Source organism: Polyodon spathula, chromosome 11 (assembly GCF_017654505.1).
Source record: "Polyodon spathula isolate WHYD16114869_AA chromosome 11, ASM1765450v1, whole genome shotgun sequence".
NCBI lineage: Eukaryota > Metazoa > Chordata > Actinopteri > Acipenseriformes > Polyodontidae > Polyodon > Polyodon spathula.
The window spans coordinates 7,239,927-7,312,015 of record NC_054544.1 but is presented as its reverse complement, the minus strand read 5'-3'; the positions used below and the strand labels follow the sequence as shown (position 1 = coordinate 7,312,015).

At 36.3% G+C, this 72,089-nt stretch overlaps 2 protein-coding genes across 2 annotated transcripts; both read left to right on the top strand.

Annotated features, from left to right (window-relative positions):
* Positions 1–14,716: 14,716 nt before the first annotated feature.
* On the top strand, positions 14,717–17,159 carry LOC121323604 (ly6/PLAUR domain-containing protein 6B-like). The gene is made up of 4 exons (XM_041264753.1): positions 14,717–14,984; positions 15,269–15,367; positions 15,687–15,817; positions 16,107–17,159. The coding sequence occupies exons 1-4, from the start codon at positions 14,864–14,866 to the stop codon at positions 16,275–16,277; spliced, it is 522 nt and encodes a 173-aa protein (XP_041120687.1). The 5' UTR covers positions 14,717–14,863; the 3' UTR covers positions 16,278–17,159.
* A 26,132-nt stretch (positions 17,160–43,291) lies between these two features.
* On the top strand, positions 43,292–68,595 carry LOC121322753 (ly6/PLAUR domain-containing protein 6-like). The gene is made up of 5 exons (XM_041263024.1): positions 43,292–43,444; positions 62,298–62,487; positions 65,106–65,204; positions 66,248–66,378; positions 67,245–68,595. Exons 2-5 carry the CDS (start codon positions 62,370–62,372, stop codon positions 67,410–67,412), a joined length of 516 nt encoding a protein of 171 aa, XP_041118958.1. The 5' UTR covers positions 43,292–43,444; positions 62,298–62,369; the 3' UTR covers positions 67,413–68,595.
* Positions 68,596–72,089: the final 3,494 nt, after the last annotated feature.

The window sequence follows — 72,089 nt, the reverse complement described above, 5'->3', positions numbered from 1 at the left end:
CTGCATCGTTCAGTAAGTAAATGCATTCAGGTGTGCAGACTGCATCGCTCAGTAAGTAAATGCATTCAGGTCTGCAGACTGCATCGTTCAGTAAGTAAATGCATTCAGGTGTGCAGACTGCATCGCTCAGTAAGTAAATGCATTCAGGTATGCAGACTGCATCGTCCAGTAAGTAAATGCATTCAGGTCTGCAGACTGCATCGTTCAGTAAGTAAATGCATTCAGGTGTGCAGACTGCATTGTTCAGTAAGTAAATGCATTCAGGTGTGCAGACTGCATCGCTCAGTAAGTAAATGCATTCAGGTGTGCAGACTGCATCGTCCAGTAAGTAAATGCATTCAGGTCTGCAGACTGCATCGTTCATTAAGTAAATGCATTCAGGTCTGCAGACTGCATCGTCCAGTAAGTAAATGCATTTTTGTTATTCAGAAGAGTTTGTTGTTTTCAAGCTTTCCTCCGTATCTAAGTATTTAAAAAAATATTCTATGCATCAGCTGTTAAACATTACTGGATTATATGGCCTGTGTTATTTGCTCTTGAGTAAAGGACAGGTTGATTTGTCAGTAACCTGTTCTTTATCTTTTTATCTCCTTCCAGTGACAGGCCTTCTCTGTTTACAAACAAAGGCAGTACTGTACTTCATTACCTAGCGAGAGCAGTTTGAGGGCAAAGTGCTGTTAGTGGCTGGACCTCATTGTGGAGCCGGGCTCATGCTAATTCAAGGCAGAGCTGCTCGATGAGGAGAGGAACAGACTGGGACTTGTCACCAAGGTAGGTTATCATAGCTTAAAATTTGATCTTGTCACAGTGTTAACAACGCGATGTGTGTTTGAAAGCCATGTATACCGAAATTATATACCGAAAGCTGGTGCCAGTTGTCTTAATTACCTCTTTCATGTTGTGTTATATTGGTTAGTTGTTTTGTGAGCTTGCATACATGTTCCTGCTCCATTGAGGTTTTCAAGTTTTCAATTATTTTTTAAAAACTAAATAGCATTTTAACTGCTGTAGCACAATAGTTCATTGTTTATAGCTGTGTGCACTGCACACAACATAGAGACTTCAGCTAGAGACCTCCTTCCTTCCTTTCTTGAGTCTGAGAATATGAGCCGTGCAGTATTCAACTTGTATCCAAGCAGCATGTTCATAAGCCTACCTATAGGAAGTTGCTTATGCAAAATGGGGGTTCTTCTTTGGCTAGAAATAAGAGGTTAGTGGCTGGACCTCATTGTGGAGCCGGGCTCATGCTAATTCAAGGCAGAGCTGCTCGATGAGGAGAGGAACAGACTGGGAAGGTAGGTTATCATAGCTTAAAATTTGATCTTGTCACAGTGTTAACAACGCGATGTGTGTTTGAAAGCCATGTATACCGAAATTATATACCGAAAGCTGGTGCCAGTTGTCTTAATTACCTCTTTCATGTTGTGTTATATTGGTTAGTTGTTTTGTGAGCTTGCATACATGTTCCTGCTCCATTGAGGTTTTCAAGTTTTCAATTATTTTTTAAAAACTAAATAGCATTTTAACTGCTGTAGCACAATAGTTCATTGTTTATAGCTGTGTGCACTGCACACAACATAGAGACTTCAGCTAGAGACCTCCTTCCTTCCTTTCTTGAGTCTGAGAATATGAGCCGTGCAGTATTCAACTTGTATCCAAGCAGCATGTTCATAAGCCTACCTATAGGAAGTTGCTTATGCAAAATGGGGGTTCTTCTTTGGCTAGAAATAAGAGGACTTTTTTTTACAACAAAAGAGAAAAAAAAGAAAAAAAAAAACTAAGTTGACACAGTGTGGTAATAATATTAAAAATACAAAAATCGTATAAAATATTTCATTGACAGATTTATTACGAGCATCACACAGCATATTTGAAATACCTGAATACCAGTAAAAAGCAACAGCGTCTGCCAGTTTTGCATCTAAAACATGTCTGTGTGGTTCATTTACATATTCATGTTCATTGAAAGAAGCGCTCTGAATTTTGATATGCTTATTCATGTCGACGCGGTGTGTCAGCCAGCCTGTGAACAAGGCTTCCTAGCAGCAACACCCACAACAGTGCTTCCTCTTAGTACTCAAATCAACACTCCCGCTCAGCAGGGAAGCCTCTCATGACAATAGCAAAGGCAAGTGTTTTTTTCTTTCCTGTTGTATTGTTTGATTGTGATACATCCTTTACAGCAGGGCATCTGATTCGGAAGAGCTGCGGTTAACAAACAAGGGGGAATGAGCTTGGGGACAAAAAAGTAATAAAACCTGAAGAGTTTTTATCTGCCATAACCTCTCGCTTCCTGTCGTAAGGAATTGCCATTATTGGTTAGCTGTGAGAACGTTTGCTTTGTGTTGCTGTCACAGACTCCAGAGCACCCCTAACTAGTTTAATTGAACAGCTTTACCTTTCACTAAGCGTTTGTTTGTTTACTTGCAAATATTCAACTAAAAAGCTACCTTCTCATCAGAAAGGTTGAATGAGTTAGTTAGTAACATGGTGTTTAAGGGTTCAATGTGCTACTGCCCATACCTCAGTGATACCTGATGTGTCACTTATTTCTTTTTGTATTTCTGATTAATTTATGCCTATAATTGAGAGGTTAAACTACATGTATGTGATAAAAGGCAGTATATCAAGCTGAAATGTGTAAAAACTAGTATTTGTACCATACATTAGTGTGTGACCTCTTGCTTGGAACGTAGCATCAGAGGGAATGACATTGTAAATTTTTGTAAAATGAATACTAGTTGATGTAAATTCCAAATTGATTTATTGATTATTTCACTGTTTTTTTTTTTTTTAAACTGAAGAGTGAGGTAAAAAAAAAAAAAGTTTAATATATGACCATACATAAATATTTAATTCAAAATGTAGTCATTAGTCAATCTAGTAACAACAGTTACAGGCATTTCCTTTTGAACATTGTCCAGTCATGATGTGGAAGTTACGATATAGCCCAAGATGTATCTGTTACTGTAGCCCTTAGAAAAGCAGTCAACATCAATAGGCCAACTGGCAGTGAACTTAAATGTAGTGTACATTAATATTATCTGAAAGTGTTTACAGTAGGTAAAATGTGTTGTGCATTACCTGTACACAAACAGTACAATTCTCTCTTTTTAGAAGCACAGACCTGCTTTGCTTTTAAGTAAGTTTGCAAACCTGCCTGCACAGATAAATTGGGATCAGATTTCTTCTTGTGTAAATGGTGGGGCTGGACGAGTTCTGATTGGGGTAGGTTACAAACTCCCACTACTCTCTGTTGTTACCACATGTGCTTGAACTTGATGAGAATAAATCCTCTAATTGCACAACTCTTCCTATAAAAATCAATGGACAATATCTAGACAAGAGGATTTCATTTTTTATGACATTTTTGATGAATAGGTTTAGAAACACTGGCAAAACATGATTTAGATTTTCCTATGGAAATGTGCCTTACCCTTCCAAGATAAATGAAGATCAAAAGAGTCTGTTATGTGCAACATTTGCAGGTAGGTATTAATATTACCCAGATATTTTGAGCAACTGCGAACCTTATCATATTGTTTTGTACATAAGCTGTAGATCCTTTATGTAAACTCCCTAATTTCAAAACAGCGGTGACACTGACTGATTTTTCTTCATTGCGTGCTTGGCATAGCTCTAGCTACAGCTACAATAATCATTTAAGAGTTTCCAGGTGCTAGTTTTCTTAAATTGCCCTGTAAAACCAGGCAGTTAAATGTTGTTATAGGAGAGTATATAGGAGAGTGCCTCCATGTAAACAAAGAATTATGCCAACATCCAATTTGAGGATTTTACTATTTTAAAAGGCCAAGCAATCGAACACAGTATATAGTTCATTCATCTAAAAAATATACCTCTTTTTATTTCAAGGTACAGTATACATATTTTAGATTTAAAAAATGATTCGATCAGTATGGCGCTTTTAACATGTTGGTCAGCTCTGCTGTAGTAAAACCTTTTTAGTTTTTTTTTTGTATGTACCGGATTCTGCCGAGTCAACGCTCAGGGGGAGTAAAATTGTCATTTACGACATTTAAGTGTGTGTGGGGGTGGGGTGCGTTGACTCACAGGGGCGAAATTGTTGCAGAGGGAATATTTTTAACATTAGGTAGATAGGTTACGTTTAATTAGACATGCTTAAATTTCAAAGGTAGAGCAGAGCACACAGTCAAGAAGTGTAGTTAACATATTTAATGACTGAAGAAATACAAATTGAAACTGTTGCAGCATGTCCACTGTTTTATCATCTCAGCGTTTTACAAAACAAACACTAAAAACTCCAGTGTCCAGTGCAATACCACACTTGTAGGTGAAAAATGCTAAAATAAAAGTTGCTACATTTAAAAAATATATAAACACGTAACATTTTCTAATTCACTAAAATAAATGGCTTTACATAATCTCTACAAGTAAGAAATTGCAGTGTCCAGTGTGAAAACATTATAGCATTCAAATGTTCAATACAAAAAAGTGGTGCCTAAATTAGAAGCTCTTGCAGTAGCACAAAAAAGTTAAAAAAATTCCAAATTATGGATTGTAACGTAAAAAAAAGCCTTATAAATCAGACTGCTGAGTCTGTATCAGCTGATCCTAAACTGCCACACCCCACGTCTTCATTATCTAAACCGAAGATAATTGTGCATGGTTATTAAAAACTAGAAATAAACTAAATAAAACCCTAACTATCGGAATAGTATTTTATTTCATTAGCCTTGTTAAATTAGTTGCATTTTTGTGCTGCTGAAAATATATGAGCTTCCCAAACCCCAAACCTAAAGATAGCCTACCCAGAATTTCCTACTATTAATAGTCTCCACTATGGACAACAGTGCCTTATAAGCCTGGGGTATTGTACCAAGTGAGGCTCTTTCCAAACCAACCACAAATAAGACAAACCCTCAGTTGCTAAATAATATTTGGTGTGCTCATGCTTACACATTTTTTATTTCTGTACTTACAAAGCTGTGGGTGTACATAATTCAGTAAATATTGTTATTGCTACTGTCATGGAATCAAGTGACTTTACCATTCCTTATGAATTTGCTAGATGGTGAATGGCTAATTATTTAATAATTTGATAAGTCACAAATCTGTTTAGTTTACGATTAGGCCATGTTGACAGTAAACTGTACTTCAATGTGTAAAGAACCTTCTCTACTGTAATTCACTGCCCTCTGTATAATGAGGGTGCACGATAGGTACTGCCTTTGTGTAAAAACTATTTTTTCTTCTTTTTACAGTAGACAGGTAGGGATTTTTGAGTGGGAGGTTCATATCTGAAGTATTTCAAGATGCTGTAGTGCAAGTAACTACTTTACCAGCACATTCTTACTTTCAACACAAAGTATTGTTTACTGTGTTTATTGTTCAGCATTGTCAAACTTATTGTAGAGTGCCCAGATACATACTTGATGTGAATGTTGAGGAGTTATGTGACTATGAGGAGTATGTTTCATATTTACCTAATGATCAACAGCTACACAGGTGTGTATGAACTGTACATTCTTGAGGTTATGCAGCTCATTTATATTAGTTTACTTTGCAGGATTGCAATAAGGAAACTTTAACACTTCTGAAGGTATAAGTATTTTGTTTCAGGGTGAGCACAAAAGTTTCCAAGCTGTGGTTCGGGCCATGAGCTTGTACAGTATGCACAGTTACAGCATTCAAGTGGCTGGTCTGGGCTTTTTGCAGTTAGGTCAGAAAGTGTCCGCTGGAATTCCCTTTTAGCTTTCAGGCTAAGATAACGTACCTTTCCAACCTCCACACATATGTCGCACTGTTAGCTTACAGGCTAAGGAAACGTACCTTTCAAGAAAGCTTTGGAATTACTAAAACAGCTCCACAAGCAAGCTTTTCTTCCTTATCAAGTAGGTAAATGGAATAACATGGTATTACTCAATGGGCAAACTACCTGTCTTCCCCTTAATGTACAGGTTATTTACAGTAACACAAAAGAAGCAAACCCTCAAGGGAAGATGTGTGCGTACTTAAGAAATGCTATGGTACACATGGAATTTGTTCTGTCCTCCCCAGTAAAAAGTGAGAGTAGGGTGGTAATCATGTGACCAGAGGCTTGACTTAAGGTGGTGCCCTGCCTGCAGCAGTTGGCAGATGCAGTTAGGGCTCCATTGTATTTTAGTTTTTTTTTCTAATTTGGGTTGGATATTTATTGAGATAACAATGTCCTTCAGCATAGTTAAGTGTATTTTGTAGTTAAGGAACTGTAGTATTTGTGCTGTGATAAAGTATTCTAGCTGAAATAATACAACAGAACAATTCTACACCTCCCAATCCCATTATAACAACCTATTAATTTGCACTCCTCTTACTTTTTTTTTGTTTTGTGTGATGAGGGTTAAGTTGTGTAAAAAGTTAATCTTTAAAAGGCTGGAAAGAAAATAGTTTTGGCATTGATTCATGGATTGTTTAAGAGCTTCATGTTTGTTATTAAGTCATAACCAGGTGTATCAATAAGTGAAAACCAGCATGAAGGGCTTTTTTATAGAGATAGCTATCCAGGTAACATGATTCCACCCACAATGCCCAATGCAGATGATTAAATTTGGGATTTAAGACCTGGACTCCTACATTTGCAGGTGATTTACTGTTTGTTTTGAAATATACAGAAACATGATACAGTCTTTTTAAAAGGCATTTTCACTTGTCAGACACCCTCGCATGCTGCTGCTATGTTTTTGAAATCCAGTCAGGTCGTCTTGTTATAAAATATTTTGTATCTTTTTGAAGTTAGATGACAGTGCCCCACAGGCTAATTGAATTAAGTGTGGACCGAGTTCAAGTTTTTAAGATGACTTACTGTTTTTCTAAAAAGCCATTTTCAGTACAATAGATAGGACTATAGTGCACAGTTTAATCTGGATTATTATTATTATTATTATTATTATTATTATTATTATTATTATTATTATTATTATTTATTCAATTTATAATTTAATTTTACAAATTAAATTCCAAAGAGGCATGCTTGCAGTACCTGTAGTCTGGGATCAATGTAAGTCTATGGAATGAACTACCGTGGTATGATTTGCTTTCTGGATTTGCAAATGAATAGATATAGGGAAACAGTAATAATCTTTGAGTCGTGGGAATTTAGGAATTCCAGAGTGTGGTGGGAATACCAAAGACATTAAATTACTGTAAAGTGCTTGATTTATTACTGTATGTGTACTATTTATTTGTGGACATTCTTTAATGCAATTTAATAAGTCAGTCAGGGTGGGGTGGGGGTGGGGGTGGGGGGGGGGGGGGGGGGGGTGGGTAAGAAATACCCTGAGTTACAGCTGCAGTATCAATCCAGTGCCGTTCACTGAATCCTGAGGAGTGTGGGTCTTGTTAGCAGGATTTATTATATATATATTTTGTTGGCTGGAGGTTAGACCGTACTAGAATTTCACTTGGAACTTTGTTAAAATAAACAAGAGCGTACCTGGTAACTCCAGGTGCTCTGTGCCTGCATGGCAAGGGGCCTTTGGGTCAGCGTAACACCTGGGGCTGACAGAAGGAGGACAGGCTTCCTTCTAGCCTACTCTGGAATGGTAATAGATATGACACAGACTTCATGCCAAACTGTTTTGAAAGCTTCACAGATTCATATGTCCTTGTGTTCAATATATTCTCTGCAATAACCTAAAGAAGGGGGTGAAGTTTAAATTCATGTAAACCCTTACATACTGTTTTATATTTACCAATTCACTGATGGTTCTGAAATGAATATATGCATTTCGCCCCCAAACGTCACGCTCTGCTTGAGTTTTATGGAGCTTTCTCAACAATGTATTTACCTATTGTATTATTATTATTTAAAGACTCGATCATTGATGACCTGCCCTCTTACACCCACTCATGTTTTATGACTGGTTGTCATATTTAATATACAGAGGGGTCGTCTGTTAAAACTGCAGGATCAGGGGCTGGAGGATTTCCATTGCTCTGTAGGTCTTAACAGGTCAAAAAATAAACCGCTGTCATGGAGCGTGTTACTGGACTGAAACTCCACTGAGGGGATTCAGATCTGGTTTTAAAGTGTACCGATTATCAAGGTAATTGCAAGCCATCAAACCTTCAAAATACATTATTTGTGCATCTATTCATTTAATGTATGTATATATGATGAGTTGGCATTACATTTTTTTAATTGTAATTGCGCAAACATACACACACACTGGCCCACACAAGAATGTGTAAATAAACAAACTAACTTATACGAAACGTCCATAAAAACTTTGTGTTTGTGCTGTGAACCGTTCAGAGCTCTGTCATTAGCTTGTCACTCGCTGGGCAGTCTTGTTAGGTAGGAGGTGGTGATCTGTCTGGGTCTTATTGTGGTTATCAGAAGCTCAATCTCTTCCTGTGACTTCTCAGCGGGTCTCTGCAATCGCACTAACTCTTAAAACCATTTTTGAAGGGAATGGGCTGCATGGTATGCCAACCAGTCCATTATTGGATTTCCCTTGAGGCTTTTATTTCAGAGTTGTGTAACAAAAAAGGGGGCTTACTGTATAATTACTGCTCCTAATAGTTGCTAGGATTTGATTAGGCTTGACCCCTAAGAATCTAGGCAAAATGTTTGAGTTTTGATGCAAGTTCATTCAATTGACAGGTTTTGTAAAATCTTTGTGAGTTGATATCTTAGAGGGAACTTTTTTTTTTTTTTTTTAAATAGTTGAATCCTGTTGAATATTATGAGAACTAAATATTCCTAGCTAACCGTGTTAGTGAGCTCATTTGATTTATACAATTATCTGAAAGCAGCAATTATAGAGGATTGTGATTTCAGGTTGAGTATAATAAGAGAAACAGGAAAACTTGTGTTTCTGATTATCCTGGGGGAATATGTAAGCAGTATTAATTTTCTTCAAATGTTCTCTGTTCTTTTCTTTTCCTCTGTCTTGAAATGAGCCCCCAGTCTGTGAAGTGATGGAAGCCAGGAATAAGTCGGCTTAGGGCGATAACTGATATCTTGGCTTTCTTAAGGAGCAGGGGCACCACCTGTATTGACATATACAGCTGATAACAATTTGTTTCCTCCAAAACCTTTCGACTCCATGGCTACCTATAATGCAATCTCCTAGCAAGGGGAAAAGATTCTGCACTCATGATAGGCATCCAATTCGAGGGCTGAAAAGCACTTCCGATTCCCAACACACTATGTGTCAGTAGAAGGTCATGTTGCACCTCTGAGTGCTTATGACAAAAATGATTGCTCAAAAACACGTAACATAGCAGCAGTAGCAAACTTTATAGTTGTGGAAAAAGCCAACCTGGTCTCTGAAATAGACCATACCGGCTGTATTGTTGAGCTGTTTAGTAAAATAGAACAGCCAGGGTTCTGTTCTGGGTACTGTGCTGTTCTGGGTACTGTGCTGGGTAGTTCTGGGCTGTTTTGTTCTTTTGTCAAGACACAGGCTGTAAGAAAGTTGTTGATTTTTTTTTTTTTTTTAATACATTCTACAATATATTAGATCCATAATTAAGTTGACTCTTTTAAGTTTAGGAGAATACCATACTTGTGCAAGGGTTATCTTATCAAAGAACATATTGTTTCCTGTACTCCATATGTACAGTAGGTGTGGTGTAAAAATACATTGTTTTTCAAACATCACAGCTTAAAAATCAGTTTTGTTAGAGAAGGTTCAAGGTTATGGTACACATTTCTCAAGGTGTTTTAAGCCAATATGCAATTTGCACAACCTTTTCAGAAAGAACAAATCTAATTGTTAATACTACATAAGTAGCAGCTTATAAAGTGGGCTCACTTTTGAGTAATTTAAATACACTTCTGAGTTATTTGTTACTCATCATGTAAAAGTAACAGTTTTACTTTCACAAAAATGTGCATTTGGATGTAAAGAACATGATGCATCAGGCCATAGTCTAATCCATCACATTTCTTAGTCCAAGTTTTCTGCTCCTTTTTTTTTTTTTTTGCACAGTAGCCTTAAGCTAAAAAGAACTTCTAATTGGACTATTGTGCTGGGCATCCTACTGCTTAGCTAATGCTCTTAGTCACCCATCACAAACTCCTCCCCAACAGGTAAAAAGATCTGTAAGCTGGGAGGTACAAGCCAATACTAATTGCCTAGGCAGGGAAGGCTGCTTACAAACTATTGCTTACACAGCCTGGAGTTGTTTGAGTTATCACCTGTTGGCCAATAGCAATGGTGTGCAAAATGTCATAAGTGAGGTCACTGACCAGAAGCTGATAAGCGTGAACAGCAGTTTGACTGTCCAGACTCCCAGAACAGTGGTTTGCAAAAGAGCTAGGCAGCCCGAGGAAGTCTGAAACAAGGTAGGACTAAAGCGTGTCTTATTAACACGGTCTACCTTCTGTCTTGCATGTCTGACTAACTGTACTTGCATGTGTGTTTGTAGCTGCAGTCTGTAGATAATGAATGTACTGTGAACAGTATGTGCACATATAACTGGAAAAAAAAATAGACCAAGTAGACCGCTTGAATGTTTGGAACATCTTTAAGAAAAATTCAGCTGTCTTTTCTGTTTGTAGCCAAGTATTTGAAAGCTGCTTGTCCTTACACAGGGAGTGTCATCACATATAGCAGCAAATGACAATTTACACATGGCTATTCCAGGTCCATCTGAGGTCAAACTCTAACTCCATTTCAACAGCATGGGTCTGTGAAATCACTTCTTATCACACTGTAGGAGCCTAAAACGAATTTGTATTCTGCAACTGTGTTGGGGGTTTCACAGCCAAACTGTTTGGTAATGGGAAATAATCTACAGCTATGGCCAAAAGTTTGGCATCAACCTGTGGAATTTAAAAAAAAAAAATTGCTTCATCAACTGGAATGAAACCTGCTGAATAATGTTACATTAACATATTGAATTGCATTCTGCTTTTTGTAGTTTTCCATGTACTTCACGAAAAACTCACGAAAAACTGACAAAAATTGAAAAATGTGACATTCTGTAGCTTGTTTGATTACATGATGTTCAATAAAAGATCTAGATTGTGTGCATATCGTGTTTTTTATTTGTTTTTTTTTTTAATCGTCTCAATCGTAAAATTCTAGGTGATGTAAAACTTTTGGCCATAGCTGTAGTACTTGTGATGTACATTATGAGGACATATCCAACACAACATACAGTTGTTGGGTTTCTGTGCAAATGCATTTATCTTATACAATGTTAGTAGAATACACAGGTGTGACATAATGCTTAATACAGCTTGTTGTATCAGGTTAAAAAGTCAATGATTACAGAACAATAGTTAACCATGTATGCCTCCGTGGTTGAAGTGGTTCCCACAAAGAACTACAGTTTTAAATAGCAGAAGGATGTGGAATGAGGTGTCTTGTTTAACCACGACTGTTGTAATATCTGTTCCCACGTTGGTATCTATGAAGAGGGGTTAAGTTTTAGGAAATTGCATTTAGGTAAGAAAAGTAATGGGAACATGCGAACAATTTTATTGGCCTTTCTCTGCAAGAAAACACTGGGCTCTGAACAAGGTCTAGGGGGTGTTCCTGCCCTGAAGACATCCTTCATGACTAAGGCTGGCTGCTTCGAGTAGCTGTAGTAGTGTACTGTAATCGTTACTGTACAGCAGCCATAACTACGAACACTGCTTAAATGTTTAGTTTTCCTATGGCCTTAAGAGTATTAACAGAATCAAAAAGGTAGTCACCTGTATTCTGTTTCTTTTCAGATGCTGTGAGTAGGCCTATATCAGATGTACAGTGTCCGTTTCCATTGTGCTTCATGAGCTTTGACAAAGCTTGAGGATTTAATTTATAACCTAATATAATAAACCTGCAAGTACTTTAATAGCAGGAACGTGCCTAACTGGCTTCTAAAGATATAGTTTTAAGCATTTTCAAGTGGTCGTTATGCCTATTTCGTTATTAAATAATTGTCCTAATGTGATTTCCGAATTTATGTTTTACGAAATAATGTTGCTATCTTAGCGAGCAGTGCTTCTTGCAGCCTGTTTCTTTGGTTTGTGTGGTAATTTAACAACAAATCCATGTTAATTTTAGCCTTTTCAATACTTGTGGTTATGAAGGAGATTTATTCACTTGTTTAATCATTTGTAACCTCACGGAATGTTTGTTTTATTGCTAAAATGTTTCAAGCTTCACAATGAATCTTAGTGCCCTGATTTACTTCATGTTAGAAGATGCAGTTACTGAGTTCTGCTCTTATCCAAGTCAGTCTTATTCCTAATGTCCAGTCAGCCTTGCAGGCTTTCGAAGAGAAGCACTACTTTCTTCCCTTCGTTGTGCCCGTGACTCATTTGAAAACCAACATGCATGTTTGACGGGTAACATTGCACAAATACCTTCAAACAGTATACAGAACAGCTCTCCATTCCAAGCTGGAATAGCTCATAATAGTCGAGGCAGGTTTCAAAATGCTTGCATGCATAGTTCTAAATGTCCTATTGTTAAAATACAAAGAGTAAAATAGATTTGCTGTATTTTGTAAACAGTGGCTGAATCTTGCGTTTATGTAGAGTTGATTCTTCCTGTCACGCACAGTATTGAAGACACAACAAGTATAAAGCTTGTTGTATAGGTCTTTTGTACAAGACTTTCAATAGAGTTTTTTATTTTTTTAAATCCATACTGAGCTGTCAGAATAGTAAGCTGATGGTAATACACTGTATTATCTGGCACTGACTCTGCTTGGGTCTGAATTGAATTTAATTTCACCAGCGTGTCAGATATACTGTACTGTGGTAACCTTTGGATTTAAGCCAGGGATCACATTATGCAACTGTTTCTTTACGACAAAATGTAATGCCATGCAAATAAATAGGACACCTCTCTCAAAACTACCTAATGGCAGATTGAGTGCATCCCAAGTTCCACCCCCCATGTTTTTGCATGTTATAAATTATAAATGTTCAAGGAAAAATATTGTCATAACTGTTTCCATTACTTTAAACTTTGGTGCATTTTTTTCCCCCTCAATTACTGCTCTGAGTTGTGTCCAGAAGACTCAAGATTAGAGTAAAAGTAAATATTTCTGGTCATTTTCACCTCTTATTAAATATTGCACTTTGTAGGACCTTTCTGTTGTCTACCGGTGCTATTTCTTACTGTCACGTCCTTTTTTCTGGCATTGTATTCTTACCTGGTCTGTTGTTTCCTTGTAAGTGGATTGAGGAGTTTATGGAAGGCATGTAAAGTGAGGCTACAGCCCCTTTTCCACTGTAGCCTGGAGGAGATTATACAACCGCTCAAGGGTTATCCTGCTTTTGACAACAGTCATGGGGTTTCCATGCGGGTCAATTTACCTGTGAAATGGCACATGCACAATTGGGAGAATTACTCATGGAAATCATGTTTGTGGCCGAAAAAATGGCCAAATACAGGGATTAATGACGAAACACATGGGAAAATCCAGGCCCAGTTTTGCCTGGAAACCCAAATGTTAATGAGGTCAGCAGGTCAGTTGTTACTACGGATTCCAAGACTATAAAAAGTAGTGGCTGAAGGGCGATTTTTATGGTTAGCAGTGGTGTAGTTTACCGTAATGATAATGCAGGCGGCTTTTTTTTATTGTTTTTTGCTGTGTTTGGACTGTCATATTGTTTATCTCTTGTGGGTTTACAGTTCTGTATAAAACCACTTACCATGAACTGTGTTATGCCCTTGTTATGGTATTAAAGCAGCTGTTTGAGAATACCCTTGCTGTAAAAACTACGCTAAAGTTAAACACGGAGAGCAAGTGAGCTGCTTAAATGTAACTGAATTTATTTCTGTCCTTTTTTTGATCCCAGCTATGTTCAAAGATATTGTGTGTCTGCCCTTCACGTTAATAAATATAGTTGGTGAACTGGATGTCATGAGCCAGCTCGATTGCCCAAAACAGCACAACAAACATCCAACAAGTTGTTGATGCCCTCTCAGAACTGATATATAATTATTATAACTTATAAACTTATAAAATTGCAAATGAACATATTAATTGTGTTTTATTTGTTTGCAGCATTAATATTTAACACAACAGTAAATCCAACACAACTTAAAAAAAGGAGAGAATCTCTGACAGCACATGTCTCCTCAGATTACAGCTGTCCAATTGAAACTGGCAGCTGAGGTAACCTTCACAGCTGGCAAGTCTGCTTATAATAAGCAGAACTGGGCTTGTTTTTTGAGAGGCACGGGTTGGAACTTGCATAAACACCATACTGTAAGATGGGTTGCGCTTGTTTTGGGATTGTTGTGAAAGGTAGTGTGGCTTTTTTTTTTTTTCTCATGAGACTGTAACCTTCCCCTTCTGTCTCACAGGCAGCACTTATTGCTGTACACCTCATTTTATTGTTGACAATAGTTTGTGCAGGATACAGCATGCAGTGGCAATTTTGGAAACAAATTAATACACTTCAGTCTGTGTCATCAGTATCTGCCACCTCCCTTTCATGTGCCCACTACCCAGCAACTGTCAGCCGTCCGGACAGGTAGGATTTCTAAGCCAGGGTAGTATATGCAGCATCACCTGATCCGCTATATGCTGTATTGCCTGAATGAAATGGATATATAAAATAATTATTTATTTATTTATTTATTTCTGGATAGGAAAGGTAATTCAATATTGACAATACCATAAATGTAGTGAAAAAACATGACATGCTGTTTCAATAAGTTTATTTTTATTTTCGGGGGGGGGGGGGGGGGGGGGGGGTCGTTGAAGCATCAGTATAAACATAGGTCTGTTTTTGAATTTACCAAATATGCAGAATGCTGTGACAAATTAGAACACTAAAGCATTACTTAAGTGCTGTCTGAGCTTAATAGTGTCAGAGAATCATAATCATAGTAAGGCATAAGCATACCTGTCTTCTATTCCAGACGTGGGGATCACCAGAATGGAGCTCTCTTGCTTCCCCTGTTGGGCCGTTCTCCTTCAGGTCCTCCTAATCATTATCATGGCAGACTCTGGAATGGCCAGAAATATCAACTTTCACAACTTTTCCCCACCAGTCGATCGTAAGTAATGATTTTTTTTTCTCTAGCTTGAAGAACCAGCATGATATTGAAACAACATTATAGATGTCAGTATCATGAAAGGGTAGATCACAGTACAAACAAATACAGATGTAAGTGTGACATAGAGAAGGATATACAGGCGCCTCCATATCTCTGCAGGATCATGATACTCTCATTGACTTGTGCTATTGTGCTAAAGAATGACTGTAGGTCCAAGAGACATTTGAACTCTCTCAATAAAGTTGAGACAACCAATAAGATCCACTCTTGCTCTCTTTTGGCAGCAACTCCCTTCCCAAACAGCTTCAAGTGTTTCACCTGTGACCACGCAACAGACAATTACAATTGCAACCGATGGGCAGAAGATAAATGGTGCCCCCAATGTGAGTGTTAGAAACAACAGGTTTTCATTGCTGACAAAATAATCGTGTAGCTTAAAACTACATTAGAACTGTTTAATATCCACTTTGTGCTTTACTTGCAAATTAATCCTATTTCATGTGTAAATGTAATATGTAAAAACATAATAGGGGTCCAAGAATACTTCTAGGTGTGGAAATATTATAATTATTTTGTTGTTGTTGTCTCCGTTCCAGTGGCCTTTATTGACAGAGTAATAAGTTATCCACCATTGCATTTAAAATGTATTGAAGACCTCAAACCCCATATCTTTAATGAAGCTTTTTTTATTATATTGTACAGATACAAATTACTGCATGACGGTGCATCACTTTACCAGCCAGGGGAGGAGCAAGTCTGTCACTAAGAGATGTGCAGTGAAGGAAGACTGCCATGCAGTGGGTTGCCGCCACCACAGGGACACGGGGCACACGGTGAGTGGAAGTTTCAAATCTTATTATTATTTTTTTTTTAGAAAATATAGGGTGCTTGTAACATGATTTTAGAAACATGCTGTCTTTTCAAAACAACCTGTTGACTATAGATTGGAACATGAATTCATTGATCACCAAAGGGTCTGATGTGTGGCTCCTTATTGGGCCCTTGAGTTGATAACTGGCACATATATTTATAAACACTAAAGTAAGAGTTTAACTTATCACAATGATAGAGCTGGGCATGATGTGTGATGAGGCTACAAGCATTCCCTTATCTGTATTTCAGGAATGTATCTCTTGCTGTGAGGGGATGGTGTGCAATGTGGAGGTCCCTACAAATCACACAAACGCAGTGTTTGTCATCAAGCAGTCTCGGAGCTCCTCGGGGGACAAGGGTAGGACGTTGAGCTCTGCAGCTTTCTCACTAACATTTCTGACTGCTTTGCTGCTGTCGTGACATGTATGAGACATCTTGAGTCCTCAAGAACAAGGAGAAGTATCTTCAGTGCGCGCAAACCTCTCCAAGAAGAAACTACTGTATGAAGGAAAACTGTTGGCATGGTACATGATACTGCTCGATCATTACATGCTTATACAGGGCCTTATCAGGGCTGCATCCAGGAAAAATGACCACTGAAGGATACAAACTGGCTATTAACCAAGGAGTTACAATACCCAAGTGATTTGAAGTTGAAAATGTCAACTAATCGTATTTGGCCTCAAGGTGGGTCTTACATTTGTTGTTCAGCCTTTTAACAATGCACGGCTGCTATTTTAAAAAATTATATTAATTTTACAAGTCTTCTTGAGGCATTGGGTGTGAGGCTCTTATTACCAACATAAAGTAACATAAGAGACACTGGATTACTCATCCAACAATGGGAAACTGAGTCCAGCAAATTGTAGCACATGAAGACTGTTGGAGGACTTCTGAACTGTATTTGATGCATATTTCTTCAAATTATTTTGTCTACACTTTCCTCCAAGTTATTTGTATACTTTCTGAGGAGTCAATGACTATATATATGGGTCTAAAGGGAAAAGTCAAATTGCAATTAGCACTTCCTTTATTTCAAAGAAACTATGTAATTAAGGCAATGGTATTTGCAGTGTTAGATGTTTAAATATAATATTTTTAAAATATATAAAATCAGAACTTTTGTAATATTTGTATATTGATCTAGTATTTACAGTTCATCCACGTTCCCAAAATAGCACAAGACAGCATGCACAGTACTTTGTAAGCTTTAAATGTTTGGGAGGAGAGTATTCAAAATGTTCATATATTCAAAATGATCTAGACAAGATTCAGAACTGGGCAGACACATGGCAAATGACATTTAATAGAGAAAAGTGTAAGGTACTGCACGCAGGAAATAAAAATGTGCATTATAAATATCATATGGGAGATACTGAAATTGAAGAAGGAATCTATGAAAAAGCCCTAGGAGTTTTTGTTGACTCAGAAATGTCTTCATCTAAACAATGTGGGGAAGCTATAAAAAGGCCAACAAGATGCTCGGTGGGCCTCTTTTTGAAAGGCATGTCATATGCAGAAAGGCTAAAAGAATTGAATCTGATCAGTCTTGAACAAAGAAGACTACGCAGCGACCTAATTCAAGCATTCAAAATTCTAAAAGGTATTCACAATGTCGACCCAAGGGACTTTTTCGACCCGAAAAAAGAAACAAGAACCAGGGGTCACAAATGGAGATTAGACAAAGGGGAATTCAGAACAGAAAATAGGAGGCACTTTTTTACACAGAAAATCGTGAGGGTCTGGAATCAACTCCCCAGTAATGTTGTTGAAGCTGACACCCTGGGATCCTTCAAGAAGCTGCTTGATGAGATTCTGGGATCAATAAGCTACTAACAACCAAACGAGCAAGATGGGCCTAATGGCCTCCTCTCATTTGTAAATTTTCTTTTGTTCTTATGTATTATAGCTGAAACACACAAGTGGATCAATGTTTGTCTTGCTTACTAGTAAATAGCACAGTTTCACAGCCAAAGCATACTGGTATTGTAACGCATGGGGGGCGGGGGGCGCTTTCACAGCCCAAACCGGGTTACGACTATTGGTACCTTATCCACTCAAAAGTAAAAGCTGTACATTTTATATGATTATAGATATATATATATAAAATATATATATATATTATATATATTGGTTACAATGTTCCAACCATGTACATACAGTAGCCATTTCGGGTAAAGTAAAAATAGACTGGCACAGAAACAATTCTTCATTTGTTGACAAGCTTACTGTAACCCAAACCTGTTTCCCTTTGTACATATTTTATTAAAAAAAAAAAAAAAGTGTGTTTATTTTCTTCTGATGGCTAAACATTGCTCATTTTTGTTGCTTGTTCTGAAAACTAGTGTTGTCAGTCTCTAAATGTAATTCAAGTGTTAATGTTTAAAGACCAGTTTGGGAAAAACTATCCAGTTGTATACAATGAATAGACTTTACCACACTTGTGTACCGGTGTATTTGAAGGTTGCTAGATTTAGTAGTATTTTGAAAAGCACTGCTTGCTTGTGGTTTAATGTCAGCGCACCCATACCTTATTTCTGCCCTGGAGACGAGGAAACTGTGTAGGTATTTATCATATGGACTGTGACATTGTATACTGTTATGGGTCTGTGTCAGTGAAGCAAACCCCTTTTCTTAGAGTGCAATCTGCCTTCCTCTGTGTACACTCCAAACAAACTACATTAACAAAGGTAGTTACTTTAAAGACATAGCTTTAAAGTAGGGGATTGTTCAATGGAACCATTTAAACCCCTGATGACCAGATCCTGACACACTTAATCATTTAATTACAGGTATGAAAGTAACCCTTTAAGTATTCTTAATTACCTATAGTGTAACCACACTGCATGACCGGAGTTCACTTCCCTTGATGTAGAGGGAGCGAGGAATATGACTGGTACCATATCTTTAACAGCAGTCAAGAGCAGTTTCAAGAATATTAAACTGGGTTTTTAATAACTCACGAGTTACAGCTTTGTGACAAGGGACCAATGACTGCTTTGCCTACTATCAATAAATAATGTAGCCCTATTTGAGTTGTTATTAAAAGTAAATTGAGCGTGCGGTCCAGGATCTTATTATGGGAAACAGGCCTATTGTGGGAACACCTTACTGGTGAGTTTTTTAATCCAGTGATACCATAGTCAAGGTTTGTTTCATTAAACAAGTTCTGGAAATGGGAAAACTACAGAAATTTGTTTTTTTTTTTTGTGTTAGTAGTTGTGTATTCCCTGTTGTCTGATTTTTATATCACTGTAAGGTTAATAACCTACTACCATCCACTTCTTTACGTTTCTAGATCTTATAGCAAGGATGCTTTCATTAAAATAGAAAACAATGCATTTGGCTTCAGGGCGATTGTATAGATTTGGTGTGTCATGTCTGCTTTGTACTTCTACAGCTGTTCATAACACATTGTTCCACATTGTGTTAATGTTTCTTTTAAATACTGTTCTAGTGTCATTTTCAATACAGTTCTAAAGACATGAAGGAAATAACATAGCAAATAAAACGTATAAAATTATTTTTATTTTACACATGGATTGTGTTTTTTTCTACCAGTTTACTGAAGATAAATTACAATGTTGTAATATACTATATGTATATTGTACACTAGCACATATTTCCTGACATTTTCTGCACTGGATTAACTATCCAGTTGTTTAACATCCAAGTGTGTATCAATTGGAATGCAACCAAACTAAAGCTGCTGACATGTAAAACCACACTATATTTTATGGCAAAATAATGGTAGCTGACTGTAGATCATAATTGGTTTGTCACTGTGCCTAGTTGTGCTTGTAAAGGTTAAAAACACCTATTAAAATTACAGAGCTAAAACATTTTAATATATTTAATTTAAGACTCTTCATTATTATTTTGTAATTTATATTCTTTTTGTTTAGTAATTAACACTCTGTAATAGAAACCTTTGACAATTTGGCCCAATCTAAACAAAGTATAGGCTAATGAAATGGAATTTTTGGTTTTACTCGTTTTACAAAAATATGTTTAAACAAAATAAAAAAAAAGAAAAGTTTAGGCCTACTGTTTTTTAAATTAGCTATAAAACATACATCAACTTTTTTTTTTTTGAGGTCGAAAACAGACCAAAGCCTTTGTTAATGTGCTGTAAAAGCAAAATTCGAGATTGTATCAGTCCATTCTCACTGAGAGAGGGGTTGACTGGAGTGTTCAAAACTGTTGGGGATGAGGAGGGTTAGAAAACGGGCAAGGATTATTACTGATCTGAGGTCACTTCAAGAAAATGTATCATAAATAATAAAAGTTGTTTGTAATGGCAAGGGTCAGCAGTGAACGAATGAAGTAGGAACATTTTGTTGCAGCCTTGGGTTCTGTGGCACTCCATAAAGCACTCAGTCTTCCCTCTTGTGACGTCACAGTACCCCTCAATGGAATAATAAACATAGTTATATACAAAATAAATCCTAACTAGAGTACACAGCATCAATACCTAAAACATACACCCATGGTCGTCACTGATTGGAAATGTCCACATTCTGGAGCTCGCTACTTCTAGATATTTATGGAGAATTTGGGATAGGCTAACAGGGACCCTATATTCCAGTTGAGCAGTGTTAGACAGTTGGATAGGGTTGATTCATTCAAGTTCATAAAATTGAGCCTCAACTGGAGTGAGATCTGGGAATTAGGCAGACCAGCTGTTCTCTTCAAACCAGTCCCAAATGGCCCGCCATTGTAATTAGAGGATCTCAAACATTTGGGAGGTCCCTTTTCTTTCGAAATTTAAAAAGTCTTTAAAATATTCTATAAGATTATATTTCTAGTAGAAAGTATATTATGCTAGTGTGCACTATGTAGTCTACATTTTCTTGTGCCTGTGCATGTGTCCCTTAAATTGTAGTGACTATACAATAACTCATTTATTGTAATTATATATTTAGTCTTAATGGTGTGCTGCCAGCAGTGAAAATCATCTGGAGCTGTCAGATGTCTCATTAGACGGCTATCTTTGAACCCCCATTCTCCCTCTGGATATACTGTTTCAGTATAATTGCTAGAGCTGTTCACTTCAAAAGGGTTTTAAGCCAGTCTCCTTACAGACATTAAACTTTAGGAAATAATGAATATTAAAGGCATTTTATGGTTGTCATGTTTCTTTGGAGACCTCTTTTCAATGACAAGTATAAACGCTGCTAGATCTGTTGGATGAATAACACTGACATTAATAAACGACCAATCAGTTTTAACAGTGCAAATCCAACTTCATTGATTAAAACTGGCATCTACAAAATTGATCCACTCAAATTCTCATGTTTAAAAATTGTAGATGATGAGGGTGTTATTAAGAGTTATAGTTTTCTTATGTCTGTCACAGGATTCATGTTAACACCTTCTGATTCAAAGTGGCTTTCAAAAGAAATAAAAATAATAATACAATTGTCTTCAGTATTAATATTATTTTATATCTAACTAAAGTGAGACTAAAATATGCACAAAATATTCAAATTACTTTTACAATATTGAATCATCTGAAATCTGAACTATAAGAAGCCTGTGTATATATGCAGTTATTTGTTTACCTTATAACGTATGGTAAATGTACTTAACCTGGAAATGCTAATGTAAAAAGTGAAAGAATTCTAATTTAAGACTCAGAAAACATAGAAGCTGGTTTTATTGGGCCTATGCTCTCTGATCTTATGTATTAGTTAAAAAAAAAAAAAATCATGTGGTCCTTTCTCGAAAAAAAAGTTTTTTTTCCTAAATTCAGAGGCACTGACGTACAAAACTTGGTATTGCTATTGTCACATGAATCTGTCAGAAGTATAACTATTATTACAGTATTATTTATGCTGTTAGGATTCAAATACTGTGCAGAATGACCCTGGGGCATCAGCACAGTCCTGAACCAACACTGTTAATGAACCTTTTCCTCTGCAATGCAGGGTTGAGGAGTCAGATAAAAAGATGTTTTTACAATGAATCTATTTTCAAAATAACTACCACTGTTTCATTTCCTTACCTCTGAGTTGAGCTTTTGTGCTAAAGATTACTTCAAGACAGTCCATAAAACACATATGATACCAAAATATAGGTGAAAAACAAACAAAAAGACTTTCCTAACTGCAGTTTTGAATGGAGTTAAGAATTCTCCAAAACAAAACAAATACAAAGTTTAAATGGTTGAAGAATAAATGCAATGTTCCAGTGCTACGCTGTGCTATGCTATGTTCTGATAGCATTTAAAAGTCAAACATGTGAGTAAGAATCCCTTCACCACACTTTGGTGTAATCCAAAGTGACAGCTACGTGCTATGCCAAATATAATGTTCTATATAACCTTCTGTGTGAGGTACCATTCATAGTCAAAGCAAGTTGGCCAGTAGTTTCAGGTTTTTGCCAAGAATATCATTTTCAAAGTAGTATTAGAATGTTTGATAATCAATTTAAGTAATGCTGCTCACTTTAAAAGATAAAATTGACAGTTATTTACTTTAAGAAAGGACAAAATAATAATTTCAAAAACAGTTTGATTTGGCATAATCTGAATTGTGAGTCTGATGTGTGTCTTGTGAGACCATCTGTGCTCAATGTAGAATACAATTCATCTTTCTGTTCAAAAATTAATACTTTGCTATATCCCTGTAAAACAACACTGGCCTTATCTCACCTGTAATACACAATCAAAATTACCTGGATCAAATGTTTTATCCTTAAAACACACAGTACACTTCTAAAATAAAATATCACATACTCAACCTAATTACTTGAGCTGAAGTATTTTTATAGCAACTGAGATACGTTTTTTTACAAAAGCTGTCTTTTAACCTACAGACGCAACAGCCCTTATCAGTCACATTTTGAAACAGCAAGTAAAACACGGCTATAAAACACATTTCCGGGAAGTTTGAATTCAGTACAAGTGGCTGCAGATATCTAAGGTCAACTAAATGGTTGTCTACAAGTTGTTCTGACTGTTGGTACAATTTGTTTGTTCAGAGTCGATTACATGTAGAGCTTGAGCTGTCACTAGAACATGCACCCACATGAAGAACGTATCATTGTTGAAACACACTACTGCTTTTTGAATGCCTACTAAAATGTCTCTCCTGAAAAAACAAAAGCTTGTCCATTAAATTTGTTATTGTCAATGCATCTCGTGGTATTGTGTTTTATAAGTTTCCTGTAACTACTCAATTCCCCTTTACTTGTAGCCCACTGATGTTCTCAGTCTTTGAAAGAATTGCATTCTCAGACTTGCTCTTGCTGCTGGCCTGGTCCATTTCCATGTGTGATATGTACGTTACAATCTGTGTTAATCCTCAACAAATACATTAACCAAGGTCCCATTTGCTCAAGTAATGTTAAAGGTCATGATCAATCATGAAAAACACAAATATTGACCTCTACTTCTCTAAATACCCACTGTTCTGTTCCAAAGCCCTAGCATAGAATAAAACCCCCTATCAATCTTTTTTCTTTCTTTAATTAAGCACCAAGCATAAACACTTCCTGTTTTTGTTCTTTTTAAACTGGAATTTGTATATTAAATTGTGTGATTTTAAATTAAAGGAATCCCTTCACTTCTATATATACACAACAATGGACTTTATGTTATTTGTTATTATGACATTGTGGCAAAGTGCCCCGCCCCTGTGTGTATTTTGTGTTGTATGTTGTGTGTTAATGTTGGTGTATAGTCATTGGAACACGAGATATAAACGGGTCTGTGTAACAAAATGTGATATAAACGGGTCTGTGTTTAAAATGTATATTTGTATTTAGGCAGGAGGATTGCACAGCAGTTCACATACAAGTAAAATGTAATAATATGTGAGCATGGGGAATTGCAATTTATAAATTCACGTGCAGTTGTACCGCGACTCCAATTGAATGATTGATTAGCAATCGAGTCTCGGTACAGCTGCATAAAAGCAGCATGTTTTCACTCACTCTGGGTTGTGTGTTCGATGAGTGGACAACGGGATTGGAGACGGAGGTAATAATGATAATAATAATAATAATAATTGTTAAAATATCAGCTCACCGTGTTTGTCTGTGTAGTCCGTCTCTTTAATTTGATGAAAGTGCCGTGTCCTGTGTTTTTGTTTGTTACAACCTTTTTATTTACTGTTCTGTTCATTCATTAAATGCTGAGCGGAAGCAAGTGCTCAGCTTCCCCAAAACGCCACCTCTCTGTTGTTTATTTCCTGGTTCCTGGTTTCCGGTCTGACGTCACCAACTACAGCTGTCTTTGTGACAGACATACAGCATGTTCTTTTGAAATTGATATACCAATAATTTGTTATATTAGCATCACAATGTGCTTTGGGTAAATTTGTAAAATATTCATACCCTTTTTTATGACAGATTGACTTTCTTTGGTGGCATTGTGTTTACTTAACGCCCATCTGAAAGCTATGCTTTCTGCACCTGGCTTTCATTTCTATTCTAACAGATTTTCAAGATGTTAATCTGCATTGTCACATAAGATTAAAATTCCTTTGAGTGCAGCACAGCTTTGTGAAAATGTAAACATTTGGACGTGATGATATTTGGCTTTCTAAATAATGTTATAATCATAGCCTTGAAGGCATCCCCAGCACAATTTATACAACACAACATATTATGGGATTAGATTAAGTGTCAAAGCCCATGGACAGATTGAGGGGTGTCTTTTTGACATCTAAATGTTTCTGTTGAAATTCCCAGAGACCACAGGCTTGAGTGCTGTCCTCACAATAAATTAAAATTGTTGTCTGGGCGTTCTTAATTTCTTTAAAACTGCCTATTGGGCAAAATCACTTAATTACCCAATCTCAAGTACTGAGAACTTGTGTAGAAACATGCATTCAGAGTAAAAAAACAAACAAACAAAAAAAAGTATTATTTAATACTTACTGTTACAGTTCAAAACAATCAGTGACCTCCTCAACAATATCTAATTTAATTTCATCTGAAACATGTGCTTGTTGTACCCCTGTTACTCATTTCCTCTTGCCATGTTTGAGTCTTGAAAACAGAATTCCATGCTTTGAAGCATCATATTTATATGCCTGGTAAACTGTTTATTACAGAACTGCCCTTTGTTCAGGGGATTATTCTATGTTAGTATGGCCTGCAGGGCTGTAACCAAATACAAATCTTCCAACAGCCTCGATCAAGTGAATGGACTGGGGCTTGGTGGTCTCAGTGTAGTCTTCAAGAACCATTGACCCTATCTTATTGACAAAATACACACATTTAAAAAAAAAAAGAAAAGGATTACCCAAAACTAACAAAGATCAGCCTATGTTTCACAGAAAACCTCACATTCAACCCAGCTATGAGGTCTGAAAAACCCATAACCTATCACGTTCACTCACCAGCAAATTGAAAAAGGCAAATAGCCTGGGGAATGGCTCTTGGTCAGGACAATTATGTGACTAGAAAGACAGGTGCTGAAAGATTTATTGACAAGCAATATTTGACAATTTTGTAGAATTTATATAATGTTAATTGTGTACGTTAAAAGTGTGTGTTCCAATATTTTTCACAACTGAGTTGGTTATCTGAGAGATCTTGAAATCCCACAGAAGAGCAGGGCTTAGTTTAATGTCTTGTCTGAAAGATGACTCTTCCAGTGGCACAATGCCCCTTTGACACCACCATGCTGGGCCATGCGATTGAGTTTCTGTCCTGAGAGTGCCCTCCTACTGAGCCACCACTCGCTTCTCACACCTGGCATTCCTTGAAGCACTCCCACCCATGTATTGACCTGACCTATGCCTGCTGCTAAACTCCCAATTTTGACATTACTGAGCATTTACACATTCAATAGAGGGATTTCATATATATAACTCCAGTTTTGCTCCAGTTTGCACATAAACTATTGATAATGTAATTGAGTAAATTTGTAGCCACAGTAATGTTAAAGGTGGGCTGCCAAATGCTGTATTGCATCCATCTTATCTAAAACTCAGCCTTCAAATTGCATTCTTTGCTGCATCACGTGGCAGTCAGTGCCAACTGTCAAAGGGCTTTAATAATGAATAGCACTGTCCCATACAATTGGAATTCAGAACATTTCTTGTTTTACCCTCATTGACTAACAGAGAAAAACGCAGTCCTGATTAGAAAGTATACCTAAAGATAAAAGGCAATGGAAAGGATACATAACCTGGAAAAGTGTCTCTTGTGGTATGTTTGATCCCCCTTGACCTGGTTTGACCTTATTTGCCCAGAAGCTTGGAACACATGCCCCACACATATTCAAAGCAGCCCATTCTTCTTGCATTAAGTTCCTTATGATGAAGTTATTTTGTGTTTACCCTTTGTTTTAGTTCTTGATAGATTTGTTGATTTGGATTAAGATTTGGTAGACAATACATCACCTTGACCGTTGTTGGGGACATTGTGAAAAAGTTTAATTTCAGCAGCACCTCAAATAACATACATGGTGATTAGAAATGCGTTGATGTGTAAACTTACTTTCTAATCACCTTACATTACGCTTCAGTTAACTCAATTTCTTTAACATTGAGCACCAAAAGCATACTTTTATAACGTAAAGTTCTTTCCAATCAGCAATTGATTCTCAGGGTTTTTTTTTCTAAATTAGAGTTGGCTTAAAGACACCATTGGCAGTTGTATATGCCTGCCTTTCTCAGCTCATTTGCAATAAATTACACATTTAGTTTTCTTGGTACTCTTCTTTATTAAAAAATGAATACTGGATGTTATCCAGAGGTCTTCCAGCTGTTGTTTTATTGTCTTGGTAATACAGTAGATAATAAAATTATTATTATTTGGTACCCCAACAACTTGACTGCAGTTGTACACAAAGTCTTGCTGGACTGTTTGTTTGACCACCTTGTTACTGTCATTCAGAAAACATGTAGCACATTTAATTACACAGTTCTCAAGCCAGTTCAGCTTGATGAATGGCCCAGGTGGACAGCGAGTAAAACACAGGGTATTAATACCTTGCCTGCTACCAACTATGTCTCAGACTACCGGATTTAAACATTAGAGACAAACTAACTAATGTCTAACTAATGTCAGAATGCTTGTGACTAATAATCTTTCAGACAGTAGTGGGTACAGATTATAAAGAGAGAACAGATATTTATATGGTGTTAATAAGGAAGTGAAGATAAAGTACCACAACAGTGGTAAACGGGGGCGTCCATCTTTTCCAGAATAAGATGTAATTTTTATGTTTGCTCCACAGCAATAAAGTAGTATGACAAATATTTTATTTATTTTGAAGATAGCCTAATGTAAACTTAGAAGTAATACATTAACAGAATGCTCTTAGTGATGTGTTTTATGAGCTAACTGCACTATAATAATTACACCTAGCCTGTTGTCTGTGGTTTTACCTTTAAAATGAACTTGTGCTCTTTATTATATTTTGGTCTTGCTGGCAGTTGTTGAGATGTAATTTGATATGTTTATTTGTTACTGTGCATTGTCTAGTTTCTGTTTTGTGTTTAAAATCCACACTGTAAAAGTTGCTTCTTGGTACAGCATTATTTCCTGTGATCTAGCTCAGTTTCACATTAATTCTGCAAGGTTACCACTCTTATAAAATATGTAAAATAATTGTATATTATTACTGTATAACCTACAGCATCTCATTTGAGAATATGAAAGAGCTTTTATAAACTCTGTTGAAATCTGTAGGTGTGCTTCTCATAGTCAAATCCATGCATGTAGGTATAAACACTGTAAAAGTTCTATTTCACTTTTAAAATGAGAGAAGGATTTTAATATGTGTGTCTTTTTTAGTGTTGTGTTTATGGGACATTTGAGAGAGAAATGTCACCAGATATCAAATTGTCAGTGTTATCTTCAGAGCTAAATTAACAAGCCTCTTCTGTGGTCCAATTCCATGACGATTAAACCCTGAAGCTTTAGTTGACACTTCAAGCTGTCAGAGTGAGCTGGATAGTAAATGTAGGTTGTTATCAAAGTAAAGGTCAGGTCTTGCTGTGGAAGGATGCTGAGATCTCGAGAGGGGAGCCTACTGGCTGCAGACTGCTAATTAGTGCCGTCTGGAGTTCGATACTCAATCTGGTGTTTTTGGTTTCCTCTCACTGTGGGGTTCACCTTAGCTGAGCAGGCCATCTCCTCCCTTACCACCCCAGTTTTAAGGAACTTGGTGTGAAATATACCATGGCTTCCACCCCTCACAGCATGGCTGTCTTCTTTTCACAGAAGCTGTGTTCAGCTTTACTGGCTCATATACCATATGTCAAGCTGCCAGTTGTTCTCTTTGAAGGACCTAAGCTAAATAAATACTGTAGATGCTAGTCAAATGAAGATGTGTCTCGGATGTCTGGGCTTTTTATGTATGTATGTATGTATGTATGTATGTATGTATGTATGTATGTATGTAAGTATGTATGTATGTATGTACAGTACTGTGCAAAAGTTTTAGGCAGGTGTGAAAAAATGCTGTAAAGTAAGAATGCTTTCAAAAATAGACATGCTAATAGTTTATATTTATTAATTAACAAAAAGCAAAGTGAGTGAACAGAAGAAAAATCTACATCAAATCCATATTTGGTGTGACCACCCTTTGCCTTCAAAACAGCATCAATTCTTCTAGGTACACTAGTTTTTGAAGGAACTCGGCAGGTAGGTTGGCCCAAACATCTTGGAGAACTAACCACAGTTCTTCTGTGGATTTAGGCAGCCTCAGTTGCTTCTCTCTCTTCATGTAATCCCAGACAGGCTCGATGATGTTGAGATCAGGGCCATACCATCACTTCCAGGACTCCTTGTTATTCTTTACGCTGAAGATAGTTCTTAATGACTTTCGCTGTATGTTTGGGGTTGTTGTCATGCTGCAGAAAAAATTTGGGGCCAATCAGATGCCTCCCTGATGGTATTGCATGATGGATAAGTATCTGCCTGTACTTCTCAGCATTGAGGAGACCATTCATTGTGACCAAATCCCCAACTCCATTTGCAGAAATGCAGCCCCAAACTTGCAAGGAACCTCCACCATGCTTCACTGTTGCCTGCAGACACTCATTCGTGTATTGCTCTCCAGCCCTTCTGCGAACAAACTGCCTTCTGCTACAGCCAAATATTTAAAATTTTGACTCATCAGTCGAGAGCACCTGCTGCCATTTTTCTGCACTGCAGTTCCTGTGTTTTCATGTGTAATTGAGTCGCTTGGCCTTGTTTCCACATCGGAGGTATGGCTTTTTGGCCGCAAGTCTTCCATGAGGCCACTTCTGACCAGACTTCTCCAGACAGTAGATGGGTGTACAAGGGTCCCATTGTTTTCTGACAATTCTGAGCTGATGGCATTGCTGGACATCTTCTGATTGTGAAGGGAAGTAAGCATGATGTGTCTTTCATCTGCTGAAGTAAGTTCCCTTGGCCGACCACTGTGTCTACGGTCCTCAATGTTGCGTTTCTTTGTGCTTCTTCAAGCAGCTTCTTCTTTGAGCTTGGACAGCACATCTGGAAACCCCTGTCTGCCTTAAAATTTCTGCCCGGGAGAGACCTTGTGTCTTGTTGCTGTGCTCAGTCTTGCCATGGTGTATGACTTTTGACAGTAAACTGTCTTCAGCAACCTCACCTTGTTAGCTGAGTTTGGCTGTTCTTCACCAAGTTTTATTCCTCCTACACAGCTGTTTCTGTTTTAGTTAACAACTGTGTTTCAAACCAATTGAATTGATGATGTACCTAGAAGAACTGATACTGTTTTGAAGGCAAGGGGTGGTCACACCAAATATGGATTTGATGTAGATTTTTCTTCTGTTCACTCACTTTGCATTTAGTTAATTGATAAATATAATCTATTAACATGTCTATTTTTGAAAGCATTCTTACGTTACAGCATTTTTTCACACCTGACTAAAATTTTTTCACAGAACTGTATGTATGTATGTATCTTCCTACATTTAACTTCTGAAGAATTAACTCTTATCAGCCACAGTAAACTTGGACATATATACATACACAGGTATATATTAGAGTGGTCATAAGAAGCAGGTGGCCATTGAAACAAAGCTTTTCATGCAGCTTGCCAGAAAGACTACAGGTTGCAGCCTTGAAAGCTGTACAATTAGAATGAGAGCATGAATGAGAAAATAAGAATTCTGTAGGCTTACTGGTCGCGCATTATGATATTTCTTATAGTTTCTTGTTTCAGTAATTTATCCAATAAAAGTGTCTAAACCTATTTCTTGTGATCTTATTCCTAGCTTCCAAGCAAACCTTTTATGTCTGGAGTGTGTTCTTTGCTTGCCAATAAAGTCTAATATAAAAAAGTAAACTAATCTCAATAATTTTACAATTACTGTCTAGTTTCATTCATGTGACAGCATTTGACCTTCAATTGACCCCCTACACTATAAAGCAGCAGTAACTTAAAGCATTACTAGCAAGGCTTCAGCCACAATCTAGCAATGCCTCCATAATTGACTTTGGCGTTAACATTCAATGCCATGCTTACTTTTTAATACTTTTCTCTTTGCTTGTGATGATTTCTTTTGCATTATAATCACCACATATGTAATTTATTACTGAGCACAAAAAGAGGTCATATAGAAGGATTACTGACTAAGACATTTTTAAACCATGTTCTGCAGCCATAAAAAAAAAGAAAAAGTTCCAGATGTTTTTATAAGATGTCTTTTTAAAATGTACATCAGCGTTTTTGATTGCATCATACTTAACTTTAACTCAACAGATTATTATTATTATTATTATTATTATTATTATTATTATTATTATTATTATTATTATTATTATTATTATTATTTTGCCATACATTTTATCACTAAATAGTTGTATTTGTCAAGTTAAGGTTGAGTATATAATTTTATCTTGTATACTATTCTATACTGTGCTGTTTTCAAATGTGGTTAGACATCATTTAAATTATTAAATTTAATTTAATGATCAATTAGTATTAAACAAGTAATTTTCAGGATTAAAACATTTCTTTAAAAAAAGTAACGCATTTAACCAAATCAAAGTTTAAGTATCATTCAACCAAATAAAAACATTATTAGGGCGCAATGAAATGTGAACAAATACAAAATAGAAATCTTAAAAAGTGTAAAAATTCTTATAGCCTATCCTCCCTCACAAATGATCGACTTTCCTTGTATATATTAGACCTGCTTTGAAAGAGATACTGTAAATCTTCAGAACTGCTGTAATCTACCAGTGATATATAGATGTGTTCTAATGTTTTGTTTTTCAAAGTGCTGCACTGACAAGTCGACCCAGTGAGAATGCATTTAATTGTAGCTCCCAGCACTTTAACATATGGAAAATGGCAGGGTGATTAAGTCCTTAAAAACCTCTTCGATCTCTTAGATGCAGCAAGTTGTACTAGTTTGGTCGTTAATCCATCAGCATAAGCCTATGAATAGAATTTGTGAGACCTGAATTCCTTGAAAGGTGGGTCAAGTCACATTAGTGGCAAGAACTTTATCCCCAAAGTGTGTTTTAGATGGAATTGCATGGTTTCTTCAACTAAAGGAAGCATCCAATACATTACAACAGCTTACAAGTTAATTTCTGAAAACCACTGCCGGACCATAGAGCTTCTGCTGGGGCAGGGTCTGTACTGTACTTCTAAATCTATATTCAGCTCATGGAGCTTATTAAAGCATGAATGGTCATTCCTAATACTGCTCTAGGGTAGGAGCCATTTATTTAAACATTTCTCAAAACCCTGATTGAAAATGAAGAGAGAACATTGAGGAAGGTTGTTTATTGTGCATGCATAGGATATTGGTAATTGTACACTAATGCATCATTAAGACATTTTAGGCATTTTCTGGCTGGGTCATTTCTCATTTGCCAAAGATTAACCATTAATCATCACATGTTACTTGTGTTTACCTCTGAGTGCTTAACACATATGGATGATCTTAGCTGGGATTTAGGATTTCACAATTAGAGGGGAGTCAGAGTTTAGAGAGACAAGGTCATAGGTCTCCCAGCCATAGCTTTCTCCAGTAAGACTTGATAGAAGCACTGCAGTTATCAGAGAAATGTTGGCACCTACAGTAGTATAAAGTATAATTAAAGAGGGAGGACAGGTTTCAAAGTTCACTTACTGTTTACATCCTCTTGATCTGTGTGTGTGGGGCCAGTTGAAAGATGTGTAGACGATGGGGGTGAATGAAATAAGCAGTGTAATTTGAGGTCTGTACATTTCTAAAAACTAGAACACATTGGAGGTAGGTATAGTATGAACCTACAAACACTGATCACTGTTCCAGTGGATTTTCTAAATGATAAATGTGGAAAATATATTGACCCTTATTCCTGCATAATGAAATATTTCCATCAGACCTGATATTTAGGGAATTACGAAATAAATAATTATTTAAATTTCGATTGTATTAGTAAATGCATTTTTAACCAAAAAGGGAATTGTTAACTCTAGACTTGTACAATAATAGACTAATAAGACAGTACATCACAAGTGCTTGGTTGGCACTGGCAGGTCAGTCTTTATCCATAGCCCCTTTCATGCTGGCATGCTTTACCCGGGTCGGAACCTATACAGTGCCATGCGGGTCAGCTGCACGATTTCACAGTGCTTTTGATAAAGCAGGGTTGACCTGGGTGACAGACGCAAATGCACAATGTTTGTAACAATGCCCTAGAGCAGCTTGTTATGGACCCTTCCATTCATGCTTCTCTGGATTCAACCAGTCTGCCGAAATGTTGATTAGAACAAATGTTTCTTCATTCCTTCTGCAATCTGGCTCATGGTGTCTCAAGTAACAAAAATATAGCTAAACAGAAACGTTCCTTGCTGAAGTGAAACATTCACGCAGGAGTGGCTGTTTGTTATGTCGTTGGCTTCCGAACATCCATCATGCATTTTGTCTCGCTCAACCCTGGTCAAAGCGTGGACCCCAGCCAACCCAGGTAAGACCAGGTACGTAGCTTCACACAATGCGGGATTGTGACCTGGGCAGTGTGAAAAGGGCTTAAAACTGCAGAAATTATATTTCACATGAACTTGAAAATGAATAACTCGGCTATTCACAATTCTGGTTAACAGAACAGGCTTTACAATATAACACACAAAATAACTCTCGCTAGGTGACATCTTTTGAGTTGCAACTACTGATAACAATTCAAATTAAGTTCCTCACAGTCACCATTTCTGACAGCTATATAATAATATATTTATTTATTTAGCACCTTTCATATTGGACCACCATCACAAAGTGTTTTATGGAGGTAGTCTGAACTGTGCATTATATGCAGAGTCACTTACAATAGGACACTGATTTAACATCTTGTTTGCAGGATGGTGCACAAGCAGGTTAAATGACTTGCTCATGATCACACAGTGAGTCAGTCAGTGGCAGAGGTGGGATTTGAACCAGTAACCATCTGGGTACAAACCCTGGACTTTAACCACTGGAACAACTGCCTCCTTAATACGAGGAAGACTGCCAAGACACCACCTGTTTGCTCCATGCTGTTATGAAACCTACTAATTAGCATATGCCTAGTATAAAACACCTCTATAACAAAACCGTAAATATAGCGATGGTGTTAGTAGGGTAATTGTCACTAACTCTTGAAGGTGTGAATTACAAGATGATATATGACAATTTTAACCTTAAGAAATGAACACAGTAGGAAAACATGTGTAAGGGAGATATTTAATTGTTTTCATTGTATATTGAAATGTATACATTACAAGCACAATCTACCATTTTCAAATAAATCTATTGAACCTGGTAAAGCTAGTTTTACAATGCATTGGCCTGCAACTGCTGGATAATACAGTAGTATTATAGTCAAAGAGTCACTGGATGAAGGTATTTATGATTTCCATTACATGAGAGTAGATGTTAAAACTTCATGCTGATTTGAACTCGGCTCTCGCCAAGATAAGCACCAACTAAGACGTAGCTTTACAGTAAACTAATGTGATCCATCTGCATTGCCATGCATTTGCAGTATAATGCAGTACATTGGAATGGCCTTGCCTGAATGTCTCCTAAACACATTTGTATTTTTGTTTTTAACAAATAATTTAAAATTGATAGCAACTGAATTTTGTTGAAATGACTTGGAGACTGCGTGCTTTGCGTAAATAAAATCTTTGCGGTTTTCTGTCCAGCTCCACAAACACGTGTGTTACTGATGCTGTGCCATAGACTAGAGTATCCCTCACTAACACAAATATACTATCTATAGGATAAACACTAGACAGGATAAGCTCTTTGAAAACATGGCGTTAAATTTGCACTGTTTTAGGTTTGTTATGTAGTAATTAGCCACAAAGACCTGAAGTGGTATAGAGACAAGGTACAATTATGGCACTGCAGGGATTCTGTTATCAGACATCCAGACAGTATCATTTTTAACAGGATTATACTGTATGAACACCACACTCTGAATCGTCTGAGCATCCACAACACAGCTCAAGTTGACTTTTTCCATGTCTTTAGTTGGTAGGGTAACAGGTCTGGTAATGCTTCAAGTGAAATAATTATGATTGCTGGTAGACAAATAATTGAAGTAAACAACCAATTTGAACAGTTAATATAGGGAAATGGACAATAACAGACCTTATTTCTTGTTTATATCTGTAATTCCTGTTAATTACCCAGTTAATATAAAAGATGACCACAGGTATATATAATACATGTCTGACACCAATGAGCCATGCTTTAAAAAGTGTTCAGAGCCCCTGGATTGACTTTTCTATTCTTTTGAAGAGTTTCATTTAAATGCTAGATTAACATATAGGTATATACACAGCTAGAATCAAGGACAATACCATGATAAAGACCCTACAGAATAAGCTCTTCAATATTGTCATTGTCTCTCTCAGTGAGGAGCACAAATAATGGGGGGGGGGTCTGTGTTTGCTGCATACAAAACATTAATGGGGATGAAAGCTTAATGTAGCCTCATAACCAAAGCTTTTATTTCTTGTACTATATACTGTATAAGAATATCCGCTACAATATTTACTAAACTATAACTATAATGCAAATAATCCTGATCTGTGCCTTGTCTTTTCGTTTAGAAGCTGTACTGCACCGTTAGCCAGATCAAACATTGTGATATGGTACCTAAGAACATAAGAACATAAGATAGTTTACAAATGAGAGAAGGCCATTCAGCCCATCTTGCTTGTTTGGTTGTTAATAGCTTATTGATCCCAGAATCTCATCAAGCAGCTTCTTGAAGGATCCCAGGTTGTCAGCTTCAACAACATTACTGGGGAGTTGATTCCAGACCCTCACAATTCTCTGTGTAAAAAAGTGCCTCCTATTTTCTGTTCTGAATGCCCCTTTGTCTAATCTCCATTTGTGACCCCTGGTCCTTGTTTCTTTTTTCAGGTCGAAAAAGTCCCTTGGGTCGACACTATCAATACCTTTTAGAATTTTGAATGCTTGAATTAGGTCGCCGTGTAGTCTTCTTTGTTCAAGACTGAACAGATTCAATTCTCTTAGCCTGTCTGCATATGACATGTCTTTCAAGCCCGGAATAATTCTGGTCGCTCTTCTTTGCACTCTTTCTAGAGCAGCAATATCTTTTTTATAGCGAGGTGACCAGAACTGAACACAAAATTCAAGATGAGGTCTTACTAGTGCATTGTACAGTTTTAACATTACTTCCCTTGATTTAAATTCAACACTTTTCACAATGTATCCGAGCATCTTGTTAGCCTTTTTTATAGCTTCCCCACATTGTCTAGATGAAGACATTTCTGAGTCAACAAAAACTCCTAAGTCTTTTTCATAGATTCCTTCTCCAATTTCAGTATCTCCCATATGATATTTATAATGTACATTTTTATTTCCTGTGTGCAGTACCTTACAATTTTTACATTTGCCATGTGTCTGCCCAGTTCTGAGTCTTGTCTAGATCATTTTGAATGACCTTTGCTGCTGCAACAGTATTTGCCACTCTTCCTATTTTTGTGTCATCTGCAAATTTAACAAGTTTGCTTACTATACCAGAATCTAAATCATTAATGTAGATTAGGAATAGCAGAGGACCTAATACTGATCCCTGTGGTACACCATTGGTTACCACACTCCATTCTGAGGTTTTTCCTCTAATCAGTACTTTCTGTTTTCTACATGTTAACCACTCCCTAATCCATGTACATGTGTTTCCTTGAATCCCAACTGCGTTCAGTTTGAGAATTAATCTTTTGTGCGGGACTTTGTCAAAAGCTTTCTGGAATTCTAAATAAACCATGTTATATGCTTTGCAATTATCCATTATGGATGTTGCATCCTCAAAAAAATCAAGCAAGTTAGTTAGACACGATCTCCCTTTCCTAAAACCATGTTGACTGTCTCCCAGGACCCTGTTACCATATAGGTAATTTTCCATTTTGGATCTTATTATAGTTTCCATAAGTTTGCATATAATAGAAGTCAGGCTTACTGGTCTGTAGTTACCTGGTTCAGTTTTGTTTCCCTTTTTGTGGATCGGTATTACGTTTGCAATTTTCCAGTCTGTCGGTACCACCCCTGTGTCAAGAGACTGAGTTAGCGGTTTGTAAATAACTTCTTTTATTTCTTTGAGTACTATTGGGAGGATCTCATCCGGCCCAGGGGATTTGTTTATTTTAAGAGCTCCTAGTCCCTTTAACACTTCTGCCTCGGTTATGCTAAAGTTATTTAAAACTGGATAGGAACTGGATGACATGTGGGGCATGTTGTCAGTATCTTCCTTTGTAAAAACTTGTGAAAAGTAATCATTTAATATATTTGCTATTTTTTTTCTTCATCTACGATTTTGCCATTTGTATCTCTTAAACATTTAATCTCCTCTTTGAATGTTCGCTTGCTGTTGTAATATTGGAAAAACATTTTGGAATTGGTTTTAGCCCCCTTAGCAATGTTCATTTCTATTTCTCTCTTGGCCTTTCTAACTTCCTTTTTGACTTGCGTTTGCAGTTCCGTGTACTCTTTCTGTGTACTTTCTTTTTGGTCCCTTTTTAATGCTCTGTAAAGTGCCTTTTTTCACTGAATATTTTTTTTAATTGCGCCTGTGTAGTACTACATTTTTGAAGAACAACCATCCTTCTTCTGTGGGTGTTTTCTCTATTTTACTCAAATCTACTTCTGTTAGTCTCTGTTTCATACCTTCATAGGTTGCTTTTCTAAAATTGTAAACCTTAGCTTTAGTCATTACTTTTCGGGTTTTAAAAAACACTTCAAATGAGACCATGTTGTGGTCTGAGTTTGCTAGTGGCAATACCTCTATTGATAATGCAAGCACTGGGGGCAGGCAGTCCTTACGAAGTGCTTGAGAACCAGTGCTTGATGTTTTAAAATTGAGAAAATGACAGCACTGGGGGCTCCTGTTTTTGTTGAACTCATTTTCCATTCAAGAGGCAGACCACATAGCTTAGCCAGAGGACATCTAGTAATGTATTTCTTCCCATCTGAATACTCTTCATATTGCATTCTATTGCTATGTGTAATAGTGTGACAGCTTCCCCTCTGAGCTGCAGTGTATTTGAATAAGTACCTTGTCCAGAATGAATGTTACTTCAGTAATAATATATAATATTTATATCTGTATGTCTCTGAAAATGTTAATAAGAAGGCTTTCATTTCCTGTCCAATACATTCGCTTTGAGTCAAGGTAGAAATTATCTCTTCATGTAAATATTGTATGTTTCATAAGTCTTCCCGGTTACCTCTGGCTAACACAACAGACTTGTATTGTGGTTATTGTTAATAAGCTGGAAATATAGGGAACCATTATTTTTATTAAGGAACATTTCGAAACAATACATATTGATTACAAATAAATCAGGAGAGTTAGATATATACTTCCTTAGTCAAACTAGTTTACTGGTATTGTGTACCAGACAAGTGTTTCCACAGCATCGACCGACACAAGAAGCCTCATCTCCTGAAGCCGCTAGAATCTCAACATGATGTAATTATTTTCCATATCTGCAACCAGTGGCCACATCTGTGGGTGGTGAAAGCTTGAAAAATTCCAAGGTTGTAAATAACAACCAGTGGCAGGATAGCATTGTGGGCCCAGATGGTATCGACAGGGACTCAGAGACCAGGAAAGCTGCAGTTCAAAGCGCTGATGCGCATTTTAATAAACAAAACACTGCTCAACAAAAACACAACTGTTCATGCTGGGCAGAGCCAACACAGAACCTTTCTAAATACAAAATGCAGACACAGTACTGCCACAAGTTCACTCACCCAAAACTGCTTCTTTAATGAAGCCCTGTGCTCTCTATTTATAGGATGGGTCTGCTCCCAATTAGCACCAATTGTTCAATTAGGAGCAGCGACATGCTCACATTTATTTTGGCAGGGATAGCAAATTAACCCCATCCCTGCCAACCATTACCAAAACACAATAAAACAATATTATATACAAACAGGGCTCTGGCCTGCCACATAATAATAATAATAATAATAATAATAATAATAATAATAATAATAATAATATAATGTGTATTATTATTATTATTATTATTATTATTATTATTATTATTATTATTATACACCTGGGATAGACAGACTTTTAGAAATCTTCAAGTTTAGGTGGTTATGCAAATTACTGTGGTTATTGTGTTTTAAATAGAACAGTCTAAATTGAACAATACTGGAGAAAAGTTTTTATTAGCAAATTGTCATTGTACTGCAATATTGAAACACACATGGTAGTGTATGTGATAAATACCAGCATTGGCTTAGTTTATACCAAAAAGTTTTTAAATATAATACAGGTTTTTTGGTGTTTTTGTTTTGTTTTTCAAATAAGCACAGTTTTGAAATACGAATAGGTTTCATTGTATTTGTCTCTTGGTGTGTACTAATTTGAAATTGTTTTTAATTTCAAATTTCTAATTTGAAATTTGAAATTGTGTAGATCAAGGAGTGTTGTTACATTATACAACATTATAGTTTATGTGTTTAAGACATAATTATGTTGGTATCTTCGCCATTAAAATATTAGTGTGTAATAACCCTTATAAAAGGTTCCCATAGTATGAGCATAGCAAAGCACAGTGAAAAGCATGGTAAAGCATAGGTAAGCATTGTAAAGGCCAGATAGGTTTGGTAAAGAATATTAAAAAAGCATGACTACATGTGGTAAATAGCTGTAAATTCATAGTATAACCAGGGAGAACTGTTTTAAGGGAAGGTATATTGTTTAATCAGCACTGTATCTTGACCAAGGCACCTTTAGCTTGGTTGTTGAGGATATGTCCTTTTACCCTGTGTAGGATCTTCAAAGTCAGATCACTCTGGAGCAGTATCTCTTATTATTTACTCTTAGACAATGCTAAAAATGCTCTCATCTGTGCTGTTGAAAACAAGGCCAGACACTTAATGATAAAGATTAGAATGTATGAAACCTGAATCCTCCAGGAATACAAACATACTGTACCAAAATTGGCTGTGATTGGATGCTAACAAAAACATCAGACAAGCAATTCCTTTTTTTTCCTTTTGTAATTCCTTTTTTTCCTTCAGCCAAAATGAAAAGCAAAGTGTGTTTCTGCTAAGCTGCAAATCTTTTGTCTGGTAGTTAACCCTAAACCTTCCAGCCATTCCAAATTAGTATTCAACCATTAACCATCAAACCAGGTTGGCCTTTCTCTGGCTCTGCCTTATTATGCTGGCTTTCCCTTGGTGACTCCAGTGCTGTACTGTATTTCATTATCTTTTTAACAACATTGTTTCTATTTTGACAATATCACTATAGTGTGGTTGTGACAAGAACAAGCAAAAATGAATGTTTAAGATGTTTACATTAGTGCAATTATTGATTCCTATATTGGCATACCAGTAGGATGTAAGAGGACTATGGTCATTGTTTTATCAATATCTATATGCTGACACTAAATGGTACGGTTGTGACTAACTCACTGCAATATAATAAATTAGAAAAAGGATTGCAGGGTGTTTGTTTTTCACTGATAGAGGATATTGTTTTTTTAAAAAATTATTAATCACTGTCCATATGATTCATTAATTTCATGCATTAAGACTTTACATTAAACTTTGTGAGAGTCATTGCTGAATTACTTTTTACTGTGTGTGTTCCCATGTAAATGGATGAAGTCACCAGTTTGCAATGCTAATGGGTACTGCATGTTACACAATTGATAACAAACCCACAAGACTAAACACTGTGATTAGATGTGTTGACATTGAATAGAAATTTTTCATCCAGCACAACAATAAAAACCAACAGTACATTGATTGACATGCAAATTGCCTTCCCTGAAAAGGATGTTCCCAACTAAGTATGATAAGCTACTGTGTGTATACATTATATTCAGGTCGAGGACAGCAGTCATTGACTGACTGAACCAGTTATTCTGCACTAACTTCTTTACGACTCCACATCTATGCACCTAATACAAGACTCTCAGCCTTTCAGTTTTGTTTGTATTAAAGTCAATTCTGAAAAGCCAGACCTGGTGTAATATGTTGTCTTGCACAGGCAATATCTGTAAAAAAACAAAAAACAAAAGCTGTTTATTTTGTAGTAGTCAAATACATTGAACAGTAGACCAAAGCCTAGTGATGTAAAGATGAAAATAACAAGTTTTGATAGTGACAAGGATTCTAGATAAAATAAATAACCCCAAGATTCTCAGCTGTGGATTTGGTTTGAAATGATGGTCATCAAAGAGCAATGTTAAGAAGGCAGACTTTTTTTCTCTAAAGACTGCAGGCAGATAGACAGGAATTGTAAAATATGGAGATAGTCTGGAGTCGCTGTACTTTCTCCATACCTTACCTTGCCTGTTTATCTGGTGTTACGCTTGCTATGCCTTAATGTGTATGTGCTGATCCATGCCAAACTGATCACTGAAAAGTCCAAAGTGGAACCAGGAATTGTTTTTCATGATTAACCATTGCATGATTATATCTTTCCTTTGTGTTTTAAGGCCCATACAGTGACACAGTTGCTCTGCTGTTTAAGGAATACCAGCTGGAGTATTGTGCCAAACTCTTAAGAGTGCTTGTAGTTTGTTGGTTTTGTTAAGATCCCTTTTCCCCAAATTAGGATCAAGTTTCCTTCAATGCTACTTTCAGATGTTCTATTAGGAATACAAAGCTCTTTGGGTTGTTAATTGAAATGTCAAAAAATAAATAAATAAATAAATAAATAAATAAATAAATAATAACTACATGAAGAACTGAGGGTCATTTTTGGTAAAGAGTTTTTAAAATGACTTTGCCCTAAACTCTGGTACCCTCATTAATCTGATCATCCACCCTTTAGCAGAAATAGCCCCCCTTCATCAATTGCTGATGTCTTTCAATTAAATGGGTAATTCGAGTTCATTGGACTTAAAAATATTTTCATCTTTTTTTTTTTTTTTTTGTTCCTATTCTTAAATAGCATCTCGACCAATGTGAAGCCTTTTTTTTAATTACTTTGTAAATCTTTTAATCCTTTTTTTACCTTGTGATATGGCTTGCTCAGTGCTTGGTTTTTATCCAGTAATTCCTACTGACTCATCTGGAGGAACAGGCTTTGACTCGTAACAGGATTTGGTGTTGGTACTGTATATTTTAGTTTGTTTTCACTGCCTGTTAAAAAAAAAAAAAAATAGTATGCAAGTTGTTAGCTATTAAATCGCTTCAAATGTTATATTATACTAAATGTATCCACTGGTTACAGTTTTGAATCTGCTAGTTTTATAAATGCATGTAACAAAACAAGATCATCATTATTAAATTGAAAACAATGTTATCATTTCAAATGATGTCTTTAGGCAAAGATGTATTTGAATGTAAAGAACAAGTAATTCCAATAACTAACTACAGAGGAAGCAAATTATATTCCAACCTCTTTTCATACATAATCATAAATTCAAACTCAGTAGCCATTTGCGGTCTAAAGAAAGATAGCTTACATGTTGAATGCGTGTGCTTCTTTGTTTACTGCAATGTACTACTGCTATAAAGAGGACTGAGCAGATCGCTGTGGTGATTTTAAGATGGAGAGTGGAGAACACAAGCTTTACAGATCTTACCTAATTTCCCCTTCCTGTTTTTCCTGAAATCAGCTATAGGCTAGCCTTATAGTAACCCCTCCACCTTTTTAAATGTTTAAGACTGAGATTTCTAAGGTTTAGTGTAAGTTTGCTCCAGATCTGAACTAATATTGCTAAAACAGCTGGATCTCACCAAGGCCTTTTACACTCCATTCCTGGCCCGAGGGAGGACCTCAAGACAATGACATATGTCCTGGCTTGTGTCAGTATTTCAGTATATATTTCGCCCTGCTAGCCATACACAAGTCAGGAGATACGTTCTATAAACTATGCAATTTGACAGATACTTGGATCTAAACCAGTCTACCATTTCCATAAAACTGTCCACATTTAAATTAGACTCATTTTTCAAAATGTTCTATTCAAACCAAGCAAACGAGAAAAAAAAGCAAATCAAATGGTACCATTTTTTTTTGCCAATGTATTACAGTCGGTGTAGAGACTAACGGGGGTTCTGTATTAATGCTGAGTTACTATCTCTCGCCAGTAGAGTGCGGTGTCTTTAGGTCTTGTTTCTGTCCAATAAACGGACAAGGAGAAATAATCTATGTGTTCAGAGTTTTAAATGCGGTAGAAAGAAAACTGGACGTGCTTAAATATCATATTTTAGCAACAGTGAAATATAAACTAAATGATGCATATTGCTGGGAAATTGTATACTGGTAGTTGTAATAAAATGCTAATTTCTCTGTAGGTTCCAAAACAACACATCTTAAGCAGCAAACTTCTATCACCACTTAAAAGCTAAATTGCAGATTGGAATGCTGGTCCAATTGTCCTTATTTGTTTACTCGCGCATTTCTGACAGCTGATAGTATCTGTATTTTACAACAGTTTACAACTGTTAACATGTATTACAGTTTTATCCAGAGTGCACAGACAACTATCAAACCTTTGGCAAATAGGTATTAATAATTAAATGACAGAACCAAAACCTAATTATCACCATGCATTACAAGTTAAATTACGTGCTGTATATCTAAACCAATTTGTATTTAATTATTAAGATATACATTACTGATGAGAAATGCGAGGAAGGAAAGTATTCTTTGCTTATACATTTTTGAGTAACCCAGAAGCAGTGCAAGATGAGCTGGTGGACACAGAGACGTCTGTTACGTTAGTACAACAAAAATTGAATACATAGGGGTGTCCAAAATAATTCCAACACTCCTGCTCCTAATTTGTCTTTTAAAAAAGATCTAATTCAAAACAAACTCGTAAACCAACTCTTCTCTTTACACATTGTGTGATGAACTGCAAGTTCGTGGGTGTGTCGCAAAGTCCTGGATTTCACAGTAGATGTGCCAAAGGCATCAGTTATCTACCAATACAGACGCTCTCCTCCAAAGATGGTCACGCCCAGTTAGGATCCTCATTGGTTAACCCTGAAAGCAGCCAGAGAGCGATTGAGGACTGCGTGCCCCACTGAATGACAGATTCTGAAAGTAGAAACCAGAGACACCTCAAATAATATCGCATAACAAAACTAACGCACGCAGAAGTGGATGTTTGCTTTGACCAGTGGAATACTAGAAGTAGAATAACTAAAGCTGAAAAGGGGAAGCGTTTGCAGGTAAGTCACTGTAATGCATCTCAAATAGTTTTTATGTGTGGCAGGATCGAGTAAACGCACGCGATGTTACTTTCCTTGCTTGCATTGTCTGTGCAGACTATAATGCATCAAAAGAACAATGGGCACATATTGCTCTGTTTATTAATGCTGAGCAAACATTTTTAACTGATAATGCAAGTTAGGCGGCATGGAGATACAAAATACAACAATAATACATTTTAAATTATGTTTTTTTGGCAACCTCAGATTAACGAAATTAATTAATAACAGATCAATAGATTTTTTAAAATTTATTTTGCACAATATTTGGTTGCGATGGATACCCATACTATATTTTATAGACGTGTACTTTTAGATAAAGAGACGGAGGTTACAATACACATTTATTTGTTTGTTTTTGCATCATTAGGTTGAGTAATAAGAAGTAAGATTTGAAAAGTGAATTTGTTGAAAGATTTGATGTCCAGTAACAGCATGGGATACAATAGTATCTTCTCAATGTGCATTTGCAACAAATGTGTGGTTTTGTCGAGGCTATGTTTTGGAATTCACATGTTCTTTCTAAAATTGTAACTTGTGTGACCAATAATATGTGACCTTAATAAAAAATAAGACTGAAGTGTAAGGTGGGCATTGACCTAACAAGTCGCAAGCAAATACAAATCATATTAAAACAGTTTAACACAACTAATGGAATGCTGTATTATGACATTTGTAACGGAGCGTTTTTAATTTATATAATATGGAATGTATTCACTGTTGTATCTTTGCCACTGCAGCGGACTGTATGAATATACATATTCTAATGATATACCCCCACCCCACCCCCCCCCCCCCCCCCAAAAAAAAAAAAAAAAAAACAAACAAAAAAAACAAATTGTTGATCTGTGTTTTTCATCATCAATAATTGGGTTGTTCAGGGTATAGAACATTTTTTCATACGAACACCATATGCTTACCAGAGCTTCGTTGAGCCTATCGTTCAGGGTCGGTTGTAATTTTTAATAAGCTGATTCTGAAAATGCATTAGTTATTTGAACAGCTTAATTTTGGAAACTGCTGCACATCATAAAATGTGCTGGATCGCAATATTGGCAGTATTCACTGTACTGTAATTAAATGTGATTTTGAATGGTAAAGCGGGATTAGAGAGAAATGTGTTGTGTCTGAAGCTGTTACAGTGATTTAAACCATGTCCGCCCAGTTTATAGCAATATAGCTCATCTGTACCTCATTGAACAGGGAACACAGCCTACTTTACTGTTCCTAATATACATACTTGGCGAATTGCTGATTCATATAGCTTGCACAATATCATATTAAAAAAAAAAAAAAAAAAAAAAAAAAAAAACAAAAACTAGCATAGCTTTTAAGTGTCTATATGCCAAGTACTATATTCTGTAACCCTGTCTGTTAAATAGAACATAGCAGATGGAAGTGGTCTCAATATGTTTACTGTTGTTACTTATACAAGATACTGTGGCAAGAACTTTAATGTAAATATATATGTGAACAAGCTAATCTGTCTGTATAAAACTGATATTTACAATTCTATGATGGAACATCAAATCATTTAACTCTCTGTCTGGTTTAACCCATTCAGTACATTTGCAATGTGACTCCTCAATATCAAATAAGAAGTTGAAGCCTGAAAACTATCCATTTCTTTGTGTTTTCCTCCCCCACAATGAAGATAAAACCCAATTTTCTATGTGTTGAATTTCATAGCCTGTGAAATTTCACTGGTCTGACTACAGGCACGTCTAAGTTGACTGGACGCTGAGAATCTATGTTGTAAATATGCCTGTCATTATACATGTCTGGCAGATTGGAAAAGTATAGAATGGTAGCATATTCATTTAGAATGTATTAAATTACATAAATAAATTCTGTATTCAAAGAAAAATGTTTTGGTACTTAATGGGTTAACATGAACCCTAACCTTAACATCATTTATCTGGTATTTATGTGAAAGAGAGACTTTTTTTATTGTACTGTAAATCTTCTTGTCATCTGTGACTGAACTGACAGTGATAATGAGAAGAACCAGGTCATCTTCCATGAGCGCCCCTTGGTGTTTATTTCAGTGTTCGTGTGATGGGGTAACGGTTCTTGTTCTTGTTTTTGATTTTAATTAAAATAATAACTTTTCTTATTGATCTTTAGGCTCTCCACATTTTTTTAAACGATCCTTTTCAATATTCTTAAGAAGCATTTTTTTAATTAATATTTTTTTTTGCTATTAACACAAAGTTCGGGGTCCAGTGCAAAATTAGCACATTACTTTCAAAGCAAAAACAGCTTTTGTTTTTACAAAATGAGACCACTCATAATGTCAATTTATGTATGCATGTGACTTGTTTTGCTCATTGGTGAAAAGGTGAATGAACATAATTTCTGTCTAATCGTGTCTAATAAGAGGATACGTGTCGGAGATGACAGATTTATGAAAGTGTTTTAAAAGCAACAGTCACACATATAACTCATTCATGTCTTGAAATACATCCTAGTAGGAAGTGTGGGAGCTACACAAACAGACAGCGGTTTGATGCATAGCCCCTACAGAGGAATAGTGTGGAGCAGCTGAGAAGTGAGAAGCGTGTATCATGCCAGTTGTAGTGGGACTGCTGTAAAGAACAGCTTATAACGGCAGGGTTTTTTGTAGAGCTGTGCTGATAAATGACAGCAGTGCACAGATAGCAGAGAGCTAACCTCTAAGCAGACATTGGAATCCTTGAGGAAGCATTCCAGACCTATCCAGCTTTTACTTATAACACTATGCTATACCTTTATATGGGATCAGCCAGTCTGAAATACAGTACATTTGTTTCAAGGGGTTTGGGCCCAGTTGTACATGGATGTTCAGCCGTTTTGATAGAAAAAAAGTAATACTCCACAGGTATATTAAAGATGTTTTTAACAGCATGGCATTTGGATCAGGGTCCAGTTTAGCCTCAGGTGCTAAACAAAGGGAAATGGTTTGCAGCTTGTAAAGTTCAGGTTTTAATTTAAGCACACTTTATTTTTTCTTGCAGTATGGAAACTGTTTTTTTTATGTGTGAAGATACCCTCATGTGGATAGTTGCCTTGTGAGGGAGGCAGGATTTTATAATACTGCACTGTACTTCAAAGCAGAGACAGACAGACTGGTATACAGTAAACACCCACTTACAGTATACCCTCATTCCCTTGCCATTCGTAGTTTTTGATGTTTTAAAAGGCAAACCACTAATGTGGCTAAACATTTTTACTTGACAGTTCAAGCACTTAACAAGAACATTATTTGATTTTATAATATAAATACCCAATCAATTCCTTAATTGATGGATAGAAATCCTTCACATACCCCATGCACTGCTGTACAACACAAAGTGCATGGCAAAAGACCCTGAGGTGTATGGACGATATATTTAGGTCAGTTTAATTGTAAAATACATGTATCACTTGATTACACTGCCCTGTTTTGATAACTGATAGTAGGACAGTTATGGGGGGGGGGGTCTGTTGCCTCATAATCCCATTCATTGATAAAGCTCAGGAGACTCTAAAACAGGGTCAGCTCAAAGGGTTCAATGATGCTGAATACATATTGGTGAACAGTGCATTACATTAGAAGCCTCAGCAAAGTGACAGCACTTCTTTCAGAGTGCAGGGTGCAACAACACTGCAAAACAGAATCATATATTTGTCTTTGGATGTGGGCGTTGGTACATCACAAGGCATGGGTACACTACAAAACAGAGGGGAAGAAAGAAAAAAAACACTTAACACCTGCAGAATACCTGCAGATACACTTGAGAGAAGTAATAATGGCAGAGTGCTTATCATACCTTGGTCTTGGCTATGTAACCTCTTAAGCATTTTAATTCATTCTCACTTAACTCCTGGCTCTGAATAGAATTCCAGACCATTCTTACAGAAATTAGTGGAACTCATTATCTCAGCTTTCTTCCAAGAGGTTTTGTTTCCATAAGCCAAAGATTTTAAAAGCGTACTTAAGGTTTAAATGAACTGTCTACTAAATGCAACACAGTATAACACGCATTGGCCCATTACATAACTGTAAGGGATTTAAATGCTGGAAAAAAAATGTGTGTATGTCACTGGAGGTTACCCCCAATGTATCATTATAAATTGCTGGTTATCAATTACAACAAAGCATGACCTTGAGTAAGAGAGAGCTCTGACCCGATCTTCAGGGTGAATTCCTGTGGCTCCAATCAGTTTGAGATCTGCACTCTTCCAAGTAGTAAATCCAGATTTCAGCTGTGCATTGCAGGGAGAGGCTCGCTATTACAGTTCTGGTTCCTGTAGTGTGGGGCTGAAAGCAGTGACAGTAATTCATACTGTAGTCATTCTAAACATAAAACCCCACAGGTTTTTTCTCTCTTACCGGTATTTGCCCAAGGATTAACAGTCTATTTTGGTTGACCTGGTCATTTTTTTAAAATAATTTGTCTACTTCCACTTAGTAAAAGCAGCCAGTCTGACATGAAACTGATGTTTTGGTTTAGGGTTAATCAGACGGTCCTAACACAACCCAAAACCCCCAGTTTACAGCCATTCGGTTTGTGTTCAGTTTAAATTAATACAATTGTATCTTGATTTACTTGTCCAAATGGTTTTATACCCATTTCATAAGGAGGAAGCCTTGTGGCGTTTGTAATTCTGGTGCTAATTAGCTTTTTTTTTTGCGTGCAGTTTTTTGTACAGATTTATAGAGCAGATGGATTTAATCTGTAAGCAACCGCACACAAGGTTAAAGGCCCTTTGCAGCCTGGTGTGCACCTGCTCTTGTTTGAGTATATTACAATTTTTATTTCAAAACATGTAAATATACAAGTCAAGCACTTACGAACAGCAAAACATAGTAAAACAAAAATGATATATTAATTTGATTTTTATGCTTGTCTGATTTTACTGGTAATTTTGACCATATTGATGTTTTTCTTTTTCGTTTTTTTTTAATATAGATCAAAGCATAAGGTGCATAGTTAATTGAGGAACTGCTTTGAACTCCTGCATTTCCAAATGAAACTGGGGAATTGATGCAAACTGCCTTTAAATTCAAACATTAAAGGATTTTCTGTGAGAAACCACTTGGGTAGACAATCACTTGGGTTCATGCAACTGAACTGAATATATATTGTTTAAATTATTTATATATTCTCTGTAGTAGCGGTCTTTGTAACTAAAACAGTAAGGTGTTGATTCTCAGTACAAGTTTAGACAGAAAGCTGGATGCATACAATAATACTTTTAAACACATGGAAGAGCTCCTGGGAGTTAATACCTGGGCTGTCTGGTGAAATGTTTAACCTGGAACCTCAAGCACAAGCAACCTGATCGTGAAGATTCCCCCTTTTCTGTTTAAAACAGACATATTGACTAACATTTCAGCTCTCCTCCATTTATCTCCAAACAGACTGAGGGAGAGACTTTCCTTTTTTCAAGTACCAATGAAGTTCAGATGGAAGGCTTGCTTTAACTGCGGTTATCCACAGAGAGCATTATCGTCATATGTAACAGTATATAAGTAACCTACCACACTACTAACCTGTAACTGATTTTATTATCTTGTTGAAATCACTGAACTTCCCAGTGAACACTTTCTTTAGATTGTATGTTTTGCCTTTTTTAAACCTCCTATATTCTGCTTCATCTTGGTCCTGCTGTGTTATTTTGTGCACCTATTATTATATATATATATTATAAATAGTATATATATATATATATATATATATATATATATATATATATATATATATATATATATTTTTTTTTCCTTATTTATAAAAATGTATATAAAAAAAAAAGATTATTTTTCAATATGAACTTGTTTGGAAGGAACTGTAACACAACTGAAATGGTTATTTAATTTCCTCAATACCACCATGTGTTATTCTGCACCATTATGTCATGAGAAAGGATGCACCTCGATCAAAAGTTCCCAAAGCAGCTGACAACTACTGTAAGTGCATTGGATGTGCAGTGGATTTCTATTCTGGGGAGGTCATAGCAAGGAGATCTTGATTAACTGAAGGATGACATTTCAAATAACCGTCTCTCCATGATTAATTACTGTAGGGGTAGAATTAAGATTTTAGAGGAATTAGTGTGTTGAACTTTCTCATTTAACTTTGGGGAGAAAGACTTTTTAGGTATGTAATTGTCAGCCATAACTCTGACCACCATGTGATTCATTATAGAAGCCAAGTAACACTTGTTGTCAGTGTAACAGGCATCATGTGCACATACCTGCTGCTGAACTGTGCCAATACATCTGAACTAATTTTACTGAGAGAGACCTTTATTTCTTCTGTATCTAGGGAGGCTGTGAGGATTAGTTATTCCTTCCATGTCTGAGATAAACTACATTTTTTTAAACCTTTTAGTACAATTTCCCTTGTAGTTATGATCATTATTATTTTATTTTTCTCAACAATGCTGAAGTGAGAAAAACATATTTTGCAAAATTATGTAAAGCTACTTGATATCTGCAAAATAGATGTTCCATATTTTAATCCATCAGGTGTTATGTACTTTATAAAAATACAATACAAAAATATATGTGTAAAGTAATCTTTAGATAGATTTCCTCTTATAATGGATGACCATCACAAAGTGTTTTACAAGATACAAGACCAAGGTGTGTGAACTATGAATCAGTTGCAGACTTACAACAATGTCTCACCTGAAAGGTGGAACACAAGAAGGTTAAATGACTTGCTCAGGGTCACACAATGAGTCATTGGCTGAGGTGGGATTTGAACCCGGGACCTTGGGGTTATAAGCCCATTTCTTTAACCACTGAACCATACAGTGTCCTATATAAGTGATAAACAACCAAAATTTTTACATTAACAAAGAAAGGGGGAATGAATCAAATAACAACAACCCACAAGTATTGGTTTTATTCTTTATTTTGTTTATTTTCTTCAGCGGGACTAAATACTATTTGTTTTTCCAGCACCGCACACACATCGTCATTATTATTATAGTCAAGTGTAGACTCATAAACTCGTAAAACAAATACGATTAGCAATGCGAATCAAAACTCAGTTTAAGCAGTTAATCTGTTCAACTTTGTTTTCATTGTTATCTTTAAGATAGAGTAATATGTTATTTAAATAGTATCAAACTGTCAGTTTGAAAAAAGGTACCACTTTTCATAGTAATGCATATGCAAGAAACACAAGTAAACTCTGGGTTACCTGCTGCTGGTTTTGATTTCTTTTTTTCGGTCAGCAAACCAGGCTATTTCTAGAAATATAAAACTGTAATAGCCTTTAAAACAATACAATAGACAATAGGCAAAGTTAGTAATTGTAGCATGAAGTATCTTGCCCATTACATTGCACCTCGCCCAAAAACAAAATAAAACTTCCTAAAAAAAAAAAAAAAAAGATACGGAGTTAATCCTTTTAATCTTCACATCGAGCCACAAGGGAATTAAAAAATTATACACTGGACTTAAAGTACATCAAAGAACGATCCAGGATTATTCACAAGCATTATTTCAGCCTGGCCCACAATGATTGGAATTGAAGTGCACTTTCGTTTTGAAGAGGTTCAGACACTCAGTTGCAAGCATCATTCATTGCAATAAGGAAGTAAAGAGCTTTTGTGTAAATGTGAAAAAAGTAAAAAAAATGTTTTGTGTAAATGTGAAAAAAGTGCCAGACTTTATGCAATCTCAGACTGTATGCTACTCATTTAATTCAATTGTCTTCATGTCGTATCACACTTACAGTGCACATGTATATACCGGCTGAGAGCTTTCTCCTTCCCAGTCATTTGCTTGTACATAATCTAGTTTTACAGCTGGGTGGGACTCCGGCAGCTGCAGGTAAAGTAATTTGACTCCCTGAACTGATTTAGATCAATACTAGAACTAGTCTGTATGCAGCAGTTGTATGTTGTGTTTAGAGTCTAACAGTACGAGTGGGGATATTAGTACTTGTTTAACCCTGGTGTTTGAAGATCTGTATTGCTTGTGGCTGTGTTGCAGAACATACTGTAGATTTACATTTTTTTTTTTTTTTTTTTGCTTAATGCTTTTTAGCCTCAGGGCTTTTGCAGAGCTTAATTGTGGTGTCATATCCTCTGCCAGCATTATATTGTATCGGGGACTTGGCCTCATTTGAATACAAGGCTGTGCAAACCTGTTTCATAAAGGGCCATTGTTAAAGATGCATCCAGCACAGAACGCTGGTTTCTTATGATGTTTGTAGGAAATAGATTCTCGGCTCAGTCATGCAACACTCTCTGAACTGGGATTATTGCACCACTGTTAATCTGTTCCTGGTAAAACTTAAAATAATAATAATAATAATAATAATAATAATAATAATAATAATAATAATAATAATAAATAATAATAACTAGAACTGCCAGGCAGTTTTACGGCTCCCAAGCCCCAGTATCAGTACCCGTCTAAGCGTGTCAAGGATGATTCTTGTGAAGTTTCTAAATAGTCAAGTAAACTGTTTGTCAACTGAGGCAGTTTTAAATTTCAGATGAAAACATACACCTGGGACGATAACTACCAAGTTTGGAGTTTGTTGGACAAACGGTTTTCAAACAGCAGCAGTTTGTTGTTAGGGGAGCGTTTCAATAAGATTTGTGGCAGCCATTTTGACATTTAAAATTCATCACAGAAACTTCAGCTTCGCAGACGTGATGTGGGTTTGGAAGCTGATGATATATGCCAAGTTTCAGATCAATTGCTTCCCCGGTTCTCAAGAAGAAGATTTCGAAAGGTTTTATCGAAAAATGAGTCACAGCGCCAATTGTCAGAACCTGATCAGACACACAGCCTCAAAACAGCAGCAGTTTAAAGTTTTGGGAAGAAAAAAAAAACTTTAACAACTAGAACTGTCAAGCAGTTTTACGGCTCCCAAGCCCCAGTATCAGTACCCGTCTAAGCATGTTTAGTTCTCAGTGTGCCAAGTTTAAAATCAGCAACTTCAACAGTTCCACAGAAGAAGATTTTTATTTTTTTGAAAAATGCACCAGGCAGCCGTCTTGTTTAACCCACAAATGCCATTTTTGAAAATGTAAGTTTTACCGACACAGGCATGATGGTTTTTAAGTTTGGAGCTAATCAAGTGAACCATTTTTAAACTGAAGCAGTTTTAAATATAAGAAAAAAATGTAGGAGTGGCAGCCATATTGTTTCATGAAACATAACCATTTTGACGTATTTGTATTCCGCTGTCACTGGAACGATGCCTACCAAGTTTGGAGTCTGTTGGTCAGATGGTTTTCAAATAAAAGCAGTCTGCTGTTAAGGGTACGTTTCGGTGAAATTTGTGGCAGCCATTTTACTACTGAATTGTATCACAGCAACTTCTGCTTTGCAAGTAGGTTTGGATGGTGACAATGCCAAGTGTTAAATCAATCACTTGAACGGTTCCAAAGAAGAAGATTTCGTGAGGTTTCAAGAAGAAATGCGTCTTATGGCCATTTTGGTTTAACACCAGTTTTTAAAAGTCAATTGTATTGATACAGTATCAGGGAAGATGCTTGGGGGGGTTGGAGTTAGTCCAGTAAATCATTTGAAACTGACGCAGGTTTAAATTTCAAATGTAAACTATAAGTGGCGGCCATATTGTTTTATAAAACATCACCATTTTCACATATTTGTATCCCATTGTTACTGGGACGATAACTACCAAGTTTGGAGTTTGTTGGACAAACGATTTTCAAACAGCAGCAGGTTGTTGTTAGGGGTGTGTTTCAGTAAGATTTGTGGCAGCCATTTTGACATTAAAATTTATCACAGCAACTTCTGCTTCGCTTGATGCGGGTTTGGATGCTGATGATATATGCCAAGTTTCAGATCAATCGCTTCACTGGTTCCCAAGAAGAAGATTTCGAAAGGTTTTATCGAAAAATGCGTCACGGCGCCAATTGCAAGGACTCAGCAGCAAATTTTTTTCTGCATCTGACAGACAATGTATCCAGCCTGTTACCTGCCAAGTCAGAACCTGATCAGTCACGTAGCTTTGAAGCAGCAGCAGTTTAAAGTTTTGGGAATTAAAAAAAAACCTAAAAAAAAAACAAACAAACAAAAAAAACTTTAACAATAACAATAGGCTTCCCAGCCTTTGGCTTGGGAAGCCTAATAATAAAACATTGGCCAGTCCCCTTACCTTTCATTAGCATTACATTTACATTTAAATTGCTGAATTGTTTAAAAATAAAAGTTGTTTTTTCAAGCTGCTGCTGTAATCAGTGATTAATTTATTTTACCTTTCAGTGTTACCTTTATATACGTGTCTGTATAACACGCAAGGATTAAATAATTTTCATTGTGTAGCCTTGTTCGACAACTTGCTAGCAGGTTTTTATCTATTTTTTATTTAAGTTCTGGGCATTTTGGTATTTAACATACTCTTAATTGTACCCATTTGATAAAGTAGTATTAACTTGTAAGCGAATGTAGTATTCTTTTTTTTTTTTTTTCTAGGCAGAACTCCAAACCCATTTTGTCTTAATAAATACCTATGGCTGTTTACTCTTGCCTGGAGCAGATTAGTAAAATGTAGGGAACTGATTTCAATTTCCTACCCTTGCTCTCTTGACTTGTCATACTGGCAGCTTACAAACTTCTTAACTGGGTATTAACATTTAAGTGCTTTTAGTTGCCCTTTTTTTGTTTTTCAATGTATTGGCATAATGTAGACCTGCATGGATAGTTAAACCTACCTGAAAACAATCCACGTCTGTATGCTATTATTAGTGGCAACAGTCCAGTTACATTTTCAAGAATGTAGAAAAGAACCAGCAGTTTTAAATCTGCTTTAAATCTTGCATCCACTTTGGCTAAACCCAATTAAGATAAGATATGCTGTTTAAACAACAACTCCATTAAAAACCCAGTTTACACCACTAGCTCATAAAACCTGCAAATTACGCATTGTCCCAGTAAAAGGGGCTTTAGCAAGAAAGTAGCATTCCCCTGTCTAATTGTGAGAAGGTGTATTAAATTGCAGGTGTTTTTAGAAATGTGCCACACTGCAAATCTATGTGAAGTTTATGAAATCTGATTTGGGAAAGGTAAAACATTTATGTTGTTATCTACATTTGTAACTTTATAGGAACACCACAACTAAAGTTAATAGCAATCTTGGAATACCCCTATCTACTTGATTATACATCAGTTGTTAAGTAAAGATAATATTAGTTATATTGACTTATTTAATCAGTTCTTCTTTCATCGAGTAAACTGTGCGAAGGCTGGTTTACATTCTTAAACATTCAAGACGAATGTTGTAGACGTCTGTCGGCTGTAGCTAGTGACTCAATAGCATGATTCTGTTTTGATAACAGCAGTTAAACTGTTGGTGGAAATGGAATCTGTTTAAAAATGTTAGTTCTGGGACGAACATAGAATTTTCATAATTTAAATATTTGTTTGGCTATTAGTTTGTTTTCAAAAAGTAATACAAGCCATTATATTGCACTGAACACAGGCACAGACAGCATAGCAGCAGGGGCAGGGTGGCGCAGCCCCTGTGTGTGTGCCTTTATTTTACAGCAAAACAATACAATATTTAACACATTAAAGTAGAAAAATATCCCAGGAGTAAAGAATACATTGTGTAGGCCTTACTTTACCCCAGTGAATTAACTACAAAACAAAGGACGCCAAATAGCAGGTCAAGTTAAACGTTGTTTTGTTTATTCACAAAATAAATAGTACATAAAGTTGACTGTATTTCATTCCTTGCCATTGCTGTTTCTTTGCAGTAAACAATGACCATAGACACGCTTTCATAAAATAATAAACTGAGGTTTTCTTGTGCCTTTTTGTAGCTCAAGCAAACGAAAACTGAAATTTAACTTTAAACATTGCAAGTAAAGCAAATGTGGAAATGGCATTGTAAAATGATGGGGGGGGGACGACTCACTGTTTTTTTAATCTCTTTTATTATATTCGACATAACAGAAATCCTGTGGTTTTTTTTTTAAATATATTAATCTCACAAATCACACAAAGCTCTTTTTCATTTGCCATTTTTGAATCTGTAGTGCAACTTCTGGTGAAGTGGTAAATAAGTGCAAGGTATTTTTGTCATTTCTAGCGAACACGAACATCTGATTTTTGTATCCGAAATATTCGTTTGAATATTTGGATAGTTGTCCCAGCACTAAAAAATGTAAATGTACTGATATATATTAAGGATTTTTAGACTATTGTATTACAGGTCTGGACTAAGCAACAGCAGACAAGCGCTTGTGTGTGCCTTTAGCCCCCCCCCCCCCCCCCCCCCAAAAAAATAAAATAAAATAAAAAAAAAAAATTTTTAGCTTTCATTAGAAGTCGTTAAAACAGAATGGGCCATGGCTATAACAAGAATGAGGGCTATGAGAAAATTCTATATCATTTGCAGTGCATTTCATGTTATACTTTACAGTGGCAAAATGAAAGAAGAGCTATTTTATAATAAACCATTACATAATTAGGGGTCAGATTTCTATTATCTCTATTGGAAAAACTCTGGATAATTACAGTATGGAGAACTGGGTGTCATTATGTTTCACCCTATGTTTAGAACAGAGTAGTGACCCATGAGTTCAGCAGAGCTGGAAATGTGGTAGGTGTGGTGACTGATCCAATATCACTGTGGAACACACGTGAAAACACAAGCTTTATCATTCTTTCATTCAACAGCAGAAAATGATGTCACAGTAGGAATGCTGGTTTGGTATTTTGTTTATAGTATTTCATTTGCTATAAAGCAGTTGGCAGCTAAGAATAAATTCCATTTCCCACAGAGAAAATCACAGCAATTTGCAGTGCTGGAATAGGAAAGAAGCCTTGATGACATCCACCCAATACTCAATAGTCACAAACACTTGCTGGAACAGGCTAGGACACAATGCAAGTTGTGCCATGGAAAGCTTTTAAATAGCTCAAAAGCTTACACAAACAGCTTAAAAAAATTATGTATATGTATCAGTTCCAACTTTCTCGTTTATGTTCATCAAATGTTGTGATTCATGAGACAGGTAGAAGTCCTCCTGAACAACATAGTATTAATGGGGGATTATAGATAGATGAGCTCTGGTTCTTATCAAGATAACCTTTCAAAATATCATCTCCTCCTGCTCACCTTGCCTAGACACTGTTTCATTTATACATATTTCTTTTTTCTTGATCCTTTTTTTAAAGATGAGGCTGGCAATGTGTCATTACATGGTTATTTAGATGGTTATAATGCATGACAACATAACACCTACAATTCTTGTCTCGACAAAGAATAAAGACTTTTATTCTCTTTGTTGTGGAAAAGTAATCAGTTATTCTACATACTATTTACGTGCTTTGAATAATTTCTTTAAAAAAAACAAAACATGTAGCAACTTCTACGCCTTAAATAATGCGGATAAACTTGGCACAAGTTACTGAAATTTATCTTGGAAACCACACCAGAAAAATGTATAATTATATCCATAATTATCTGAATTAATTATAAATCATTTTAACTTGTAAATCTTACCTACAAGATCTTAAAAATGCCTCCAATTAAGAATTAACAGTATCTGAAAACCAGACCCTTTTGAATTGGTACTTCTTTCTGCACAATCCAAGCTGTAAGAAGCAAATATAGAAATGGTACAAAAACACCTATTTGTTTTTTAAACATGAAGATTATTTAATATTTCAAAGCTTTGTTTTTCAGTAACTGCTTCATTGTTTTTGAATACCCTTATAAATACGATTTCTGACTGAAATTTGAAAAAAACAAAAAAACTAAAAACCACAAGACACAAAAGCAATAGGTTGGTTGGAAAAACAATTACATCAACATTTCAGTCTGTAACCTCTGTCTTATGAGTTTCTAGCTTTTTGCTACCAGTGATCGGTAGTTATTCTTTCAAGTTTGACTGACTAGGTCACAGTAACCATCACACCTGTTCCAGCGGTCACAGAGTTAGCCTTAACTACTCCACCAGGACATGCAGCAAAAGCATTAAAAAAAACACCAAAAAACATAGAACCTCTGAGAAAAAAGGCATACAAATCAGAGGTCCCCAGGCTTTAGCTTAAGCACCTGCAATGTGAAATCAGACCCTTATCCCAGCTTCAACTGAAGCCTTTTTTTCAGTTCCAACATATCAGTAGTACAGCTATGGCCAAAAGTTTTGCATCACCCTATATAATTAACTAATTTTGCTTCATAAAGTCAAATGAAACCTGCTAAATAATGTTACATTAACATATTGATTTACATACCGCTTTGTAGTTTTCCATGAAAAACTGAAAAAAAAAGTGTAATTTGGAAATCTAAGAAGAAATACTGTACATTTTAAAGTTTCTTTGATTACATAATGTTATAAAATATAACATAATATAAAATATCTAAATTATGTTCATATAGTTTTTTTTTTCTTAATATGTCTCAATCCTAAAATTCTAGGTGAGATAACACTTTCTTTAAACAATATTCTGACCCACATTTCAGAGCCAAAATGAAAATGGCTTTAGAAACTAAAAGTCTGCTGTATGTATTCAGTGGTGAATTAATGTTAGCTATTTCTTGAACTTGCAAGGGCTGTACGTAACTTCATTCCTTTGTCAAAACTATTCACAGGTAATACACGGATTATGGTATTAATGTATTCAGATTTATTTATTTATTTTTCTGTGGGGCACTTTGGATTTTCAGTAATGTGAGTGTTCTAAAGCATTTAGAATTTTTTTTTTTAAGGAAGTGGGGTAGTTTTGGATGAACTAGCACATTGTTACACATGCCGTTTAGGTGATTTCAGTGACTCACTTTGTACAACAGTCAGAAAACAATAGTGAAACAATGCAAGGGTGCTGGCAAGAAATGTTGTGGTGGGTCTAGGAGAATTGAGGCTGTTCAGTTGACTGCCCAAAAAATGAGGAGAAAAAAAGCACTTCTTGGAAAATGTTTATTCATGATAGCTTTGGAGAAAGTATGGCTCTCTTTCTTGCATGGTTACACATTACAGCCAAGATGGTATTTTTCCAATTCCTGGTCACGGCCAAAAAGCACATTGCTGGAGTTTAATGATGTGTGTATTTGTAAATCTGTATCAGGAAATAGACTGGTTCTCAGGAAATAGTAGCACTATTGACCTGTCAATAGGATTGGTTGACAGAGTTTTATTAAGCTCCTTACAGAACAGTAAACACTAAACTGACAGACTGCTTTGTAGATATAAAGTCACATAGCATTGTCTTTGCTAAACAGACTAATGGAATATAGCAGGATACAGTAGCTATCAGTTTTGATGGTACAGTAGGTGGAGGGGTCACTTCAGTATTTCAGAGCTTTCTACTGATAGTGACATATAGTTTTGCACATAGTAAGGAACTATAGAACAACTTTTTTTCTGACAAGAGAAAACAATACTTGTGAATAAAATGAAAAGTTAAAAAGTTTCTTATACCGTGCTCTTTTTGGGTTGGTGACAGAATTAAACTATTGATTCAGACAGTCCACAACCCAGATAAAAACTTACAGTAGCAGAATGTTATATCATGGGACTAGGCAGAAGTCCTAACAAGATTGTTCTTACTCAAGTGTTTTCCATTAAGGGTATAGTTACCCACTTGGTGAACAGACACAATACAGGCATGTCACTGCAATGGTGTAATAATGTTTTTGTTCTCATCCTGGTATTCTCACTGACATGTTTAATAAAAGAGCAAATTCTATTGATACCCAAGTGAACCATAATTTCACTGGCTCAGTTAAAGAAAACTTAGCAAGGAATAGATCTCTTTTAGTCAGAAAAGTGGGCACAGTGCCATTGCTGGCAGCTTGCACTTGTTGAAATGTTTTGTACATGTTCACCTGCTTTGAAAAAAATGAAATGTCATAGCCTAGATAACAGTTTTCTTATCATAATTCATTATTACAGCACTTCTTGGAAAATAAATTACTTAACAAGAGTGGTAATAAAATAATAAATAGTGTGAGTACAGCTAGATTCATATAGTTTTATAAGATGTCTTAGGATGCTGCTGTTTTAGAGCAATACAAGGCAGAAATGCAATCTACAAGTAGAAGTGAAAGACCAAAATATGTAGAACGGCAGTCAGAAAATTGTCCTTCACGAACAGCAACCAAAAAATAGCGTTAAAAAAACACCAAATACATATTTACCATAATACATGCATTTTTTTTGTTGTTGAAAATATTAGACTTCTGAGATGATAGTAATTAATATATGGTAGGATGTACTGTATTTTTTTTCTTTGTGCTTTGCTATAGGACTCTTATAGTTATGATTGAAACTAACAATGGATAAAACATTTTCTTGTCCCCTGTGGTTTAATGTTTGACTATGTTACTAGTCACAGATGAACATATAGTCACTGGTTGGACAAGCTAGCTGTTTTGTGTAGCCCACTGGTTTTAGAGACAACACACACTTTTTAACAAGCTCTGTAATATCTTAATCATTTTTTTGTTGCACAATGCTTGACATTTGCCACCAAGGTTTTAAAAGTTCATCGAGGGTCACCAGGCATCTTTGTGTGGCACGTTTGTGTTAGATTTTTTTTAAAGGAGAAAAACACATTAATTTGACAACACTAAAAGTAATTTGTATAATTCATGGTTTCTTATGCTCTTCCAAATTTGTTCTCATTCTGTGACATTAAAGTGGAACGTTCTCCTTTCAGATCAGTAGATATCTTTCTGGATGTAAGCAAAGGTGATTGCAAAAACCTGGCTTGCATCTTGAAACCTGACCTCATGGTCTGTCCGTCTTTTATTTGTTGTTGAAAAAGTTGAGAGGCACAGTATGAATGATAGGGGTCACAGGCAAGGCGAATGCTAAGCTTATGCTTTCAGCTCATAGAACATATTCTAATCCGACAGAATCCATCCCTTTTACTGTGGGCACTGGCATAGAAGTAAAGAATGTTGGAATTTGCAGCTCCCCATACGAAGTAGGACTGCTATTGTGCTTTGGTCTTGTGAAGGCAGGGATAACATGTCCCCTTGCTAATCGAGGTTCTGCAAACTCAGTAATTGGGTAATTGGGTACAGCAATCAGTGGAGCAGACTGAATATGAGAATAATGTTGATTTAAAACTGAATAGGATTTTTTTTTTGGAGGTGCTGTGTTGTCTTGGATAGGGATTTTAACCCGATGTATAGGTTAAATAGCCTTTGAGTTTCACTCTAGATTGCACAGAAAAAACCTGTTGATAAAAAATAAATGTAATCTTAGTTGTACTGACATGATGTATGAGCCAATGCTGTGACTTCTTTCTGATTGGTATCCTTTACTTCTGTAACATTCATTTATTTCTGTGACACACGAAAACCTAAGAGAACAGTTTCCTGTTTAGTCTGAAACCAGAGGGAAAAGAGACTTGCATTGTTTAGTCTTCTAGGAGTACCCTGTATCAGTGGCAAAACCTCTTTCCCCTAGACAAGACCCTTATAACCACTAAAATGTAATAAATATTAAGTAACTGACATTTTTCTTGCCATATAAATATATAGGCTGTTTGTATTTAAATGCCATTGTTATCACTAGGGCTGTATTGTTTTTCCCAGTAGAACTCTTTTTTTCCCACTATTTTAGTTAGTTTTTTTTTTTTTTTTAGCAGATTCTCTGTACCTAATATATAAAGACACTATTATTTTCCGCATTGTAATATCATTACAAATTACCTTTTAATGACTTATGTAGTTCTGTATTACTTAATCCCCTGATTGTGATTAAGAACACTTTTCATCTCTTGCACCTGTGATCTCCTGTTCTCGAAGACAGCCATGTAGCAGTTGTCTCTTTAAGTTCACTGTATTAATAGATTACAACTGCATGAGCTTGGAAATTTAACATGTATATAAATTTGCTGTTGTGAGATCATTGTGTTTCTGAAACAGTGTGGGTACAAATGAAATGAATTATTTGGTGCATTTTTCTGTCTGAAAAAAATAGTGCTATTGACAGCTTTTATTATTACTCAGATTTATTATTACTGTTTTCAACACATAGAATCCCATTAGACAGAAAGTTACGACCTGTGCAGGACTGCTTATTTCCTGAAATAATGCCACTGAAATGGAAAGAGTCACAAGATAAAAGTATCATCTTTTATATCTTGTACACAGTTATATTTTCATGATTGTAATTCACCTCACCCTGCTGCTAATGTGAGCAATACAAAACAAAAAAAGCATACCAAAACACAGGTTTCCTTTAAAATGCACTTTTCATTTGATAGATTCAAATGTAAGCCTTTTTAGAGTTAGCAGCGATTAATAATGACTCTGTCCTCTTATTAATGAGTTAAGGGGCATTAAATCAGATTACTGACAAGAGGTGATTTTAATAATTATGAGCGGATTGCCCTCTTGTTCTGAAGGACCGTTGGACAATTTCCAAGATTTCTTGAGATCTTTTATTCAAGGGTTGTAATTACCCCTTGCTAGGTGTTGCTTGCAGCCCGGCTTGTCTTCTGGAATTTCTGCTGGGAAAAGCAGAAGAAAGAGCAGATGGCAAGTTCCTGCACAAACCCAGCACCCAACTCATTTCTGCAGTGCAGTGATGTCTGCCTGGCTGAATTATAGCTTTTTTTTTTTTTTTTTTTTTTACTCAGATGTTGCAAAACTGAACAAAAGTTTTGCAAATGCATTCTTAAGTTAGTTTAGATATTATAATTATTTTATCTTGGCAGTGTTAGCATCAGCGCTTGCCATTTCCATAAGGTAAATCAACTTACTGCAATAAAAAAAGCCCTCCATATTGGAATTTCCGGTCCTTCCTTCCTTGATTGCTGTTTGCTTTATGATTTTACATTGCAGTGCACTTGCCTGTATCTCATGGTAATTCTTTCTCTGTTTAGGTGCCCAGGTATCCAGCAGTGAAGAAGGTGTTGACTGATTGGGTAGCTGTATGTGTGAGGCCACACCCGGCAATGGAACCCTGGCCTGCAGTGGCCTGGGTCCTGCTGCTAAGCCTGATTGCTGATTGGCTGAAAGCAGTCCACTCTCGGGAGTTTACAGTGCAAGACATCATCTACCTCCATCCTTCTAGTAAGAGACACTTATACCTTCTTGGAACATTGTTTTTGCATATTTCTTTTTACATTTAAGGCATATTTCTTTCAGATTTAACATGCCCACAATTAGTAACAGTGATTATTAGTTATCTGACTTATTATTATGTTAATGTACTGTAGATTAGCTAATAAATTCAAATATTATGGTGTCAGGTCAGTTTAGCAACACAGCTGGTTCAAACCATTTGTGTCATAGCACACCTGCAACAGAAAACCACGCTCTTGCAGTCATTAAAATACTGGTTTCGTTACCCTAATAAAATACTATGAAAAGACTCCTTGGTTGGCAGAAAAATGATTTTAGTCATTTGCCTTGGCTGGTAATTTTAAACCTTGTCAATGTAACACCGTCTGATTGTTGAAATCCTGTAACCCACACAGGCGTGAATGCTCAGACCAAAAGGCTCCTTTAAAACCAGTGATTAGCTAAGGATATTATTACAGCCTGTTAATGGCCACTGTGAATCTGTGACGTTGATCATTTCTCTGAAGGACTGCCCATACTGTTGGGGCCAAGGCCTAGGAGCAGAGACTATGGGGCTTACCAACTTCTGTGATCAGCAGCCAAATGAGATTTATATACAGCTGCAACAACAACTGTGTGCAGCTCAATGGCGCGCCAATCAATTCTTTGAAGTGATGAAGAACAACATTTCAAACATCTCTGTGGAACCTTCACACAATCTCTCCCCATCTTACCCCCTGTCAGTTGTGAGTGAGTGAGTGGAACAAAGCAGGCTTCATTCCGCTGTCTAGGCCCCTTTATTTACCTCACATCACATAAACAAAAATTCTTCAGAATTATTGGCCATTTCCTCTTCTCTGATAGACTGGCATCCTGTGACAGTAATTTGCTATGGACCACGGATCAAAGAATAGGGTAGCCAGTGAAGACAGTTTGCACTGCTTCCCATTTCAGTCCTTATTAATTCATGTAACTTGGCTCCATTTCCAAGTTTAATTAATATCAATGTTGATTTAATTAATGCTGGGGCTTATCAGACCATAAAGAATTTATGTTGCCTATGATAAAATTGTAGCAAATACAAACCTAGTTAATTAATTGGCAGCTCCCCTCTAGTTTGGTTGAATTCAGCCTCACACAAATAGGACATGGCTGGGCTGTTTCTAATATGAATTAGATAATGTGGCCAGAACTCAGTTCCTAAATGGACCTTGAAAGCAGACTAGGTTTTTGTTATATGTCAGCTGTTATTGTGTATGTTACACACAAACACATGTTAAAATGTGCTAAATAATGTTACGAGTAAGTCTGTCCCAGCTACTAATTGAGAGATCTGGAATTATGGGAACAGAGCTTTTTCATTTTGTTTGCCAAGTGCAACCACGTACTGTTTTTTCTGGGGTCCGATATGCAGTTAGACTATATTTTATCTCAGATATCTAACATATCATAGTAGGCAGTGTGGCCCAGTGGTTATAGAAATGGGCTTATAAACAGCAGGTACCTGGTTCAAATCCCAGTTCCACCACTAACTCATTGGATGACCCTGAGCAAGTCACTTAACCTCCTTGTGCTCTGTCTTTTGTGAGTGACTCTGCAGCCTAGTTTCATATCTTGTAAAGTGCTTTGTGATGGTGGTCCATTATGAAAGGTGCTATATAACGATTGTTGTTATTATAACTTAATGAACATGCATTTCTCTTGCTACTGCAAGTAAGGGATGTGTAAAAATAAGATTAGGGTACCATTAAAGAGGGAAGTCAATGTATTAGAGGTCAGGCATTTGCTCGTACAACCCTTATCAAGAAGGATCTTTGGGAAAAATATATCTGCAAACCAGCTTTCTCTACTAATCACTAATAAGTAAACCGCTCTGGTCACTCAGCAGTTTCGCAGCTCAGCAGGACCAGTGTAACCTTGTGTATTTCTATTTTGACTATGTGATGCTACATTTTGCCAGCTGCAGCCGTGCTGTGACTATTCACATTCCTTTCCCTGACTGGTATGAAGAGGGTTTTCTCTTTAATATAAGCCAAGTTTGGACCACACCATACCACAGCTCTACTGGAGATGGCATGGCTTATGTTACAGATTAAAATGAGGCTATTAAAGATTTTCATAAAAGAAAACAGCACAAATAACTTCATGGCAGCAATGTCAGCTTGCTTACTGGGGGTCTTTGTATAGTGACTGAAGTTTGGACGACCCTCAGACCCACAGCTGTCAGAGCTACAGGGAAATGGAGGTCTTATCAGATTAGTCCATTGATAGTACTAAATGAAAGAGCATAACAACCCGCTGTGTGATCGTAACAGATGGTTTATCCATATAGTTTTTGAAACTGTTCAATGAGTGTCGGGTGGAGTGTTGTCTTTTTTTGCATCAAAAGCATCAGGTTCATAACCTGTGGGACACAATCATAGTCAAGATTGACCTTGATTACATGAGGTACTGTATGTTGCACTTAACCATTTGCATTTAAAATCTGTGCAAGCCCCAATTCAAATATAATTGTTTGGATGTTATGAGCCATATACACAGTTTTTGAAAATGAACCCATAGTGTAAAATTCTAGAGCACTTAATGAATTCTCTGATTAACAGTGTATCATTTCCATTTTGTTGTAGCCACCCCATACCCCGGTGGGTTCAAGTGTTTCACGTGTGAAAATGCTTCAGATAACTATGAATGCAATCGATGGGCACCAGATGTTTACTGCCCACGAGGTGAGTACATATGTGTCTCTTTCTCTCCTGAAAGCCTGAAACAGTTGGTTCTGATTTCTGCTGCATAATGCAAAATATGAATAAATCCAAGTGAGAAGGGTCTAAGTCTGTGTTCCTATGACAGTACACGACGTGCAGGTTGAGTATTTGGTATGAAACTATAAGGTCATATAACAGCCCTCTCTTTGCAAAAGGGTTGTTATTTGCATTGTTGGAATGAAACATCTTGGAACGTACTTTAGATCTTTTGATAGGAATGTCTTTTGGTCTGATCAGATTGGAATACTTTAGATCTGTTGATAGGAATGTCTTTTGGTCTGATCGGATTGGAATACTTTAGATCTGTTGATAGGAATGTCTTTTGGTCTGATCAGATTGGAATACTTTAGATCTGTTGATAGAATGTCTTTTGGTCTGATCAGATTGGAATGCCAGTTAAAGGCCAACAGTCTAATTCTATTGAATGGATAATAAAACCAAACCCAGACATATTTGGAAAATGACTGTCATATGGTGGAGTCATTGGGATTTTTTGTTATACTCTGTGGGATTTTTATTTGCTTCAAATACCCAGATTTTATTTACTTGAGTTTGCATTAAGTACAGGACATTGCCACCTCTTTGTTCTATTTTTATTGGATGGATGGTTTGTATGCCTGACAGTAAAATTTCAGTTAAAAACAGCACCCCCAGTAAAACAAAGACATCTCCACCCAATCCTGACAAAAGGGAAACACATTGTATAGTAATTTATATTGAATATAAACAACATCTGAGTGTATTTAACAGTTTAAGCATGCTAAGCAGGCTGTGCATTTTTCTTGTGGAAGCATCTATATGAATCATCCTCTACTTCAAAAATGTCTTCTGAAGGCACTAGTGTCTAAAGTCTTCTCGACTTTTACATAACAAGCATTTGTAAGACATTCTAAAATCATAGTTGGTTGTGTTATGTCACCGTGTTTGTTTGCACAGTGTTTGAAATGTCTGTGGTGTTTCTAAATTTCCAATATCTTCTTATGTTCCCAATCTCCCTCCACCAGCAACAAGATACTGTTTCACACGTCACAAAATGGATTCCAGTGGGGAGAGTATATCAGTCACTAAGCGCTGTGTAGCCCTGGAGAATTGTTTGTCTACGGGATGCACTCAGCCTGATCATGAAGGACATGAGGTGAGGAACACAAGGGCAAGACAGATAGCAGAAAGAATAGCAGAGGCAGCCTCTTCAGTCTGATATGAAACGTTAAAATGAGAGATTATTAAAAAGAAGCTGGGATATAAATTACACCAAGACAAAGCAGAGACATGTTTTCAAGGTTTTAATAAAATACATGAGCCTAAATAAATATAGACCAAAAGCAAAGGGGGTGCAAAGACAAAGGCTCAAGGAGAATCTATTCAGGAAAGGTGAATAATTATTTTCCAGAACTATGGCAAGCATTAATGTAAATGTGAGAAAGGGGGCCTCCATGTTACATTATACATTGCACTCAGTTTATAAGAATCACATCAGTGTTTCCTGCATCACTGCATTATCCACACTGCTTATGTGCTTAATCACGCCAGATGTGATCAAATTCAAACTCAAAAACAGCTTTATTGGCTGTACACGTCATTGCACTTGACCAAGTACCATATTACATGTAGTCAGTTTGCCCTGAAATGATTCTTATAAGTGGATTGCTTGATTCTTACGAGTACTTTACATTGGTTAGTATAGAAATGATTTTGTCCCAGTTGTTTTGATCACTATATCGATTCTTATATCAGTGATTCTTATAAATGGAATGCACTGTATGTAGAAGATGGTTTATTTTAATAGTATACATCAGTCTATGAAATTTATTGGAAATTGTCCCTGAATAACTTTTAATTGCTTTTGCTATACCAAGCACCCTCTGTTATATATTAATTTCGATGGGCAGAAAAATAAGAAACCTGAACTTTAACACAGCTATGTTTAGTCGATGGTGAAACGTGGTAGTTTGGCTTCTGTATTCATATCAGATTGTAACAAACTGCTTTTTTTTCACACAGGTCTGCACTTCTTGTTGTGAAGGAAATATCTGCAACTTGCCATTGCCAAGAAATGAGACAGAGGCAATCTTTGCAACAACTTCTCCACTCAGCAGAACTACGCAGCATTTTCAAAGCAGCTCACTCGTTTTAATCTGTATCAGCATCATGTTTCTGATGCTTGTGTAGCTGATGCAAAAGTGAAACTGGCTCTGTAAAACACCCTTCATATTATTTCAAAGTGTAACTTATAATTACTGGTCATGTGATAGTTTACAGTATTTTCTTCAAGGATGAAAATGTGAAGCTCAGGAAAGCACATTTATTAAATGATGTAAAAATAGAAACAGCCACAGATTTCCAAGTCAGTCACTGTGAATCTCTGACATGCAGTGCATTAAAGGGTTAGTCACTCTAATGGACCTTATAACAGTCACTGGAACCCTGCATTTTTAGGCAATTCGCATCCTTCTCCTTTCCCACAATGCTTAGTGGTCCAGGATTGGCACTTTGTGATGGGTCAAGTTAAATTAAATGTAAATAAATACTGGTTTGTAGTGCAGCTGTTTAATTAAGTTAGTTGTATATTTTCTTTCCATTTCTCCTGTACAGTTTTTATATAGTATTTATTTTTGTATAATACATTTATATTAGAACATAAAATATACTAAGAAAAAAAATGTTTTAGGCACCAAAACTTAAAAAAAAAAAAAAACATTTCTGTGATACCTCCATCTTTCCCGTTTTGTGATGTGAACAATATGAAGAACATTTTAAGAATTGCTTCAAACACATTTTTACGAAAATGCTCCTTTTTTCCCATGCTGTGGGGATGAAGGGATAGTGGAAAAATGGTTGTCACTGGATTTAGAGGCTATGCTTGTTAGCTCAGCATTAGGATGTTTGTGGCACATACAGTAGGGGATTCATTACTTAAAGATCCCCAATCAAATCTTTAGCACAGTACCGATCTCTTTATCAATGTGTGGGTACCTGTAGCTGTACAGTATATAAATACTGGTAAAGTTGTAAATAATAAGCACAAACTCATTTGTTTCTTCGTGTAACGTTAATGTAAATATTGTAGACATTGTAAATATACATTGATACATTGCCACTGTTCACATTAAAAACATTACAAAACATTTTTAAAAACCCACTAGTTGTGATTTTATTTGAAATAAAAAGGTGTTAGTTAAAGAACAGTAAGTGAACTGTTGTAACTGAATCGTTGGAAAGAAGACCCATGTAGATGTGCAATGTCAGCAGGCATTATGTTCAGCTGTGAATCTAGTTCTACTAGAGCTCATTTTTATCTACACACCATCTGCCAGTACTACACCTACAGAAAGGTGAATATGATCAAGAATTGAACAAGGGACATTGTTTCACTTAAAATCGGAAAACAAATTCAGGTCTGACTTGCACACATGTGGTTCTTCATCTGACTGTATGGTTCTTCATCTGATGACAATGCTTTAATTAGACAGGACTGTACATCTAAAGCCTGGGTGTTAAAGGGTTTTGCTGTTCTTTAGACAATGCTAATGCACGAATCAACCAGTAACTTACCAGCCCAAACATAAATATAAAGAGCTATATTAATGTTTTATTCAAAAGGCAGAAGGCCACAAATGGTTGTTATTCATATATTTGCAGAGTAATCTGAGTATTAGAGAATTACAGTTCTTAATACAGTAGATGTAAAGCCCTAGTGTTAAATATGGGCAACAAAGCCCTGGTTTAAAAGCCGTAATAATACAATCAGAAAGCGTGTTACAGAGGCAGGCTGTGAATTACATGCAGAATCATTGATGGACATTAATTTAACAATTTCATCCACAGGATAGAGCACAAGGAGGTTAAGTGACTTGTGGAGGGTCACACAGTGAGGCAGTGGCAGAGGTGGCATTTGAACTACTGACCTTGTGGGTACAAGCCCTGGACTTTAACCACTGGACCACGCTGCCTCCTTCAATTAGTGCAGTGTAAAGTAATGCCATCTATTTAACTACTTGGGAAGATCTATCATATCAAGCATGTTAAAGGAGGATATGTATTTGTAAAAAAAAGACTGAAGTTGCTTTAGGTTGTCAATGTATTAAAACATTTTGAGAAACCAATGAAGGCATCTGTACTATACAGTGTTGTTACTGATTAAAATGTTTACATACAGTATGTAGGATTCTGCATTTATACCAAAAAGTAATATTAACACGCATTCGCATTTCACCAAAAAGTAATATTAACAAGCTTTTCAAAGCTTTCTTTTATATATATATAGTCTACCACCCACGTGATATTACCCTATTACCTTACGATATATATATATATATATATATTATATATATATATTATATTAAACCTACAAAGAGGTTTGTGTATAGTGGCTCTATCTGATATTATGTTTTTGTTGCTGGCGTTTAACAGGAAGCCTAGTATCTGCATGATAAGCTGTATGCCAGCTTCATTAAATAATGCTATCTCCCTGCTTGCTATAGACTTACGCTACTCTTCCAATGCAATGTCAGCAAGCGAGAAGCATAAACGACATCAAAGAATTCAGTCCTTGATTGTTGGTGTTACTGCAGTCTCATTACAATCCTGTTATCATGTAAACATTGAACATTTGAGCAATTTAAAATAAACAGAAAATGAGGAATGGAGGTGGGTTAACTTTAACTTTCATCATATTGAAAAGACTTTCCTTCCACAAACAACTAGCAGAATTAAGAGAGACTGTAAATATTGAGAACATGTGCAGTGAAAGTGAAAGAAGGTAGCAAAACAGCAACTGAAAAAACTAAAACAAAACAGCAACTGTTTTTTATTTAAATGAGGTTAATGTCAAAAACATGTCACCCATTTAGAGAGCTGTTTGTTGCTGGTTTATGTTTATGTTCTGGAACACTGGTTCACTGAGGTACTGAACAACATTTACTGTGGGTCTTTTAAAAGAATAAATTGGTTGGGGCATTCAAAGATGACCTTCAAGAACCAGGGATCAGAATGGAATTGTATCTGAGACCAACACAAACTTCAATGCTCATTTTGACATCCCATAGTATTTATGGGTATCTGTATAATAAATGGTTATACAGGATATTGATGGCAAAGGCAATTCAATCATTGTATATTTTCCGTTTGAAACCCTAAACACATTGCTCAGTGCACCTAATAAAAATAGGTACTAGGTCTCTACAATGCAAAAATGCTTGTTATACATTCCTCTCAATCATTCCATCACGTCCAACACTTCAAATCTTGATAAACTAAAACTACATTGGCTTTGGGCCCCTGCACCTGCTATATGAAGCTTAAAAGCCTCTAAAATATAAAAATATACGACTTTTTGCCGTAATGGCAGTTGTAAATGAGAAGGCTTTTATGGGATTTCATGAGGATTTTCATTGCTTTACAAGTCCTACAAAAGGTGTCTGCATTCAGAAACATGACCTTGGAGGTTGTAACAGCACAGGTCAAAGGGTTATTTTCATGGCTCTTCGTCAGTGCTTCAGTGAGTCCACTGATTGAATGAGTGCATGAAATTCAGTTGACGTTGTAGAAACTGTAACTGCTTTCAAAGTAGATTAAAGATTTTAGATTTCAGAGATGAAATGACATAGAAGTTTCATTGGAGTTTAAGTCTATGAAGGGATCTTATATTCAGAGGCCAAAATAATTGATGTCTTTTTTTTTTCTTAAGATCTTTTAGCTGGTGTTAATAAGCCAAAGTTCAATTAAAAAGTCCTTCTGAAATGGATTAGATTTCATCTGCAACTGGGTGTTCGTTTTTAAGACGACCTTTAGCTTTCTAAAGTTTCTAACAGTTTGGCTCCATAGGTACTGAATTAGATCTCACTGACAGCTAATTTCCTTTGAAGTGCCTACACCAGCTATCATCGCATGTGATTCAATTTGGAGGTCAGGCTCGTTTGCACAGCGTTATGGCCTTTTCATCACTGTATGGCATTTCATTAATGATTGCACAATCTGGATGCATGCCCTGCCATAATCTGAATTAAACTAAATTAATTCTTCACAATCTACTTCGCATCTCTGAGCAGGGTTTCAGAAATTCCAATAAAAACAAATGAGTTAACCACTAGCTACATGAGTTCAAGGGTTGTGGTCAATTGATCTAAATACCGCCACTCAGATAATAACAATGTATGTGCAAAAAAATCTAACATGTTCCAATTAATGTGAGTCTCTTTAATGCATGTCTGCCTGTAAAATGATGTTACAAACTTTATTTAGATCCACCAGCATTTAGATAAATTGAAAATAGCAGCAAGCTTCTCCAAGCATCCCTTAGTAGTACATAAGAACATAAGAAAGTTTACAAACGAGAGGAGGCCATTCGGCCCATCTTGCTCGTTTGGTTCTTAGTAGCTTATTGATCCCAGAATCTCATCAAGCAGCTTCTTGAAGGATCCCAGGGTGTCAGCTTCAACAACATTACTGGGGAGTTGATTCCAGACCCTCACAATTCTCTGTGTAAAAAAGTGCCTCCTATTTTCTGTTCTGAATGCCCCTTTGTCTAATCTCCATTTGTGACCCCTGGTCCTTGTTTCTTTTTTCAGGTCGAAAAAGTCCCTTGGGTCGACATTGTCAATACCTTTTAGAATTTTGAATGCTTGAATTAGGTCGCCGCGTAGTCTTCTTTGTTCAAGACTGAACAAATTCAATTCTCTTAGCCTGTCTGCAGATGACATGCCTTTTAAGCCCGGAATAATTCTGGTCGCTCTTCTTTGCACTCTTTCTAGAGCAGCAATATCTTTTTGATAGCGAGGTGACCAGAACTGCACACAATATTCAAGATGAGGCCTTACTAGTGCATTGTACAGTTTTAACATTACTTCC

Bases quoted from the DNA above. Each gene is read 5' to 3' on its own strand.
- LOC121323604 (XM_041264753.1), top strand. From the start codon at position 14,864: ATGGAGCTCTCTTGCTTCCCCTGTTGGGCCGTTCTCCTTCAGGTCCTC. The intron at 14,985-15,268 runs GTAAGTAATGAT...CTCTTTTGGCAG, and splicing joins CTTTTCCCCACCAGTCGATC to CAACTCCCTTCCCAAACAGC. The intron at 15,818-16,106 runs GTGAGTGGAAGT...TCTGTATTTCAG, and splicing joins ACAGGGACACGGGGCACACG to GAATGTATCTCTTGCTGTGA.
- LOC121322753 (XM_041263024.1), top strand. From the start codon at position 62,370: ATGGAACCCTGGCCTGCAGTGGCCTGGGTCCTGCTGCTAAGCCTGATT. The intron at 62,488-65,105 runs GTAAGAGACACT...ATTTTGTTGTAG, and splicing joins CATCTACCTCCATCCTTCTA to CCACCCCATACCCCGGTGGG. The intron at 65,205-66,247 runs GTGAGTACATAT...TCCCTCCACCAG, and splicing joins AGATGTTTACTGCCCACGAG to CAACAAGATACTGTTTCACA.